General features: G+C 44.2%; 4 protein-coding genes and 2 pseudogenes across 4 annotated transcripts; 5 read left to right on the top strand and 1 right to left on the bottom strand.

Moving 5' to 3' along the window:
* The first annotated feature begins 4654 nt into the window (after positions 1–4654).
* Positions 4655–5488, top strand: LOC132251860 (olfactory receptor 11A1-like). The gene has a single exon (XM_059731779.1). It carries the CDS (start codon positions 4655–4657, stop codon positions 5486–5488), a length of 834 nt encoding a protein of 277 aa, XP_059587762.1.
* A 4832-nt stretch (positions 5489–10320) lies between these two features.
* Positions 10321–11274, top strand: LOC132251861 (olfactory receptor 10A2-like). Its single transcript, XM_059731780.1, has one exon. It carries the CDS (start codon positions 10321–10323, stop codon positions 11272–11274), a length of 954 nt encoding a protein of 317 aa, XP_059587763.1.
* A 5286-nt stretch (positions 11275–16560) lies between these two features.
* On the top strand, positions 16561–25901 carry LOC132251862 (olfactory receptor 6F1-like). The gene is made up of 4 exons (XM_059731781.1): positions 16561–16650; positions 16748–17698; positions 19696–19897; positions 25888–25901. Exons 1-4 carry the CDS (start codon positions 16561–16563, stop codon positions 25899–25901), a joined length of 1257 nt encoding a protein of 418 aa, XP_059587764.1.
* Positions 25902–28798: 2897 nt separating this feature from the next.
* On the bottom strand, positions 28799–30680 carry LOC132251863 (olfactory receptor 14I1-like; annotated as a pseudogene).
* A 22778-nt stretch (positions 30681–53458) lies between these two features.
* LOC102562682 (olfactory receptor 14A16-like) lies at positions 53459–54415 on the top strand (annotated as a pseudogene).
* Positions 54416–61072: 6657 nt separating this feature from the next.
* On the top strand, positions 61073–61534 carry LOC132251696 (olfactory receptor 14A16-like; the record flags this gene model as incomplete). The annotated part of the gene is made up of 1 exon (XM_059731641.1): positions 61073–61534. A coding segment is annotated over one exon (462 nt), but the record flags the coding sequence as incomplete, so codon positions are not given.
* Positions 61535–71797: the final 10263 nt, after the last annotated feature.

Genomic DNA, 71797 nt, shown 5'->3' on the forward strand with positions numbered 1-71797 from the left:
AGTTAGGTCAAGGGATGTGGTTATCATGGGTGACCTTAACTATCCGGACACTGCTGGGAGGAGCAGTCAGCCAGATCTGACTGCTCATGTAGGTTCCTAGCCAAGTTACAGGACCTCCATCTAACCCAGGAGGTGCACAGTCCCACCAGGGGAAATGCCTTGTTGGGCCTGGTCCTGGCCACAGGTGACAACCTGGTGAGGGGACTACGGGTTCTCGACCACCTGGGTGATAGCGACCATCGCCTACTGGTATTTACCATCCAGTGCAGGGTGTCAAAAGCCATCAGCTACCCAAGAAACAGATGTTGCAGGTGGGGAAATATTAACTCCTTCCATTTCAGTGCTGGTACCAGCACATGCAAACACACTCCACATTAACAAGAGCACCATCTGGTGTACCCAAGGACCTTAGTGTAATGAACCTTGCCTGAACACTATATGGTTCCTTTGGGAAATTTATGTCCAGGTTCCCATGACGATCTGCAGCAAGATGGAGAATTAATACTTGAAGCTGATGTATTCTGAGCTACAGTTATCTGGGTACAGGATGGAAGGGTTCATGCCAGCCATTGCTCCACTTCAGATCAGTAAGTTCATCTGGATAATACCAGGTATGGTCCTCTGGAGGAAACCAGTTCTCTATCCCCTATTTATGTAGCACCTCAATAGCATTCCCTCTGGCACAAAATAAAGCACTTCAGTTAGGAATGGCCTGTGTCACACACAAGCACAACAGATACACACAGGATCTAGTACAATTGACATGAATAGTTGTCCATCTCCAACTTTATTCTCCAATCATTTGGGATGTTCTTTGACAAAGCAGTGAATGTGTTTTAGATTTTACTCCTGCATGTCAAAATATATTTTTTCCTTGCCCACGTTAGGTTTTCCTCTCTCCTTCGTGAGCATCTGGAAATTGGAAATGTAGCCCACGGGAGATTTCAGCCCTCAACAGATGTTAGACTGGGTCCATAATTCTAGTAAGTTGTAGAGGTGATAATTGCTTCATAATCAGCGACACTACGCCAATCCTAAGGAGAGTGGGGGGGGGGGGTTGTTTTCTTTTGTTTTTCATTTTCTTTGCTATTCATTTCATCCTGATATTTCAAACTCCCATCTCTCTCTCTTTCCCGCCCCCGCCTCCGTCTTTTTTGGGGGGAGGGGTTGTTTACTTGGTTCTATTAATATTATGGCTTTGCCTGCACAATAATGATATGACATGCCCATCAGCAGAAGTGTCTGGAGTATTATCACCTTCTCAAAGACAGAATAAATAATGACTTCAGGGAGAAACTGATATTGTGTAATGCCTATAAGCTACAAGTGGACAAAAGCGTGGGTGAGGAACCACAGCCTCTCTCTTAGAATATGTGCATCTCTCAAATCGGTGAAATAATGAATGTGAAATGCATCAGGAGAGAAGGTTGACTACAGAAGCAATACTTGGGTCTCCTGAATAAAGATAGAAGGCACCACATCAGAGATTCAAGCTTTTCTACACCCTTTGAATGTACGCTAATAATTTCTTTTTTTTTTCTTCAAATAATATCAGTTTTAGGGGTGCATCAGTGGGGAGGTAGGTAAAGAGATGAATAGATAGAAAGATAGAACTAATTTGTCCATTTACGAATGGAAATGCTATAATCAAACCTGTTCCATATAAATAATATTCTGAAGTGATCTTTGTCCTACAGCAGCATTAGGTTATGTTTCAATTTCCCACAACATAATCAATATTAAATTTAACATATGCATTTGGACATGTTTATGAATGTTAGTTAACTTATCTGAACAGAATTTTTTTTTTCACATCTCACCTGTATTGCAAGACTCAGTAATGAATAAACAAAATAAATAACCCAAATACTTCAATATTAATATAGAATGGTACGTTCCAAAAGAAAAGGCATTCATTGTCTATAGGAAATATTCATCCTTCAGTTTCTATTTTCTTTGGGCCTGTTTCTTAGTTTCAAAATATTTTAATTATGTAAAATGTGTTATAAATAAAATAATTCCTATACATGTATGACATTTATTAAGCATAGAGGAATGTCAGGTTACATAATACCAAACAGTAAATAAGTATAATTACATGACAACATTTTGAGTGTTTAAAGGAATAAATCTCTCTTATTAGGTTAAAATGTGAGTTCAGAAAAAAGCAAGTCAGAATAAAAATCATATTTGGCATCATATGAATTCCAAGATTTAATTCTGCCTCCTTAATGCATCTTCAGTCACTTAAGATTTATATCTGTCAGATATACTGGATTGAGAAAAATAGTACAAATGATTTTTAGAGACTGAACTTTGAAAAGAGCTGGCCAAAAGGCTCTCTGTTTGATCACTCCCTAACAGAAAATGATCCTCATAAAATTTCCACTCAATTTAAATGGACATGTGATAAAATCATAAGATTTGTAATGACTTCAAAAGTTGTTTGATCAAACTGCCTGCACAAATGCAGGTATGCTACTCCTAAATGTCCTCCCTCCCACACATATATTTGATGTGAGACTAAATACAAGTATGTGCGTCCCATGATATAACATATTGCAGTCAACAGAAAGATTTCTGATCGTTTGAATGGGCTTTGGCTAGAGTTTTAATACTTCTAAAATTCTTACAGGCTTTTCTGAATCCATCTACAGGAAACTAGGTAAAAGTTCTCCTTGTCACTGCAGCCATAAATCTGCAGATGACACCATGCTGGGTCACAGGAAAGGACCAGGACTCCACATGCCGTAGGCATTGTTCAGGCAGGGCACCTGGGGCTAGGGGACCAAGTAAAGAGCTTGTTACTGATTCCCAGGAGGATGCTGGGTAACCAGGCGCAAGTTATATATGGAAAAAAATTGTTAAGTAGCGCTCCCTTGCACAAATGTACAGAAAAACTAAAGAGACACTTGCATCCCACGAGTTCCTAAGCAATAATTCAGTAATGCGCTCCTGTGACAGACTGTGGTACTGTTGGTAAAATTTCTAGGTTAGGTGAAGAATTCACTTCTCATTGCCCTGGGAATTACCCTGACCTGATCTTTAGACCCCTTTAGATCTTTAGGGCACTGAAAATTTCTTGGCCCATTCAAATAACTGTGTTTCAAGTTCACCCAGTACCCTTTCTTTACTTCCATTTGATCCTTGACAACAGCCTAGAGGTCAATGCCATCAGTTTATCGTGTGATTTTGTACTTTGGGGATAATTACTGCTCTCTTGAGAGATGGATCCAAAAGTGGTCTAAGAGGTATCTGCCATAGTGCTTCGTGAGCCAGGGCAGGAGTGCAAAAAGTTTGCAATGCCACCCACGACAGCCCTTTAGCATGCATGGAAAATGATCTGTTTGGGGTAACTGGAAGCCACCCTACCATTAAAGCAGAAGCCACTGATAGTGCCCTGTTTGCAGCTGTCCTTCAGGATGCTCAGGCATCCGGTTGCATCTCCATCTATTATATTAGAGCACAGGACCAATGTAATGAATTTTCTACGTTCAGTTGTCAGCATAGTACCATAGTACCAGGTGTGAATTTCAGTAGGGACACACACATGTACCTACCTTGCATTTTGGTTAGATGCATTTTTTCTAAAACAAGCTCTGCTTGTAGGGAGGGGGAAAGTTACTTCTTTTGTTAAATGACATGTCTTTCCAGTTAAACCAATGTCATGATATGAGGAACCTGACAAATGCTTTCCAAACCCTTGGGGTGGTCAGTACTTCCCAATGAAGTAACAGAGCTCCCTAACCAGAACACCACAAAAGTCTGCCTTCCATCTGCTTATGGAGAGAGAGTGTGATTTTATTCTGACTCGAATCATTTCTTAAGTTTTCCTCATGTACCAATTTTGTCTCAGAAACATTCCAGTGCTCTAGGCTGGCAAACCAAATTCATGTCATTAACAATTTTTACTGTATAATGTAAGGACTGGTTAGAATTTTAATCTAGAGTTTGAGAAATTTAAACTAAAAACACTATCACTCTTTTATTAATTTCAGCTTCTATAGCAGCACAAATCTAGAAATAACAGGAATACTGTGACTGGCATTAATGTTATCAACTGTGTAAAATTAAAAAGTATACTTCATAACTTTGAGTTAGAAAATCTGTAATATAATTGGTGATAGAAGAAAATGGGAAAGATTGCATGTCATATATTGCGCTACACTCTGAGATGAACATTCCCAGAACAAAACTGTAATTGTTTGACCCGATGAAGCTAGGAGGGGTGCATGAAGCAGTATTTAAACATACTGTAAAGCAGTTCTTACATGTCTGCAAAAGACAATTTTACCCTTTCTTTTCTCACAGTGACATAGGTGGGGCAATGGCTTCCATGAAGCTGTTATAGAAATGGATATGATGGACTGTTCACCTCCTAGCTTTAACTTTGGAACACCAACCTAGATGGATCATTTTCAGGGAAGGTTAGTCTCTTAAAAATTCAGCAGAGGGACTGATTCCATGATATTCAAAGGTGTCTGTTTGATTCAGATTATTTTGCAGAGCTGTATGGAATTTCTCTGATGCCATGGGAGATGCGGAGGTCGGAAATAAAACTTCCATCACTGAATTTATCCTCCTGGGATTTGAAATATTTCCCGAGTTGCAAATACTTCTCTTCCTGCTGTTTCTCCTGCTCTACATCGCAACCATGGCTGGGAACATTCTCATAATTGTGCTAATTATAGCTGTTCAGCATCTGCATACCCCCATGTACTTCTTTCTGGGGAATTTGTCTTGCTTGGAAACCTGCTATACCTGCACTGTCCTGCCCAGGATGCTGGCCAGCCTCCTCACCGGTGACAATTCCATCTCATTCTCTGGCTGCTTCATCCAATTTTTTTTCTTTGGTATGTTGTTAGTTACAGAGTGTTGTCTCTTATCTGTGATGTCTTATGATCGGTACTTAGCCGTATGTAAACCATTGCATTATGCAGCCCTAATGAGTGACAGATTTTCTTTCAAACTTGCAGCTGGATCATGGATCAGTGGATTTATAGTTGCCTCCGTTGTATATCTCTTCTTGTTACAATTAACCTTCTGTGGACCCAATCAAGTTGACCATTTCTTTTGTGACTATGTTCCAATAATTAAACTCTCCTGCAGTGACACCTATGAGATTGAACTTGCAGTTCTCAGTCTTGACTGTATATTTGTTTTACCCCCATTCCTTTTGACTCTCATGTCCTATGTCTGCATTATCACCACCATAGTAAGAATCCCTTCCACTACTGGGAGACAAAAGGCCTTTTCCACCTGTTCCTCTCATATTACTGTGGTGACCATTTTCTATGGGACCCTAATTTTAGTGTACATGTTCCCAAGAACCAACACCCTTAGAGCCCTGAACAAAATATTCTCTCTTTCCTACACTGTGCTGACCCCATTGGCCAACCCTCTCATTTACAGCCTGAGAAACAAGGAAGTCAAGGAGGCTGTAAGGAAAGTTGTCTGTGTGTTTATGAATTGGAGAGGAATGCAATAATTGTTAAACTCTATTAGCAGGTTGAAGCAAAATGGAAATAACAGGAATCAAAGCTGTGGAAAATGAATGGCTCCTGGTCCAGGGGTTTTCTGGTGAATTCTAAAAGGAAGAGGAACTTTTGAGAGATTTATTACATTTCACACCCGGTTCTATTGAACGGATTGTCCTGCTACCACAGTGTTCACTTAAAAATTGCTCCAGATAAAAATAGTGAATGGATTTTAAGAGGATAACCTCTCTGTGCTTCAAGCCAGTATACACAGATTGTCTTCAACCAAAGGCTTCCTACACTTAGGCCCAAATCTGAAGTCTAACTTTCCCTTTAGGTTGCACACAGTCAGGGTGTTATCAAGCTGATGTGGTAAAAACCTAATCTCTTTGACTAATTGTTCACACTCTTGTATCCTATCGCTCAAACCGTTTAGGTTGTCTAAAAGAATGGGCAGAAATGACTTGAACACAAACTTTATTCCATCTGTAACTCGCTTTCAAATTGTTCATTGGTAAATATGTGTTTCACTTAAGTCACAGCCAGCCCTGTGTAGGTTTATACTGCACTCTAGTGAATGAACAAGAGATTTAACAGAACAGCTTGTTTTTCCTGTCTGGACATGAGAATTATACTGCTGAACAAACACAGGAACGAAGGAAGCTGAATTTTCTAACGTTGTGTTGAGATCCTTGTAAGAAAAGTGGTAATGGTGGGAATGCCTAAATATCCATTATAAATTGGGATCTGTCTTTGGCAGGCAAGGTGAATCTGCTTTGTGTTATTTGCTTGCTTTTTCTTGCCTTGACTAATAAATTTGTACTTGCATCTTAACACACCCCTAGGAGTATTAATTTCAAATCCTACTGGACATTGCATGTCAAACTAATTTAGGGGCCTTCAAAAGTCCCAGCTTCCAGAGGGAATCCTAACACCCTGTGATTAGAAAGCAAGGACTGTTTTGTGTTGAGGCAGGAATAGGAGACAACAGAAGTCTTGGTTCTCTTCCTGGCTTGGTCACAAACTTTCTCTGGAAATGATCACAAGATCATTGGAGTGACATTGTGCTTGTTTCCTAGTGCTCTCCATGTCCATTTTTTGACGATGTACAGGGCAATTTTAGCACTTTTTGCGCAGAAAATCCTGTCTTTGGATGCATTTCCCTGTGCATGTGGATGGCTATGCACCACTAAGTGTACACACAGACTGAATGTGCCCACCAGCTGCCAAAGCACGTACCACACATTCCTGATAGATATGTAGCATTCTTAAGACTCCTAAAATTAAGTCAGCCAAAACCTGTGGCTAACAAATGTAGCCTGAGAAGTGAAAACGTGTATTTTGCCCCCAGAGCTAAATAGCTAGGGTACTTCCTATGGGAAGCTACAGGTCCTGCAAGCCAGGTGCCTGTCATCTAGAACAGTGGTAGCCAACATTTCCCCCCTGAGTATTGTTTACTAGGGTTTTTAATTGCATTGAGCTCATACATATATGCTAATGTGTCAGCCTCTTGGAATCCAATATGGCTACCATGACAGAAATGATGTGGTTGATCTCAGTTTACACAACGTTGTCTTTGTCATTGGAATAAATTTTCTAACTTATAAGGGGGCTTAAATATTGACCAAATCATGAATTCATGGCAGTCATCTTGAATTCCAATATGGCGGCTATATGCACTACTTGGAAGACTGGCAACATGACTCTTCTGGCATGGGCAGAACATGTCTACCTCAAACACAATGATGGCACCTGTGGCAATGAGTTGTGACTGACAACAGAATCTAGAAAACTTATTGGTCCATTTGTACCCTACTACATGGGAAAGCTGCCCTGATGCTGCAAAACCTGTCATTTCCAAGAGCCCTGGCCCTGGTGCAGGCTGCAGGGACAGACTGGGCCAGAACTGTGAATCCTGATGGACAAAGTTGCTGAGCAGCACTCAAAGCAAACAGGTGCAAAATTTCTAAAGAATTCATACCTGGCAGGAAAAATAGGAATCTGGGGAAGAGGGTCATGGACAGCCCATAAAAGCAAATTCATTTCTTTGAAACATCTGAGGGCCCTGGTACACATTACATATTTATGCAATTAACTGGCTAATTTCTCGGTAAAATTTAGGCCAGCCACATGTGCAGTGTAATTATCACACAATAAAAATGACTGCCAAGCTATAAAAAGAGCCAAACAGCTACAAAATTAGCGCTTGAAGATGTGTGAATCTCTATAGCTGGTTTTTATCCAGTTTTTTCAACATGTAGCAGGGCCTTAAGTTTTCAACAAACCATCGTTTCCCAATGAAAATCCCTAGCAGTTTTATTAAAAATGCATTCTAAGTCAATCTGATTACTCATTCAACATATTGGAGAGCGTCCATTGTAGGGAATGAAAATGGGTAGGGGGGCACATGACTTCTGAAGAGCGGCTAAGGACACTGGGCTTATTTAGTCTGGAGAAGAGAAGACTGAAGAGGAATGTAATAGCAGCCTTTAACTACCTAAAGTGGGTTTCCAAAGAGGATGGAGCTGAACTGTTCCGGGTGGTGGCAGATGATAGAACAAAGAGCAGTGGTCTCAAGTTGCACCAGGAGATGTTTAAATGAGATATTAACAAGAGCTTTCACACAAGGAGGATAGTAAATCACTGGAACGGATTACCAAGAGAGGTAGTGGAATTACCATGCTTGAAGGTTTTTAAGACCAGGCTAGATAAATCCTCAGCTGGGATGATCTAGTTGGGGCTGGTCATGCTTTGAACAGGGGGTTGGACTACATGTGATCTCCTGAGGTCCCTTGCAATTCTCATTGCCTATGATTCTATTTGACAACAGTATATTTCTCTACCACAAAAGCATTTAGCGTCTGGGGTTAAATACAATGTCTTACAATCTAGTCCCTATCTTCTAAAAATGGGCAATAACCTTTGACATTTGTAACACTGCCTTTGAATCCTAGATAACAACATGCCCAACTTTGCCTTGAGCTTGAGGCTATTAGGAAATTGGTGAAACAGAGATCAGATAGGAGCCATCTTCATTATGCTGCAATACTAGTTTTCATTGGCTGCAACCCAAGAAGAATCTCAGACATTATTTGGGAGGGGGAAGTACCCCTGAGGAATATACCAATTTGATGATGCAAACAGATGTGTCTATACACAGCTAATAATGCTTACTGCAGAATGAAGAAAGCAAATCAACAGCTGGTTGGGGAAAAGAGCTGATATAAAGCAAAGGACCACAGCATTGCCAGAGGCAGTGACATTCAATCTTGATAGCTTAGGAGCCACATGCACCTCAGAGTGAATTGTGACAAACACACTTAAGCTGAAAAGAAAAGAAAAATATTTCAGCCCATCAATTGTTTGTACTGCTATTAATATAGACAGCACATGTGTTGTGTACTTATAATTGCAGGAAGGGAACCAATGTGCAGTAAAAGAGCTTTGATAACTTATTTCTAAGAAGAGCACTAGACTAGGGAAAATTTTCAGAGAAGTTGAGAGGATGAAGAGGATTTAGAACACTGGGGCACCGGTAAACTGTATGCATGAGGGTGTCCTTGATGAAACTGCCATTCAGCTTATCTGAAGATGATGCAGAAAACATTTCAGCCCATGAGAAGGAGAATTTTAAATTTCTGAAGGCATGGAGTTTCCTGATCACCCAGCGATAAAGGTTAGTTATTAATCTGTTTCCTATTCTGTATGCCCAGACATTCCCAGATGCTCTCTTTCTGTAATTCCACGTCATCTGCATCTATGCATATCTTTATCTCACAATGTATTTACATCTTCTTTGCCTACTCTGTATGCATCATCTGATGTGGTTGCTTCTTCCGGGATGCTGAAGTTTGGAATATTACTCCAATATCAGAAAAACATATAAAAATGTGGGTGCTAAAATTTGGAGTGGTAGAGAATCATGGGGGCAATTCGGAGTGAATTAGATTCTTTGGGAACCTAGGCACAAAAGTACACGAGACTCACAACTGAGAAAAAAGAGAAAGAGAATTTACCATATACAAGCAGAGAGACAGAAACAGCTGACACAATGAATAAAGACCGACAACATTTTTATAAGAATTTCTCTCTTACATGCACAAGTATCTAGTTTTGAAATATTTCCGTCTGCTTCACAGGGAATTCAATAATGTCGTGTTATGGCTTCACTACACAGCTATTCTAAAGGGTCAAAAATGTCTTTGATCTACATCATTTGTACGTACTTCTAAATTACAATAATGTGTGCATGCAACTTGTGTTATTGCCATTTTATTTGGGTTTTTTTCATTTTTCTTATTTCAGAATCCATATTCACACAGAAGAAGTCAGCTACTCAATGTGTGCCTTATATCACTTAACTTCTCTTGTTGTTGTTGTTATAGTATCATAGAAAATGAGGGTTGGAAGGGAGCTCAGGAGGTCATCTACTCCAAACCCCTGCTCAAAGCAAGACCATCCCCAACTATATCCATCCCACCCAAGGCTTTGTCTAGCCAAGTCTTAAAAAGGAGATTCCACTGCCTCTCTGGGTAACCTGTTCTAGTGCTTTACTACCCTCCTAATTAGAAAGTTTTTCCTAATATCCAACCTCTACTTCCCTTGCTGCAACTTGAGGCCATTGCTCCTTGTCCTGTCATCTGCCCCCACTGAGAAGAGTCCAGCCCTATCCTCTTTGGAAGTACCCTTCAGGTAGTTGAACGCTGTTCTTAAATCCCCCTAGTCTCCTCTTCTCCAGAATAAATACACCCAGTTCCCACAGCTTCAACTCCTAAGTCAATAATAATAATAATAATAATAATAATACTTATTATTGTTTCTAATAGGCAGCTAGAAATGAATAATGGTGGACCCTGGGATTGAAAATGAAACAGTTGTGGACATATTAGTACTTCTGGGTTTTGAGGATCATCATGAACTGCAGATTTTCCTCTTTCCACTCTTCTTAACATTGTACCTAGCAAGCATGGTGGGGAATATCCTCATTATAACTATTGTCTCAGCTGACCACAACCTTCGCACACCTATGTACTTCTTCCTGGGTAACCTGTCCTTTCTGGAGGTCTTGTATTCATCAAACATAACCCCCAGGATGCTTATGGACCTACTAAGACATGATAAATACATTTCCTTTGGAGGCTGTATCTTGCAGTTATATATATTCTGTGCATTGGGAACTGTTGAGTGTTTTCTACTGATGTTAATGTCTTATGATCGGTACTTGGCCATCTGCAACCCTTTGCACTATGCAGACTTAATGAATTGGACTGTGTCGGTTAAGCTAGCAGTTGGCACGTGGGTGTGGGGTTTGCTGCTGGCTGCTGGGTTGCTACTTATTTTGGGAAAATCCTTAACTCTTTGTGGCCCAAATGAAATCAATCATTATTTCTGTGACTTGACACCCTTGCTAAAACTGTCGTGCTCTGACACATTTATGGTGGAGGTAGCGATTTTTGTCTCAGCCGGTGTTGTGTCGCTGATCCCATTTCTCTTAACCATCTCATCCTACATTCATATCCTCCTGATTGTCATCAAACTCCCGTCAAAGAGTGGGAAGCGCAAAGCATTTTCCACCTGCAGCTCTCATCTCATTGTAGTCACAGCTTTCTACGGGACTCTGACCATAACATATGGTGCATCCACAAGAACCCAGACAGTTGATCTCAACAAGATCCTTTCCTTGATGTATACTGTTGTGACTCCGTTCTTCAATCCCATAGTGTACAGCTTGAGGAACAATGAGGTTAAAGAAGCCCTGAAGCGATTTCTTAGCAAAGTTATCCATTGGCAAAATTAATCAAATATTTGCCACTAGTTCTTTTTTTTGCCAAGTTTCTGAGCATTCTTCTTGAAAACTAAAATTTTCTGAACAAAATTCCGTTTTGTTTAAAAAGTAAATTTCTGTTAAAAGAGCATTTCAGCCTAAAATTATTTTTTATAGCTGTTCAGGAACCTTGTTTTGCTTTGTGTTGGGGTCATAAAAACACTTTTAGGGTTCTATATAATTGCCTACAGCTGGTCAAAAACAACCTGACAGAACAGTTTCTCACCCAAAAGGGGTTAATTGATTAAATAAAAACATTTTTTAGTATCAGTTTGATTTGACTGAAATTTTCAATGGCAAGTATGTATCAAAGCCCTTCATTTAGAGTCATTTTGTTCCAGCTTTATGTTATGTGGTGATGTGTTGTGTTATCAGAACAGTATATTTTGAAACAGAGTGCTTCATCCTTGTTGAAAAAAAAGTGTTTCACCATTTCTGAAATATTTTCTCCAGAAACTTGGTTCCACCAGAATATTGTTTTCTATGTCTAATTTTTGTTCCAATTCAGAACAAAAAAAAAAGTTTCTAAATATCAGAATTCCCTGCAGAATAGAAAGGTGATGTTTAACCTGCTCTAGAATTTACTCTAATGATCTGTAGAGTATATGAATGATAAAATCACAGGTCTGGAAGGGACCTCAAGGGTCCTCTGGTCCAACCCCCTGCATGGATGCCAGAATGCTGCTCTTCACAGAAAATGATATTCCTTCTGTGGTATTCCTAAACCACCATATAGTGATATAATGATATCTTATTATATTCAATTCAGTACCTGGCAATACTGTGCCAGATGTAGAGTGATGGAAATACTATGATGGATGTGGAGTGTATTGCAAAACAGAAACATTGCAAGACACATTTTTGTATAGTTCAGTAAAGAAAAATAATTTCTGCTACAAAAAATGTTTGTGAAAATCTGAGTACGTCTAATTCTGTTTTATTAATGTGACTCATGTAAGAGCAGGTTGTTTTTTTTCCCGAAGCAGAGCTTTGCAAAATCACTAATGGAAGAGCTACCTAATTCCTCTTGACATTCAATGTTCTTTGTGCTTTCAAGTATCTTAGGCAGTAACTCTGCTTCTTTGTGATAAGCACTGTGCTCTCTCTCTCTCTCTTTTATGTAAAAATATTACTTTTATTATCCGTGTCTTTTGTGTTATCTAATCTAAATTAAAAGCCATTTTCCACTGATAGTGTGGGGGTTTTAATTGTTTCTGGTGTGTATGAGTGAGTGTGGGGAGGGAGGTGAAATGCTGGGGGAAATGCACATGGTACAGTCTTTAGGTTGAGCTGATCCCAAAGCAATTGCAAGAAGTTTTCACCTGCATTTAAGAATAAATCCAACTTAGTCAAGTAGGCATCAACATGGGACATTACCCTGATTTTGAAGACCACTGATGAGGGTAGTCCCCTGAGAGCAGGGAAGTTCCTGGTTCTGGTTCTTGCTACCAGAGTTATTTAAACAATGACTTCCTAAGAGTCAGGAAGCCAGAGCTCCTGAAGGAATGGTATTCTTCATTCGGCTCCAGAGTTTAGCTGCCTCTTGTTCTCCTTTTGACCTTATCATTCTTGCACTCTTGGCCACCCAGAGGAAGAGTGGATGCTGCCTCCCAGCAATTGCTGCCTTCCTAAATTAAAGAGATGCCCAATACATGGACTTGAGCCCAATGCCTAAGTGCTATGGAGGAGTGGGTATTCAGACAAAGCCCTGTGCCTGATGTTTCCTACGGCCTTGCTTTGGGAATTTCAAGGAGTCAATTTGTTACTACACAGAGCTCTGTGGATGAAACAGGATGAGTGGGTTGATAATTAATCTGTAGAAGGAGAAACCCTGGAAGATCCCTATCCATGCCTGCAGCCAATCACATACCCTGACTGAGTTTTTCCCAGATATCTAGTAGACTGGCCTTGGCTAGGGGCCAGATTGACAGATTGTGTATATGTGTGTACGTTTGTGGACCCGTAGTGTCATATGTGCAGTTTGTGTGTGCAAGTATAAATCTGTGTCGTGCCCTCCTGCCTAACAGCGTGATATTGAGGTCCCAAGGGTTGATCTGACACGTGTCAAGTCAACAAGGACATTGGGATGTCACTGCCTCCTGCATTCTGGGTGCCATGGGACTACTGCTATTTGGGACACTCCAGGCATTAGGACTCCCAGCACTTGGGCACGTGACTGGGGCTCCTGGCTCCACTAGACCCCCCACACCCTGATCATGGGAAGAGAGCCTTTTACCCCCATAGTGGGGGAGGGATTGAAGCTGAAGCCCCAGGAGAAAAGGGCTGCAGAGCAACACTAAAAGTATGCTCCACTCACCTCGGCCTGTAAAGGGAAGGTGGAAACAGGTGGCAATATCCCTCTGTTGTGCCCGCTGGCTGGAGAGCTCACCATGGCTTCATGAAGCATTTTGAAGCACTCCAACCAAGAGGTACAATGCAATAGGGGCTGTCTGTGGCTCCAGAGACTGAAGTGCTATATTTTAAATTTTTATTTTCCTGCATAGTCAATACATATTTAAAAAAAAAAACCCCAAGATCCTTAAGCCAGGCACTTACATTTGCCTTTGATAATAGCTAAGAAAGAAAAGGTCAAAAACAGTTGAGATTTTTTTTTTTAAATCACCCTGCCTTTTTCCAGCAAAAATTAAAATGTTGCCCTTTTTTCATTTTATTGTTCAAAAGTGGAAAGTTTTCCTCCCCAAAAGAGGCAAAATGTTCCTGATATTCAGCATGTGATGAAAGAATTCAATACAGAACAAAATTCAGGGTTGTTGGTTGTAGCCATGTTCGTCTAAGCCAGGGGTTGTCAACTGGGGGTACACATACCCCTAGAGGTACTTGGAAAAGTCCCAGGGGGTACCAGCGGGTGGGCGGGGATGGAGCGCTGCCACCCACCACCAGGGCCGGGTGTGGGGTGTGTGGGGGGTGAGGGCAGCAGCACCCTCTGCGAACCACATAAATGCCCCAGCTGGCCAGATGTGGGAAGAGGGGAGCACGTACATGGTGGCTGCCACCACCATACACCACCTCACGCTGCCGTCACACACCGCTTTCCCATGGCCAGTCGCACATGCGGCTCCGTAGGCTGCTGATGGGTGGCTCGTGATTGGCTGGGTGCACGGTCCATCAGTAGCCCGCAGAGGTGCTGCAAGCATGTGCAATTGGTTGTGAGAAAGCGGTGCATGGCAGCAGTATGGGGCAGTGTGTGGCGGTAGCTGCGGCCACGTGCAAGCCCCCCTCCTCCCTCACCCACCTCCACATCCAGCTGCTGCCACCAGAAGGGGTACACTTCTTTTAAAAGTTTGAAAACCCCTGGTCTAAGCACATAGGTAAACAAAGCTCTTTGGGTAGGTGTGATGTCTTGTATTAGACCACCTAAATAGTTGGGAAAATTGTTCTTTGCAAGCTTGCAGAATCTCCCTACGCCTGAGGATGGGTGGTTGTGCCCGAAAGCTTGCAAAGAACAATTTTTCCAACTATTCAGTTTGTTGAACAAGAATCAGAACACTTTAATACATCTGAATGTGGTGGGAGTGGAAGTTTTTAGTGTTACAAGATCTTCTCTCTTTCTTTACTCTTCCCCTTGAGATTGGCAATGTGACTTTATTTGTATTGTCTGGAGAATGAATATATTATTAACCCTCCCCTCCTCATTAATTTCCAAAGCCCTCTTGAAAAGACTCTGGGGAGATATACTTTCATTCAAGAAGGATAAATACCGAGACAGGAAAGAGGCTTTTTTTTTTGCACTACCTGTAACAGAAGATACAAGCCAAGCTGCTCGTGTAGCTGAGAAGCATGTGAAGTAGACGGATTCTAGACAGAAGGCACAAAGGTGTCTGTATCGAAGGAGTCACACATCAGAGTTCAAAACTGGGCCTCTCTCTCCTAACGGTATGTTAAGTTTTGGTACTCATATTTAGACTGAAATTGTCAGATAGAGAAATTACATAGTTTATCCTCCTTCTCCGGTGCAATATTTGTGTGTGTTGTAGCAATTTCTGCTGTGGTTTTGCTAGATAATGATTGAAGAACTCCAAGAGGGTATTATCCAGCTGACATCTAGATGGTGCCTGAATCTCAACAGCAAATTTCAGCTCTTTGCATTAAAGGACTAGATGTCTCCGCACCAACTAGAAAACACTGTGGTTTTCAAAAGAACAAAGCAATTGTGGTGTCTATCCCTCACTGAACATCAATGGAGAGTTGGGATGACATTCTACTTTTCCCTGACCATCTAAAAAGTCATTTTTGGATCATCGACAGGACATTTTTGGCACTTAGGTGCGGAGGGGAATTCTATTTCTTAGGTACATGTGGAAGACTATGCTGTCTCACTGACTGGTGACAGTAATATGATAGAGAAAGCACACACTCCCAAATATAAGTACATAGCTAGGGCACGCACGTGGAAAGTCAGAGGATTTGAATGTTGGTATCTTTGGCACCTCCTAGCCCACCTTTGGGATCTGCAATCAGCAATGGATATAAGAAGACTATCTTAATAACAAGGTCCTGATAACTCTTAACAGGAGCAACATTTAGGTGTCATCTGTTCACAGTTTATTCTACAGTAGCCATTTGCTTACAGCAATGATTCTCAGCCAGGGTACCTTGGGGTGCCTCAAGATCATTTGAAGGGTGCTGCAGGAAGTAAGTGAGGAGCTAAGTGACATACAAAGAGATAATCAAATAAGGGCAGGCTCCGGCTCTCCCTGCCTTGTTGCTCCCCTGCCACCATAGTCTGGCCCTTGTTCAAGGAGGAAAGCACAGTAACAAATAAATTAGTTTTTTAACCTGGGTGCCTTTCAATTCACAAAAGTTATGGAGGGGAACCTTGAATCTAATAACAGTGCAAAAAAGTCCAAAAAAGGCTGAGAACCACTGCCTTTCAATAAGTAGTTTATCATAATGCCATCTCATGGTAAGGCATTGTAATATTGGTCAACTGTGTACAGCCATCCCAGGACAGCAGCACATCAGCTTACTTTGCATCTCAATACAATTTACATCAGTGAATAAAACCAATCTCAGTTACATAGCTGTAAGTTGATGTCTTTTATCCAGGTCATAACATAGGTCCCATAAAGCGCTCTATGTCAGCTGGTAGGATGTGGGTAAGGAGGAACATACTGGTGATAGCAGTCAGGTCATCACTCACTTGAACACTCATAAGTGGAGGGTCACCAGAGATAAATGAATTTGTATACTAGGAGATCCAGAGGGCCACACTAATAAGTGCTTGATATATAAGCACATATGATTGATTTAAAGGTGGATATACCAGGTGACATGTCTTTCTGCTCTGCATTCTTGGATCAACTCTTAAGCAAGAAAATAGCAAGCGAGGTGAGAAATTCAGAATTTCTGGAACGAAATAGCAGCACTTGTTAAAACATAACTGTATCTTAAATGTAAATGATGGTGGTTGTTTTCTTTCCTGTAGATGCAACCCTTGACAAAAACCAAACAGGTAAATCAATCAATCATTACAGAATTTATCTTCCTGGATTTTAAGGATGCTCAGGAATGGCAGGTTCTCCTCTTCTTGGTGTTTCTAGTCATCTGCATTATCTCCATGGCTGGGAACATCCTCGTCGCTGTGCTAGTTGTGGCTGATCAGCACCTTCACACTCCTATGTACTTTTTCCTGGGGAACTTGTCCTGTTTGGAAACTTGCTACACCTCCACGATTCTCCCCAGGATGTTGGCCAGCTTCGTGACAGGGCACAGAACCATTTCAATGAGGGCCTGTCTCACACAAATGTACTTCTTTGGCGCTCTGGGAGCTGCAGAATGTTACCTTTTAGCAGCGATGTCTTACGATCGGTATTTAGCAATCTGTAAACCATTGCATTATGTAGGTCTTATGAATGGCAAGTCCTGCCTCCAGCTGGCAGGTGGGTCTTGGATAATTGCATTTCTGACTATTAGTATAATTGTGTTATTGATCTCTTGGTTAACTTTCTGCGGTGCTAATGAAATTAACCATTTCTTTTGTGATCTCACACCGGTGGTAAAACTCGCCTGCACGGATACCAGGGTGATGGAGCTTGCAGCTTTCATCTCCGCTTCCATAGTGACTCTGCCACCATTTCTATTAACTGTTGTATCCTATGTTCTTATTATAGGCACAGTTCTGAGAATCCCTTCCACCACTGGAAAGCAAAGGGCATTTTCCACCTGTTCCACGCACCTCATAGTGGTGACAATTTTCTATGGGACCCTAACAATTGTGTACGTCTTACCAAAAACCAGGACTCTTAGAGACCTGAACAAAGTGCTCTCTCTTTTCTACACAGTCCTGACTCCCCTGGCCAATCCTCTCATATACAGCCTGAGAAACAAAGAGGTAAAACAGTCCCTGAGAAAAGCTGTCAGGAAATTTATGGCTTTCGTAAGAGTTCAGGCAATTAGAATGAAGTTATTTAAGTTAACAAAAAGCTGAAAATACCCTAGTTGGGATATGTGAGAAGGAAGGGGGGTTTTGGTGATATCTTTATTGGATTGAGTATATAGTTGGGAGAGATGTTACACAAGCTTTCAGGCACACACTGCCCTTCTCCAGGTCACAAAGGTGCAGTTTAGGACCCCCTTCTGCAAAAGCTTGTATTCTGAATGGCTCAAAGTGTGTGAGGGGGAACAGAAGTTGAAAGCATCCCATTATTAAGCTAGGTTGCATTTTTTTGCCTCAGATTACATTAAAAAAAAAGTTTAAGATCCTCTTTAAAATATTTTTTCGCAGAATTTTTTTAAAATGTGTTAGTTTTGGAGGGTTTTTTGTGACCTGCATTACAACTGGGACCAGAAGCATCCTCATTCATCCATTAGTTGGGGTGATCAGCATCTTTGGATGTCCTTCTTCCTAGGAGACTTGTCCTGCTGGGGAACTGTTACACCTTCACCATAATTCATATGATGCTGATCATTTCCATAACAGGTATAAAATCTTCCTTTCACTGGCTGTATTGCTCCATTTTCTTTTGCCAATGCCTGTCAACTGTAGAATACTACCATCTAATCCTCATTGTCTCCAGAGACCGATGGCTGCCAACAAACCACCTAGCTTCAGTATCTTGTGATCAGTACTTAGTATTAATTAAACCATTGGATTATACTGAATCCAGTCAGTTCCTGGCTCCTGTACAACTAAATTTGCAGTGATTCGTGTAATAATATTGATGCTACAATTAACAAATCTGCTGTCCCAGAAAAGCCAGCCATTTTTTCTTGGTTGGTGCCCAAAATAAAACACTTCCGCAGTAAGCCCCTCTTGATAAAACTAGTGATAAAAATGGGTACATGCAGAGAGAACACTCTTCTTCCTTTAACACTGGTCTCCTTGGCTGGAATAATCTAGTTGGGGATGGTCTTGCTTTGAGCAGAGGGTTGGACTAAACAACCTCCTCAGGTCCCTTCCAACCCTCATTGTCTATGATTCTATTATTCCTATCTTAATATCCTTTCAGCCATCCTGAGAAACACCTTTCTCCATGTGCTTCTTTCATATTATCATGGTTATAGCTTTCTACATGGCCCAAGTCATCTTTGATGGATCACAAATTTATTCCCCTAAGCTATGAACAGACGTCACATTTGGCCCAGAAGAAACTGTTCTCTCCCAAGGCAGAATTTGGTTATTCAGACACCTATTTCCAATGTCCTCAACCAAAGCCTGAAAATCCGTGGAGAATAAAAAAAAAAAAAAAATGGTAACAAATGCTCCTGGAACACTGTTAATTATGTCTGACTAGTGGTCTTGTTCTGAGACATACATTCCAGTTAGTCCTCCAGGCATCCTATAATGCACCGATTTTGTCCCAATCCTAGCTCCTCTGGTGCCAAACTTCTATTGCCAAGAGGTGATGAGGCACAGGTGGCCTCACCCACCTATTAATTGCTCTGCATGATGAGCTGCCATCCATTCTGCACTCACCAGTCATTCAAGGTCAGCACTGGAGCCTGTTTCCATCTGAACAACCACAGACACAGCCACACATTAGGGGCATCCATCCATTGGCAATATATTATGACTAATCCACCACCCATCAAGCCAAAGTCAGACATCCACATGCCTCTATCTATCTGTCTTACTTGAACTATGGTCACTCCATCTGCATCCTGTGTGAGGTGCCACAGTAGCACTAACTGGATTAGGGAAGATGTAGATCTCATCACCATTTGGAGACAGGCAGAGAACAAGCAGGCACTCTGTTCAAGGCATAGAAACCAGGTAGTCTTTGAATGGATCACCATGGAAATGGCACTCATGGACATGACCATTACTGGTTCCAGTGCTGCTCCACGTGCAAGATCATGAGGAAATAGTTCACAAGGGCATGGGCTTCCAAGCATGTGTCAGGTGCACACAGGGTCACATGCCCCTTCTACAAGGAACTCTCCAACATATTTGAGGTGAAAAATGATGTGGATCCAGCCACATCACCCAGTAAAGTGAAGGTTCCTGATGCCACCATGGTCAAAAGCACCCAACCCTCACAAATGACTTCAGCAATGACCCAGAAGATCATCCAGGTCAAGGACTTTCAGGCTGTTCCAGTCAGCATGGACTTGGAAGTGGACCTGAGCTCAGACAGTAAGTGGCCAGAGTCTTCTGGCCATTCCTTGTCTGCACCATCTCAGCTAGTCCCATTGCTCTGCATCAATAACCTGGAGTCAAGATGTTTTCGGTCTGCTTAGGGCCACGTGAGCTCCCTATCAGTGACTAAAGTGACTTCTCCTTAGTCCCAGAAATACAGTGTACAAGAGGACCATACTCACGTCATGACTCAGCCCACATCTGCAAATGGTAAGTGGAAGTCCAAAGCTAGATTAAGATAGAAAAGGACCAAGTAATGCTAGGGAGTGAGTGAGGATGCAGAACAGTCTCTATGCAACCCCATGGCGTCACGTAGGGACTGCCCTCTCTCCCCCAGCCCTTATGTGACTACAATGTGTGTTAAGAGTAGTACTACTTAAATCAGATGAGGAGATTAAGGGCGTCTTTTTTTTTATTTTTACGGAGGTGTATCCATAATGGTCAGCATGCCAACATTGAACCTTCTCAGTTGGACAGTGATAGAAGAAATTAAACACAGGCAAAATAACCATTTCTCACTTACTATCTCATGTGCTTCCCACCATCTCACACCATAATAGCTGGCCCACAGCTACAAACACCCTCCCTGTTCTGCCTAGCTTCTTATCCATACTCTAAATAAGGCACTAGGCATTGTGCCAAGGAATATGGTGACTTGCCCAACTCTCACTCCCAGCCCCTCTCTCTCATAGCTAGGTGGTTTCTAATCACTTAGTCACTGCTGCTGAGGAAATAGGTGCTTTTCCTGCCCCCTGCCCCACCCCTTCCCTCTCTGGCATCCCAAGAGAATCCTACTGACATGGCACACCACCTTTTGGCTCCCCTTCACCTCATCCCCTAGTCCCTCCACCCAACAAAGACAGTTTGTGGTCATGGGTTTTTTCACAGCTGCAGGTATTCACATGGGGGAGGATAGGAGCACTCAGTTCATTGCTTTCTCAAGCTTTGCATTTTGAGCAGTGCAGTGCCAACATCTCACATGCTTATGCCAGCAATTGGCTGCCTGTTATGCTTGAGGCAGGTTTATGGTGGCTTGATTGTATCCTGGTTGGACTGTGTGAGGTAGTGATCCCAGGTGGTCAGGTACCTCGGCAGATGCTCTATTATATTCTAAGGTAAGGCCCTACACTTTGTTGAGCCATCGTAGCACACCCTCCCTTTCCTGGAGTCAAAGTCAGCTAGGACCACCATTTCTTGCAGTAGCAGGACAACAAAGACTGGTGGGTTACATTGTGTGAGTGACTCCTGCCTCTGGCCAAGGTGATGGTATTCTGCATTTATAGGCAAGTGCTGTTAGAGATCACACCACAGACCAGTATTATAACAGCTTATATGAGCAGAATGTCACTACCAATATCACCATACTGCCCCCACCCCAAGTGGGTAGCACAGTTTTAGGGGACCCAAGGACTTTGGGCTCATAAGCTTTGCTATACCCATAAAATGTAGGACCGTGGCTGCTTTAGGGGGACCTCCTGATTCTTCTGAGGATAAGGGGAGAAGAGGGGAGAGTGAACATACCATGCTGAGAGCTAGTGGGTCAAGTGATCCTGTCCACTGACTAGATAGCCTTACAAATTGCAACTTTGGCTGGGAAGTTCTTCATGCTATCAGGGCAGAAGTGAGCAAAACAATGAACTCCTGTTTCCATGCTCTCCTGTCATGCCACATACCTATAAGTAGCAATGATGGCACCTCAGCATCAGATAATGTCCCAAGCCTATGGGACCAGGTAGAGGAAAAGCCAATGCACACACAAGCATGGACATGCTGAAAAATCAGGAGGAGGCCAGCTGGTCCTAGGTCAAGGAAGCTAGGTTATGGCAGTGCATGGCAACAGCACACAGGATCAAGTGCTCTCCAAATGGCTTGCCAGATGGTATGCAGTGGCCTAGGCTTGCTTTGTGGCTATTGCTGAGTGGACAACAGAGGCACTCATGGAACCCGTGAGTCAAGTGGAGCCTATGCATGGCCTGAAGTCTGTACTGACCTTGTAGACAGAGACCATCCTTGGCATGTCATACCTCAATACAAAAGTCCAGCCAGACTGTCCATGGTCCCCTGAGAACACATACTTCCACCAGACTTCACATTCCCAAGGCGTGCCCGAAGGCTGAGACAGGAGTGAGCAGGCTCCAGATATCTACCAGGTGTCATGGCTGTAACGGACATCCAGCAGTGGTGGTCAGCAGTTGACTATGCAATGCATGACTGGGCTGCAGCCATGACAGACCCACTCAGTGCTGACCTTCTTGGGGCAGTAAAAATGGACATGGGACCTTAGGAAGATGTTGGCTCTTTGGGATATATGATGAGGGAATGGTTGCTATTTTGTCTGCATTTGGTTTCTGGTTCTGTTCATCCTGTTTTTGGTGTCCTGGGAATTTTTGGTTGCACTGTTTAATAGAAGACCTGCCCATTGTATAACATATAAACATGGTGTGCACTGTATGTATAGGGCTGGAAGCTTCGCCAGGTAGGACAAGTATTCAGTGGGAAAAAAAGCTTGTGCAGGAGTGTCTTCTACCCTTTCCCAGGCTGGGAGGCTGGCTCACTCCCAGCCCCACCTAGTCTCCACAGTAACTATGCGGCCTGTATGGAGCTCAGGGAAGCTGGCACAAGCATCTTCTGTTGGCATTGCCATTGTCCATTGCCATCCCCAACACTTCTGCCAGTGCTGGAAATAATCACACAAGAGTGCAGATTCTGCTGACAATGTTTAATGGATTGCAAGAGAAGACTTCTCTACAAATCACCATGCAGACCCTCATCCCAGACTCTGGCATCTGACACACACACGCATTTCCCTGTGACTGACATCCCCATCATGATCTGTAGCCCAGTTCATGTGGCTTCCAGGGACAGCTCTTGCTGCAACCATCAGCTGCTGACATAAAGGCTTCTCCTTGGCCTCCCTGGTTTGGAGAGGCTCCCACATTAGCCTGAATATATCTTTGGCGTGGTAGCTGCTGGCATGAAGGGAGAGCAAGGCATAGCCACAAGGAAGGCCTTTTGGTGCTTGGAAGTGCATGAGCTTATTCCCTGGGTGTTGTCCTTCACTTGATATACAAATGTCTGAAGCCAGGTTGGCCATCAAGGTCTACTGATGATACCTCTTCCATGCAACCAACCATGAGCACAAGCTTACAATGCCTGCAAAACAAGGCACATGACTGGATCTATTCTGAAGACTGGCTAATAGCCATAGGTGGTTGTGGTACCAGTGAAAATAACAGGGCAAGAGTGGCACAGTGACTTCCACCAAAGTCCTTCCCACAAACATTTTACCAGTCATTCCCACCCAGCTGAACATGCAATGGGTGCTTTGCTCAGGGCTGAGGAAACCCAAAGAAACTACAGACACTTTCAGTAGCCTCCTGCTGATGGAGAAGTGGCAGTGCATTCAAACGCTCACTAAGCCCCATCTGGAAGGGTGATGCATGTACATGCCAGTCCCATGACTTTCTGGATCATGCACAAATGCCGGGAAGACTGGGCTCAGGACACATGTGAGGTCTGCTCGTACCCTAAGAGAAATGTAAAAAGTGCTCTTTTTTCTTTTTCTCTTCCACTACAAACAGAGTCCTGTGTTCTGACTCCTTCCTTCAGACCTCGCATACAATCACAGAGGCAAAGAAATAAAGCAGCCCCTGAAGAAAGCAATCAGGGAATAGGTGGTATATTTTATGAAACATATTTTATGAAAAAGGGATCTAATCTTGACTCAAGAGTCTTCAAGTGAAGGACAAACCACTATGTCAGTTGGTAAATTGTTCTTTACCTTTACTGTTAATAGCTGTCTCATATGCAGAAATAAGGCAATTTAGATAACTGAGAGCTCAGACAGCTTCAGTAGATCTCGGTTTTAAATATGTTTTTTTGTCCCTGGCCAGTGGTTAGTTTTGGCAAATTACTTCCCCTCTATCTATCTTAGTTGCCTGCCTATAAAATGGGGGTTATGGCCATGAGCTCTTTCTTCAAGAACTTGGGGTAGAAGCCTATTACCCCAGATAGCTGATTGAGTGGCTGATTAGTACAATTTCTGTAGCTATGTGCCTGATTGCAATTACATAATTATGTTGCAGAATCTCCACCCTTGGAGGTTTTTAAGACCTGGCTAGACATAGCCTTGGCTGGGATGCTGTAATTGGGGATGATCCTACTTTGAGCAGGGGGTTGGACTAGATGCGACCTCTTAAAGTCCCTTCCAAACCTAACTTTCTATGATCTAAGTATATAGATGAATTGCATGGCTATGTTTTAACCATGTAAATTGGCTGTGCAGCCACTGAACATGCTGCATGAAGCTACACATCCTCTCCAGAGAGATGTGTGGTAGCTATCTGCCCTCTTGGGCAATTTTGTTACACACCCATATCTATCCACAGCCTACATGGGCCCTGGGTAGTCTAGAAAACATAGCTGTGCTAAAAGCACAACTACCAGGACTTTGCCAGTTGTTCCATATGTAGCTGCTGACCGTTGAGCAACCTATTCATGAAAGGGGACCCCAGGGCCACGTGTGGCTGTAGAGAGAAAAGAAAGTAGGCATAGTGTCATTCTGGATGGCCAGGTCTGGGGGTCACCCAGGGTTAGAAGAAGAAACTAATATCTGAGGGGAGTGTGCAGAGTCTGAGTCTAAGGGAGTAAAGAAGCTACCTGGGGAAAAGAGTCAGAGATCCAGAGGGTCAGGAGGCCAGCCAGGATGGGTATCCAGGAGATCAAACCAGAGTCAGGTTAGGTACCCAAAGGTCCAGACCAAATTCAGGGCTCATGGGCAAGCTGACTCAGGTATCCAGGGAATCTATCAGAGAGCCTGTAATGGCACTAGCCAAGGGAGAGGCAGCCTGAGCACAACATCAAGACAGCATTGCTACCCAGATACTTTTTTTAGGGCAGGGTTTTTTTAATAGAGAGGGGCAAAGAATCCACTGACATCCTGAGCCGGTGTCTTATCTCTCTATATGAGAGCTGCTGTGACAATGTGCCCTCTGCCCCTGTGCTAGGAGCTGAGTTGACAATCTTCCTGCTGCAATGCCCTAGGAAGAGTAGCAGGTTTTCCCTGGCCAGGGCAGAAAGGTGCCCAGGTATAGTTCTGTAGCCTTCCAGTGTGCAGAGCCTCTGCCTTGACACAGCTTCCAGACAGTTGCTGGCACATTGGAGGAATGATCTATGAGCGCACCCTTTGTCTGGAAGTACATGGTGTGTATGTTGGGAAGGGGGGAGATGTCCTGAAATCATTGCCTATCCTCACCGCACAGGTATCCAGAGCACTGCCCTCCTGTTTCCTCTGTGGGAGAGCAGACATGACTAGCATTGCCCTCCATAGATATCTGCGCAGCTCTGAGGCTTCACAAGATAACCAAGTTCATCCTTTGACTCAAGGCAGAATCATCCCTATCTAAACCACCTTGCACAAGTGTTTATCAATTTTTTTCTTAATGTTTTAGGAACAAACCCTCACACCTACCTACCAGGCATAAAACCTGAAATATCAAACACTCTTTAATTTGCCACAAACAAAGGTGGGGAATGAGTGTGCTATCAATTAAGTGCTACTGCAAGAGCAAAAGAAGAGTTTGTTAAAATATGCTCAAGAGATCCAAGGAAGAGGACCACACCACCTAGTACAGAAGAAGGCAAAACCCCTCACCATCCATGGAAAAAGCTGACCATGGGGTAAAATTCCTTCCTGACCCTCTTCCCTTTCCCTACCTCCTTCCTAAAATGTGAAGCCAATAACTGTACACAATACTCTAGGTCTGGCAGAGCCAGTGTGGAGTGGAAAGATATCATCATCTCTTGTATCTTGAGCCTAAAACTCTTGTTGATATAGCCCCAAATTACAAGTACTTTTTTGTGTGCATCACATTACTCACACATGATGTGTCTGTGATCCACTAAAACCACCTGATTCATCTCAGCAATGCTGCTACCCAGGCAGCTGTCTCCTATTCTGTATTTTGCATTTCATGTTTCTTTCTTAGATGAAGCACCTTAAGAAGCTCTTAACTTTATTCTACTGTCTCTAGCCCAGCTCCCAAACCTATTTTTGGTGGTGTCTCAAGGCCTCCATAAATAAGACTCTAGCCACTAGAGTAGGAAAGAGCCCTCCCAGGCTAGCAGGCACAGCTTATATAGAAAACACAAAGTAAAACTCTACCGGCATTGGTGTGAGCTGATTCAACAGAAAGTACCAGAAAGTAACTTAAGATTCACACATGCAGATTCATCACATTCACATAGCTCAGATCATTGAGATCCTTTTTAATTTCAGTTCTATCTTCTGATGAGTTTGCAATCCTTCTCAGCTTCCTGTCATCTCCAGTCTTGATCTGGAAGCTTTCTCCTTGAGCTTGTAAATCACTAATAAACATGTTAAACATTACTGGGCCCAGGAGAGATTCCTGTGGGATCCCACTCGAAACCTCCTGCCACTCAAAAATTAATCCATTTATCATTAGATATTGCGAACAGTTATTGAACCAATTACTGACTTCTAGTAATTTTATGATAAAGTCATGAGGGACGATATCCATAGCCTTACTAAAGTCCAAATAGACTATGTTCACTGCATTCACTTGTGGTAGTTTGGTCATACTACTTTTCCGGTCTGTTCTGTAGCTCACGGGTCTGCATGCTGAGCTAACAAATATGAGGATGTGACTTCAAGATTAGGTGTAGGCCTCTAATTGTGGACCTGGGCACTAGAACTTTAAGGAAACTTTTGATTGCAGAGCTGCTGGCCACTACCTTTGAAAACTTGTGGTAACTGGGAGAGATCCTGGACAACTAGAAAAGAGCAAATCTAGTGCCCATCCAGGGATCCACTTGGCAGCCTTGGAAAAATCATGGAAGCGGTCCCCAAGGAATCAATTTCTAAGCAGTTGGAGGAGAAGATGGTGACTGATTAGGAACAGTCAGCATGGATTCACCAAGGGCAAGTCATACCTGACTGCCTTCTATGACAAGATGACTGGCTCTGTAGATATAGGGTGAACAGTAGATATGATATACCTTGACTAAAGACAAGCCTTTTGATATGGTCTCCCACACCATTTTCACAGGCAAGCTAAGGAAGTATGGATTGGATAAATGGTCTGTAAGGTAGATAGAAAACTGGCTGGATAATTGGGTTCAAAGGACAGTAATCAATGGTTTGATGTCTAGTTGAGAGCTGGTATCAAGTGGAGTATTCCAGGGCCTGGTCCTAGGGCTGATTTTATTCAATGTCTTCATCCATGACCTAGAAGATGGCATAGAGAATGCCCACAGCAAGTTTGCAAATGCCATCAAGCTGTGGGAAGTAGTAGATACACTAAAGGTAGGGCTAGGATTCAGAGTGACCTAGACAAATTGGAGGGTTGGACCAAAACAAAACTCATGAGGTTGTACCTTGGGGGTCTTCAAGAGGAGACTGGACAAGCACCTAGCTGGGGTCGTCTGACCCCAGTGCTTTTTCCTGCCCAAGGCAGGGGGTCAGACTTGATGATCTACCAAGGTCCCTCCCAACCCTAACATCTATGAATCTATGAATAAGGACAAGTGCAAAGTCCTGCACTCAGGACAGAACAATCCCATGCACCAGTATATGCTGGGGACCGACTGGCTGGGCACCAGCTCTGCAGAACAGGATTTGGGGCTACAGTGGACAATAAGCTGAATATGAGCCAGCAGTGTGCCCTTGTTACCAAGAAGGCTAACAGCATACTGGACCACGTTGGTAGGTGTGTTGCCAGTAGGCCAAGGGGAGTGATTTTTCCCCTCTATTCAGCACCAGTGAGGCCAAATGTAGGGTACTGTGTCCAGTTTGTGCCCCCTGCCCCTACAGAAAGGATGTGGACAAATTGGAGAGAGTCCAGCAGAGGGCAACAAAAATGGTGAGGGAGACTAGGGCACATGACTTCTAAGGAGAGGCTAAAGGAACTGGACTTATTTAGTCTGGAGCAGAGAAGACTGACAGGGGATTTAATAGCAGCCTTTAACTCCCTGCAGGGTGATACCAAAGAGGATGCAGCTGGGCTGTTCTCAGTGGTGGTAGCTGACAGAACATGTTAAACATGATTAAAAAAAAGACCCTTAGTCAAGGTTATACATGGACACACTCAATTTTAATAACTCAATAATATCAGCAGCATTAAAATATTCTCTCTCTTGGGATTCCCCATTTAAAAAGAAAAACCATGATATAAGGAAATACTAGCTGAGAAATCATGCAGATGGGCATCTAAGCAAACATTCCTAATTTCCTCACCACCCCCCTGCCCCACCCCCCATGCATCCATCTGCCCAAGTACTTCCAAATACCTATCCTGAAGAAAAAAAGCCCACTGACTGACTGATGAGGAGTATGCTTTTAAGAAACACGGGTAAGCTCTCATCCCACAGAACACCTTTGATTCCCTGAAATCCACTACAGACTTGTCTCTGCTATTGATTTGACAAGGAAAGTAATGAATTACCACAGTGACCCAGTTCCAGTAGCAAAATAGGACATAAGGAAGCTTTGTGCCTAGCATCCCATCCAGCAAACTTTGAGCATGAAGGACTATTAACCAAGTTCACATTCATAGGTGACCTGAATTAGCAGGGGCATTAGCACAGGGGAAGAGCAAGGTTAATCTTAACTTGCTGGAGCTGTAGCAACATACCTTGAGCACTTTCACACCAAGCTCCTTTGAGATGGGAAAGATGGTAGCATCAACTTCTAAGTATAGGAAGTCTAATTGCAATTAAGATGATTTCAGTCTAGAGGAACTTTACTTACATCAGTGAAGATGGTGTGGATTGCACCCTGCTTTACTGTGGTGAACATATCTATCAGTTATACTACACACACACACACACACACACACACACATATATCTCAATGCAGAAAAAAAAATAATTAAATAACACTTATGAGAAAAAGATGGACACTTGCTTCCCAGTGAATATTTTACAGACAATCACTTTCCCAAGGCCAGCTTTGATCTCCTTATTCCTCATGCTGTAAATGACAGGGTTGACCATTGGCGGCAATATGGCATAAAGGACAGATTCTATGAGATCCAGAATGGATGGGGTGCTGGAAGTTGGTTTCAAGTAAGCCGAAATGCCAGTGAGAAGAAACAAGGAGACTGCAATGAGGTGAGGAACACAGGTGGAGAAGGCTTTATGCTGGCCCTGCTCTGAAGGGATTCTTAGTACTGCAGTAAAGATCTGAACATACGAAACAACGATGAAAACAAAACAGCTTAAATATAAACAGACACTAAAGGCAAGTATCCCTGCCTCACTGAGATAGGATTCAGAGCAGGAGAGCTGGAGCAGCTGGGGGACATCACAGAAAAAACTTGCTGATGATGTTGGACTGGCAGAAAGGTAACCGAAAAGTGTTACCAGTGTGCAGTGCAGAGTAGGGAATGGCACTGACCCATGCACTGACTGCCATCTGGACACAAGCTCTCCTGTTCATGATGGTCTCATAATGCAGTGGTTTGCAGATGGCAATGTATCATGATGGTGAGGAAGGCAAAGGTGGCTGTAGCAAAGAAAAAGAAGAGGAAAACTTGGGCAACACATCCAGCATAGGAAATCAACCTAGTGTTCCACAGGGAATTGCCCATGGATTTGGGGACAGTCACAGAGATAGTTCCCAAGTCGAGGATGGACAAATTTAGGAGGAAGAAATACATGGGAGTGTGAAGGTGGTGGTCAAGGGCTACTCCCATGATAACGAGGAGATTCCCTATCAGAGCTGGCAGGTACGCTGCTAGAAAGATGGCAAAGTGTAAAAGCTGCAGCTGCCGGACGTTAGAAAATTCCTGGAGGAGGAACTCGGTTACAGTGGTTTGGTTGGACGTTGCCTTCTTCAAACCATAGTATGATGCCTGTGGAGGGAACAAAAAGCTCAGCAATCAGTATCAGAATGGCTCTGATTCTCCTGTCAAAAACATCTCACACGCTCACTTTCGAATACACACAGGATCAACTGGAGCCAAATCTTTAGTCTACGGGAAAAGTTTGGTTTTGAAGGAATATTTTGATTTGGATACAAAACTGAGCAATAGCGTTATTCAGCAGGCACTATGAGACAGGTGACATTCTTGCTATCAGTTAGGAGGTGTAAACTCACTATGCTTTTAAAATTTGTGTTGTATTCAGGTTCATTATGAAACTATTGTTACATGGGAGATCTTTTGTAGAGTTCACAGGGCTGAGTCACCTGCAGCATCTGTCCCAAAACTCGGCTGGAAAAAATAAGAGCAAATACAACCTTTAGGTTTAAACCTTTAGATAAAAAAGGTCCCAACCCCACTGTGAAAAAAACCATACAGCACGTCTAGCAAACAGTAACAGTAATGTTTCAACATGGCATCGCTCCATCTTCCCGAGGATATACCACACAGGACCTGCTTGTAAGAAATAACTCCACACCAAAGGTTTGCACGCAGACTGAATGCCACCTGGTTGCAAACTAGCATACGGGGCTGCATAAGAGCTGGATTGTCATCTCTATGTGAAAAGGAGGTACTACTATCACTCGGATACTTCTGCTCTGTATAACCAAGCTGTCACTTTGCTACCAGGACCAAAAGCAGGATTTTGGAGGGAGTCTGCCTTACTCCGGTGATTGCTACACAGCAGTTGGGTTTAGCCTGCAGTAACGGGGCCAAAAACAGAGAATCCCAGCCTCACTGACTTTCTTTATGCCCTTCATTTCCAATTCTGTGTATTCAGACTTGAAGCAAGTTACCGTGCTGGTCTTTGTGGGGGTTTCCACAAGCTTCTGTTGCATTTGGTCCTCTGCTGTCAGTATTCGCTGCTCATTACCCAGCTCTCAATCTATCTAGTCTCTCTTGCCTCTGCCACTATAGCTTCTAGATAATAAAGACATGGATGATTTGATTCAAATCTATTTCTGTCTACAAATGAACTGGCTGTAGCTGCCTCCGAGTCTCCTGTACTGAAAGGGCAGAAGATGCAGTAAGGTGATTTATCTGTGTCACTGTCCTAAGGGCTTGTGGGACTCGCTCCCTAGAGCTCTTCATCGCTCAGAAGCAGAGGCCACAAAGTAAACACTCCTGATTTAATGGTTTTTAAAGTCAGAATGACCATCCTGGGTTTGTAGTTATGACCTACTATAAGGCACAGGTCATAAGTTTCATCCAGGGTTCCCTGGCTCCTAGCTCAGTGTAAGTTTGGGGACATATTGACAAAGGTTTTTAGGTACCCGCAGATGCTGAGAGATGTTCAATTGAATTTAGAAAGCTCCATGAGCTGGTTGGCTAGTTCCTTTTGTTTAAGTGATGCTTAAAATCACAATAGCTGCTTACCTAAATCTTTAGATATCTCAATGCCTATGGAAACCTGGTCCTGAATCTATGGCATCCTTTATACCCTTTCTCAATAAGGAGCAAACTGCCATGACTCAGATTGCAACCACTATGGGGTAAAACCATGCACAGAGGTAGTTATCACAAACTAGGGAAATCTCCTCCTCCTCTAATTCTGAGAGACTTATTTTTCCTATACCTTTAGGTTCCTTGAAAATCATAGTCTAACTTGACAGCAAGACCAACCAGGCACCAGGTACTGGACAGAAGAAGCTAAAATGATTAGGGCTTGTGAGATCTAAGCCCAATGCTATAATGAAGGCCAGATAAAGTTTGCCTACAAGGATTCCTAAACACCCAAAATGTACCTTCTGTACATGTTCAGAAGCAATGAAATTCAATCACCTAACTGCATGTTTCCTTTCTAGGCTCCACTGTAATCCATGTTAATGATGGGAGGGTGCTTCATCCTGTGGAGGAATCTCATCCTGTAGTTGCTCTCCAAGCATGGCTGTCACACAGACAGCTGTGAGCTTAGTGTACCAACTTTTAGCACAAAGGATTGTGGTTGGAGCACTCACCCACCAAGTGGGAGACCTGAGTGTCAGGCCCTTCTGCAGCAGTGTCTATTGAGTCTGCAGAGCGCTGGAGTCAATTGTTTTGGGACAGAGGAATTGAGGAAAGGAAGGAGGGGGAGCAGCAGGGTACGGACTCTGGACTTCAGAAAAGCAGACTTGGACTCCCTTGGGGAACTAAGGGGCCGGATCCTCTGGGAAGCCAGTCTAAGGGGGAAAGGAGTCCAGGAGAACCCATTGCATTTTAAAGAAATCTTAGTGAGAGACCAAGAACAAAGTATCCCGGGGCACAGGAAGACTAGCAAGTACAGCAGAAGACCAGCTTGGCTTAGCAAGAAACTTCAGTGAGACAAAACGCAAAAAGGAAGGGTATAAGAAGGGGAAACTTGAACAAACAACTAGGGAGGGGTATATTATATATTATATATTGCTTGGACATGCAGAGATGAAATCAGAAAAGTCAAAACACAACTGGAACTGCAGCTAGCAAGGGATGTGACGGTTAACTAGAAGGGTTTCTACAAGTATGTTGGCAACACCAGGAAGATTAGGGAAAGGGTGGGTTCTTTACTGAATGGGGAAGGCAACCTAGTGACAGAAAATGCAGGAAAGGCTGAAGTGCTCAATGCCTTTTTCACATCTGCCTTCAAAGGAGAGGTCAACTGCCAGACGACTGCACCTGGCAGTACAATTTGGGGAGAAGAAAGCAGCCAACAATGGTGAAATAACAGGTTAGGGACTATTTAGAAAAGCTGGATGTGTACAAGTCCATAGGGCCCACTGAAATGCACCCAAGGGTGCTGAGAGAGTTGGCCAAAGTGACCGCAGAACCACTGGGCATTATCTTTGAAAACTCACGGTGATCCGAGGAGGTCCAGAAAAGGACAAATATAGTGCCCATCTTTAAGAAAAAGGAGGAGGAGCATCTGAGAAACTAAAGACCAGTCAGCCTCACCTCAGTCCCTGGAAAAATCATGAAGCAGATTCTCAAGGAATCCATTTGTAAGCACTTGGAGCAGAAGATGGTGAGTAGGAACAGTCAGCATGGGTTCACCAAGGGCAAGTCATGGCTATTAAACCTGATTGCCTTCTATGATGATTTGATGGGCTCTGTTGATGCAGGGAGAGCAATGGATGTGATATACCTTGATTTTAGCAAGGCTCTGGATACTGTCTTGTACATCTTTCTTGCAAGCAAGCTAAGGAAGTATGGGTTGGAGGAAGTAGACTTCAAGGTGGATAGAAAAGTGGCTTAATTGTCAAGTTTAGAGGGCAGTAACCAATGGCTTGATGTCCAGTTGGCAGCTGGTATGAAGTAGAGTGCGCCAGGGGTCAGTTCCCAGGTTAATTTCAGTGGTGATGCGTAGGGGGTGCACAGGGGTGCACATGCACCCCCTGAGAGCCCCAGTGCACCCCCTGACTGCATTTGTAGGAATTATGCCAACAGATTGAGGGAAGTGATTATTCCCCCTAAAAATAATATTCAGCATGTCTGGAGTGCACCTACTAGAGAAAGGGGACACATTTGGGGCCCCTACTAGAGAAAGGATGTAGTCTGGGGCTTTTAACAACAGCCTTCAACCACCTGAAGCGGGTTCCAAGGAGGATGGAGATAGACTGTTCTCAGTGGTGGCAGATGGCAAAACAAGGAGCAATGGTCTTGACTTGCAGCAAAGGAAGGTTAGGTTAGATATTAGGAAACACTTTCTAATGAGGAGGATAGTAAAGAGCTGGAGTGGGTTATCCAGAGAGTTTCTGGAATCTCCATCCTTAGCAGTTATTAAGACCTAGGTACACAAAGCCTTTGCTGGGATGCTCTAGTTGAGGATGGTCCTGTTTTGAGCAGGGTCCTGTTTTGACCTCCTGAGGTCCCCTCCCACCCCCATTGCCTATAATTATTAGGCATCTCAACAGGTTTCTACTCCTAGTAACGCATTTATGTAATCAAGTCCAGGGAGGCACATAATAGAGGAAAAAGGATCTGGCCAAAAGGGTCCAGATTCCAGTGCCCACTAAAGCAATGAAGCTGGGCTAGTTCACACCAAAGTAAGCTCCAGTTCAGTTATGTAGTTAAACCAACAGAAATGTTGTGTTGGAGCACAATCAAGTTTTTATTCTGTGGATTGACAATGCATCTTAAAATGTACGGCCGCTTTTCTACTGACAGTCATCTCATGACAGCTATGAGAAGAAAAAGAATAAATAAAATTGGAAGCAGTGTGTCTTATCCCAGAACAAGTGTATTGTTGGGAGCGAAGTTTAATAAGCTTCCAGGTACACACTGCCCTTCTGCAGACCAGAAGAAAGGCAACACATGCTCAAAACCTTGTCTGACTTCTCTCCCAACAATACGGTTAGTCCAATAAGAGGTTTTGCAACAAAAAATTTGTTCCTCATACCGTTCCTACACCCTCATGGCTACAAAGACGCTCCAAACTAAAATGGGATCTACTTTTACCAGGGGCTTCACAGGTGTCAAAGTACTGAAAGTGGTATAAAGTTGGTATATAGGAGAAAAGAATCAGAAAGCAACTTTTAGCGCTAGACTCTCAAGAAACCATCACAGTTTTGTTGACTTCAGTGAAGTTTAACAGATTTACACATCTTAGGGATCTCTTCTAGTGCTTTCAATGGAGCTACGTCTGTTTCCACCAGATAGATACGGCCTGGATCCATTTTCTTTAGTGGTGTGATGCATATTCACACCAGTTGGAAATGTGACACATACATTGTAAACATGGTTTGGATAGACTCAGACAAGCTTGCAAATATGAGAGTACCCTTCCTTTTACAATTTGTTTGAGAAATGTGATGGTTCAACGTCAGATTAAATCTCACCCCCAGGGCTACAAGAAAGGGAGTTCAAATAGAAGGTATGGGGACATGGTAGAGAACCCTGTGTATTAAGGCTGGCATAATCAAAGACAGGTAAGTGCTAAATTCCCTGTGTACAGTCAAAGGGACTAGTGCAGGCTTAGGGGTGACCTGGAGGCAGCCTAAAAGTACATAAGGGGTTGCATCAGGATCTGGGGAAATGCCTGCCAGAGCGCCCCAAGGAATGACAAGTTCCAACTATCACAAACTCCTCCAAGACCATTTTAGGCTGGGCGTAAGGAAAAACATCTTTACTGTCTGAGCCCCCAAGGCCTGGAATAGACTCCCTCCAAAGGTGGTGCAAGCACCTACTCTGGACTCCTTTAAGAAATGTTTGGGCACTTATCTTGCTAGGATCCTTTGACCCTAGCTGACTTCCTGTCCCTGGGGCAGGGGACTGGACTCAATGATCTTCTGAGGTCCCTTCCAGCCCTAATGTCTATGAAATCTATGAAAATCTAGTCTCATTCAGATGCAAATCATGATGTGAAGTAAGACGACCCAGGTTTTTTCCATTCTCTGCAAAATGAACAAAAAAATGTGTTAATGCAAAAATTGTCCAAGATGCTTCAAAGTCTGTGTCAGGTCCCTTTGCAAGGTCAATCCAATCCCCAGTTCTGTTTTATGGAAATCCACGCTTTTTTTCATGGAATTATTCTGGACCGGTCTTTTGAGCTGTTTACCACCCCGACTTCTGTTAATTCTCCATGGGATAATCAAAGCTTTGTGTCTCTCTTGGGTATTTCCTAAGGGAATTGGTCAGTGTCATAGGAGGGGATGCTGGGACAGTAAGCAGCAGGAACACTAAATGTCTACCTGAGATGGAAAGGTGATGGGTCTGCTGGCTTTCAAAAGGACTGCAGGCCATTCTGGGATGGCCATGCAGGATAGGTACCACTGCCAAGTGGGGCGGAGGGTATTGCCCTGCTTCCTGTTATTGTTTCAATTTGAGAATGACTGAGTTTGGGGAACAGCCACAGCCCATGAGAGAGGAATGTAAGAGCTTGGAAAGGATAGTTAGCAATAGCTGAACAGGGAATTCCAGGGAAGCCAAAGGGCAAAGAAAGAGGTAGACAGGCTGTGGAAACAGGGGGTTTCCCCTGGCTCGCACTTGCAGGGAATCAGTTAGGATGGCCAAACCAGGATTAGAATTTAGATTAGCATCAAAAATTAAGGACAACAAAAAGTCCTTCTTCAGGTATATAGGGAGCAAAAGGAAAGTGCAGGGAAGCATAGGACCCCTATGAGACAAACTAGGGCAATAGGTGACAGAGAGTGGGGCAAAGCAGAGCTCTTCAATGAGTTCTTTCTTTGTATTCCTAGACAAATCTCCCAGTTGGATCATAGATAGAAACAGGAGGGACACTAGCCCACCAACTGTTAGTGCAGACTTAGTGAAGGGGCACTTGGAGGGGCTGGATATATTCAGATCAGAGGGCCCGAATGAACCTTATCCAAGAGTGCTGAGGGAATTGGCCAGTGTCATAGCAGAGCCACTGGCACTGCTGTTCGAGCACTCATGGCGCCTCGGTCAGGTCCCAGAAGACTGGAAAAGGGCCGGTGTGGTCCCTATTCTCAAGAAGGGGAGGAGGGAGGAACCAGGAAACTATAGGCCAGTTGGTCTCACCTCTATCCTTGGGAAAACTCTTGAAAAAATCATTAAGGATCACATTTGTGGGAGCCCAGCAAGGAAAATAATTCTGAAAGGAAATCAGCATGGTGCTCTATTTACTGGGGCACCCCCTGGAGTAACTAGAAACAATGGCCACAAACTGATGGAGAGATTTAGGTTGGACATTGGAAAGTATTTCTTCACAATAAGGGTTGCCAGAATCTGGAATAGGTTTCGAAGGGAGGTGATCCTCTCCCCTACCTTGGGGGTCTTCAAGAGAAGACTGGACAACCACCTAGCTGGGGTCAACTGACCACAGCGCTCTTTCCTGCCCAGGGCAGGGGTTGGACTCAACAATCTACTGAGGTCCCTTCCAGCCCTAATATCTATGAATCTATGAATAGCGGGTAAGGAAGCTGAGAAGCAGGGGAGTGGCAGTGGGGAGGGTTAGGAGGGAAGTTGGGGAAGAAATACACAATGTTGCTGGTGTTCATGGAGATTGTGAATGCAGGATGGGCAGCTGGTTTGGGTTGGGAGTGGGGGCACTCTCCTTGCTCTCCTTGAGCACACCCACTGGATTGGATTCCCCCAAAGGACTGGTCACCCCTCCAGAATTTATCTAGATTATAGGTGAACCTAAAAGGGAAACAGGCTCCTAGGTGATTAAATTGCATTGCTTCTGAAGGTGTACAGAAGCTAAATCTTAGGTGCTTAGGAATCATTGAGGGCAAACTTTAGCTGGCCTTCATTGCAGCATTTGACTTGGATCTCGCTTAGACCTAGTCATCTTAACTTCTTCTCTTCAGTGCCTGGTGCCTGGCTGCTCCTGCTATCATGTCTGACTATGATTTTCTAGGATTCTATAAGAACAGGAAATTAAAGAAGTGTCCCTGAAATAAATAAAGGGGAAGACTTGCTACTTCATGATAACTTGGTGCATGTTTGGTACACCTGACTCATGGCAGTTTGCCCCTTGTTGAGAGAGAGTATAAATGATGCCATACATTCAGGATTGGGTATCATAGGCACTGAAATTCTTAAAGATTTAGGTAAGCAGCTCATGGGATTTAAAACAGCTCCTAAGTGAAGGGAACTAGCCAAACAGCTTATGTAGCTTGCTAAATTCAACTGAGCATCTGTCTGCATGTGGGTGCGAAAAATCCACTATTGATCCATCCCACAGGATACATAGAAGCAGGGAGCCCTGGGTGAAACCTATGACCTGTGCCTTACAGTAGATCAAACAACAGATTCACAATTGTCTCTTTATCTTTAAAAACAATTTGTTCAAGGGTGTTTGCCTCTGGGCCTCTGCTTTGGAGCTATCCAGAGCTCTAGGGAATGAGTCTCACAAGCCCTTAGAAGAGGGACACAGATAAAGCACCTTACTGCAGCTTTTGTTCTTTCATGCCAGGGATGCTCAGAGGCAGTGACACCCAGTTCATCTGTACATAGAAATAGGCTTGAATCAAATATCAGTGCCTGTCCTCTAGAAACACAGTGGTAGAAGAAAGAGTATTTAAGTAGGTTGAGAGCTGTGTACTGAGCAAAGGATCCTGTCAGCAAGGACCAAATGCAACAGAAGCTTGTGGAAAAAACCCACAAACAGCATGGTAAGTTGCTTCAAGTCTGAATGCATAGAATGGGAAGCTAGGGACAGAAAAAGTCAATGAGATTGGGATTATGTGTCTGGCCAGGTTGCTGCAAGAGGAAACCAAATGCTCTGGATAAATGAGAAAAACATTGAAGTAATATAAGGTAGACTCCCTCCAAAATTTAGCTTTTGGTGCAGGGGACATAGTGGTTATAAAGAGCAGAAGTATCAGAGAGATAGTAGTATATCTGCTTTTCACATAGAGATGACAATCCAGCTGGTATGTAGCACCATACATATGTTGGTCTGCAACCAGGTGGCAGTCAGTCTGTGCACAAACCTTGGGGGTGGAATTATTATATAGAAGCTCATACTATTGAGATAAATATCAAATAGTATGAGCTTGTATGTAATAATATATTATATGTAATATGTAATAATATATATATATAAATATATATATACACACACACACACACACGCACATACACACACACACCCTTGAAGACGGAGGAGTGACATGTGAATGTTTGGAAGATAGTTTGTGAGATGTTTCTGACAGGAGAATCAGAGCCTTTGAGCTTTATTTTTCTGATCCTGACCACTGTCCTTGTTCTTTCCACCACAGGCATCCCCCAATGGACTGAAAAAGGCAATGTCCAACCAAACCACTGTAACCGAGTTCCTCCTCCTGGAATTTTCTGACAGCCGGGAGCTGCAGCTTTTACACTTTGCCATCTTTCTAGCAGCGTACCTGGCAGCTCTGATAGGGAATCTCCTCGTTATCATGGTGGTAGCCCTTGACTACCACCTTCACACTCCCATGTACTTCTTCCTCCTGAATTTGTCCATCCTAGACCTGGGAAGCATCTCTGTCATTGTCCCCAAATCCTTGGGCAATTCCCTGTGGGACACCAGGTTGATTTCCTATGCTGGATGTGTTGCCCAAGTTTTCCTTTTCTTCTTCTTCATTACAGCCAACTTTGCCTTCCTCACCATCATGGCATACGATCGATGCATTGCCATCTGCAAACCACTGCATTATGAGACCATCATGAACAGGAGAGCTTGCATCCAGATGGCAGTCAGTGCATGGGTCAGTGCCATTCCCTACTCTGCACTGCACACTGGTAACACTTTTCGGTTACCTTTCTGCCACTCCATCATCAACAAGTTTTTCTGTGATGTCCCCCAGCTGCTCCAGCTCTCCTGCTCTGACTCCTCTCTCAGTGAATTTGGGATTCTTATCTTTAGTGGGTGTTTATTTTTTATCTGTTTTAGTTTCATTGTTGTATCATATGTTCAGATCTTCAGTGTGGTACTGAGAATCCCTTCAAGGCAGGGCTGGCATAAAGCTTTCTCAACCTGTATTCCTCACCTTGCTGTGGTCTCCTTGCTTATTTTCACTGGCATGGTTGCATACATGAAGCCCACATCCAACTCCCCATCAGGTCTGGATCTCATGGGGGATGTTCTGTTTGCCGTACTGCCACCAATAGTCAATCCAATCATCTACAGCATTAGGAACAAGGAAATCAAAGCTGCCCTTGGGAAACATATTGCCTGGAATTTATTCAGTTTAAAGAAAGAGCCCATCTTTTTCTCATAAGTGTCATTTAATTATCTTTTTCTGTGTATAGGTATTTAACCAGTAGATAAGTCCACAAAAGTAAGGCAATGTGCAATCCAGACCAACTCCACTGAAGAAATTAAAGTGCCTAAAGATTACAAATAGACTTTCTTTCCTTAGAAGTTTATACTGCCCTCTTTCCCATCTTAAAGGAGCTTGCTGACAAAGTGCTACAGTATGTTGTTACAGCTCCAGTGAGTTAAAATTAAACCTTGCTCTGGCTTTGTGCTAATGTCCCCCCTAATTCAATCTACTTGTTAGCATGTACTTGGTTAACAGTCCTTCACAGTCAAAGGTGGCTGGATGTGATGCTAGTCACATAGCTTCCTTATGTGCTACTGATTCCAGAAACTGGTGTATGTAAATCATGCTAACCCCTGGAAATCACAGATCATTAAGACTTAAAAGCCATTCTTGTGCTAATTAATCAACTTCCTTGTAAAATCAATAGGAGATGAAAGTCAATAAGTGGATTTCAGGGAACCTCTGGCATTCTGTAGGCTAAGACGTCATCTTTGAGCCTTAAATCCATACTCCCCTTCAGCCAAGCAGTGGACTTTTTTTCTTCAGGACAGGTATTCGGAAGTGCTTGGTAAGATGGATGCAATGAGGGGGGAAATGTTTGCTTAGAGGGACATCTGCATGATTTCTCAACTATTATTTCCTCATAGCCTTGTTTTGGTGTAAATGGGGAATCTGGGGGGGGGGGGGGGATGGATTTGTCTCCACAATGATGAAGAGTGGAAAAGACAAGTAGAAAGTGTCAGCATTGCTCAGCTCCTGTTGAAATAGTTATTTTAAGGCTGCCAGTATTATTGAGTAATTAAACTAAGTGTACCCATCTATTACTCTAACTAAGGTACTTTTTATCATGTCAAATAAAGAAAGTAAGTATATGTTGTTCATGAAATTGAATTTCTGGACAGTTGACTACAGAATCCACTGATGAACTGCAGTTCACCCTATTATGCTTTCTCTAGAGGGGCTCTTTCTAGAGAATATTCAACCATAATGTGGTTTCTCTGTGTCCTGCTGAAAACCAAGCCCAGATGTAGCTTCTAGAGAGGTGAACACATGGCTTTTCAAACTACAAGACCAGCCTTTCCAGCTGGTGGTTGAGTTGGCTGAGCTCCACAATGAGCTCCAGTTGGCTTAACTCCTGGAGAGGTACTTTGCCTCGCAAAGAGAAAGGATCACATGTGCAGAAAGCATGCAGCCCCTGTGAAGCAAGACTGCATTTACTGGCTTACTGCAATACAGGCAGCAGAGTCCTTGTGTCACCATTGCTAGGCTCAAGTCAAGAATAGAGTCCCGTTAGTCAAAAGGCCAAACTTTCTTTTCCTGGGACTCTTGCTTTGTCCTGCTTTCCTTCCATTTCTTCATCTTGGAGTCTTTGTTTCAAGGTGCCTCACACTAGGGTATGTATTGTGTTACTCTTGGGTGCCAGAGACAGCCCAAGGAAGCAGGGGCTGTACCTGGTGAGCTCATGAGGTCCCTTCCAGCCCCTAACAACTATGAATTTATGAATCATGCCACTAAAGCAAATGGACCAGTCTTTATCTGATAGAAACAGATTCCGTTGAAGGCACGAGAAGGGATCCCCAAAGTGCATAAATCCATTAAGCTTCATCAAATCAGCAGACCTGTGCTGGCTTGCTGAGAGTCTAAGTCGAAATGTTGCAGATTCTTCTCTCCTACTTACCAACTTTACACTACTTGGAGCTCTTTGACACCCATGAAGCCCCTGGTAATAGTAGATCCCATTTTAGCTTCTAGTGTTTCTGCAGCCATGAGGGTGCAGGAACTGTATGAGAACCTGTTTTTTTTTCCCACAAAACCTTGTATTGGACCAACTACATAATTGGGAGAGAAGTCAGCCAAGGTTTTCAACACACGTTTCCTTTCCTCAGGTCTGCAGAAGGGGAGTCTGTGCCTGGATGCTTGCCAGACTTCTCTCCCAACAATGCAGTTGGTCCAGGAAGAAACACCTTGCTTCCTATTTTATTTATTCTTTCTATTTCCATAGTTCTGACATGACCACAAGTAGCAAAGAAGCTGGACATGCTAAGATGCATTGTTCATCCACACAATGACAGCTGGATTGTGCTCCCACACAACATTCCCACTGGTGTAAGACACTGTAGGAAAAGGAGTGGGGCAAAGCTGAGCTCTTCAATGAGTTCTTTCATCTGTATTCCTAGACACAGACCTAGACAAATCTCCCAGATGGATCATAGATAGATACAGGAGGGACACCAGCCCACCAACTCTTAGCACAGACTTAGTGAAGGGGGACTTGGAGGGGCTGGATATATTCAAATCAGTGAGCCCGAATGAACTTTATCCAAGGGTGCTGAAGGAATTGCCCAGTGTCATAGCAGAGCCGCTGGCACTGCTGTTCGAGCACTCATGGTGCCTCGGTCAGGTCCCAGAAGACTGGAAAAGGGCCGGTGTGGTCCCTATTCTCAAGAAGGGGAGGAGGAAGGAACTGGGAAACAGAGGCCAGTTGGTCTCACCTCTATCCTTGGGAAAACTCTGAAAAAAAATCAATAAGGATCACATTTGTGGGAGCCCAGCAGGGAAAATAATTCTGAAAGGAAATCAGCACGGTGCTCTATTTATTAGGGCACCCCCTGGAGCAACTAGAAACAATGGTCACAAATTGACGGAGAGAAGATTCAGGATGGACATTAGAAAGAACTTCTTCACAGTAAGGGTTGCCAGAATCTGAAATAGGTGTACAAGGGAGGTGATGCTATCCCCTACCTTGGGGATCTTCAAGAGGGAACTGGACAACCACCTAGCTGGGGTCATCTGACCCCAGTGCTCTTTCCTGCCCAGGGCAGGGGTCGGACTCAACGATCTACTGAGGTCCCTTCCGACCCTAATATCTATGAATCTATGAATAGGGGTAAAGAAGCTGAGAAGCAGGGGAGTGGCAGTGGGGAGGGATAGGAGGGAAGTTGGGGAAGAAATGCACAATGTTGCTGGTGTTCATGGAGATTGTGAATGCAGGATGGGCAGTTGGTTTGGGTTGGGAGTGGGGGCACTCTCCTTGCTCTCCTTGAGCACACCCACTGGATTGGATTCCCCGAAAGGATTGGTCACCCCTCCAACATTTATCTAGATTATAGGTGAACCTAAAAGGGAAACAGGCTCCTAGGTGATTAAATTGCATTGCTTCTGAAGGTGTACAGAAGCTAAATCTTAGGTGCTTAGGAATCATTGAGGGCAAACTTTATCTGGCCTACATTGCAGCATTTGACTTGGATCTCGCTTAGACCTAGTCGTCTTAACTTCTCTTCATTGCCTGGTGCCTGGCTGCTCTTACTATCATGTCTGACTATGATTTTCAAGGATTCTATCAGGACAGGAAGTTAAAGAAGTGTCCCTGAAATAAATAAGGGGGAAGACTTGCTACTTCATGATAACTTGGTGCATGTTTGGTACAACCTGACTCATGGCAGTTTGCCCCTTGTTGAGAGAGAGTATAAATGATGCCATACATTCAGGATTGGGTATCATAGGCACTGAAATTCTTAAAGATTTAGGTAAGCAGCTCATGGGATTTAAAACAGCTCCTAAGTGAAGGGAACTAGCCAAACAGCTTATGTAGCTTGCTAAATTCAACTGAGCATCTGTCTGCATGTGGGTGCGAAAAATCCACTATTGATCCATCCCACAGGATACATAGAAGCAGGGAGCCCTGGGTGAAACCTATGACCTGTGCCTTACAGTAGATCAAACAACAGATTCACAATTGTCTCTTTATCTTTAAAAACAATTTGTTCAAGGGTGTTTGCCTCTGGGCCTCTGCTTTGGAGCTATCCAGAGCTCTAGGGAATGAGTCTCACAAGCCCTTAGAAGAGGGACACAGATAAAGCACCTTACTGCAGCTTTTGTTCTTTCATGCCAGGGATGCTCAGAGGCAGTGACACCCAGTTCATCTGTACATAGAAATAGGCTTGAATCAAATATCAGTGCCTGTCCTCTAGAAACACAGTGGTAGAAGAAAGAGTATTTAAGTAGGTTGAGAGCTGTGTACTGAGCAAAGGATCCTGTCAGCAAGGACCAAATGCAACAGAAGCTTGTGGAAAAAACCCACAAACAGCATGGTAAGTTGCTTCAAGTCTGAATGCATAGAATGGGAAGTTAGGGACAGAAAGAAAGTCAATGAGATTGGGATTATGTGTCTGGCCAGGTTGCTGCAAGATGAAACCAAATGCTGTGGATAAATGAGAAGAGCATTGAAGTAATATAAGGTAGACTCCCTCCCAAATTTAGCTTTTGGTGCTGGGGACAGAGTGGTTATACAGAGCAGAAGTATCAGAGAGATAGTAGTATATCTGCTTTACACATAGAGATGACAATCCAGCTGGTATGTAGCACCATATGTTAGTTCGCAACCAGGTAGCAGTCAGTCTGTGCACAAATCTTGGGGGTGGAATTATTACATAGAAGCTCACACTATTGAGATAAATATCAAATAGTATGAGCTTGTATGTAATAATAATAATAATAATATATATAATATATATATACACACCCTTGAAGGAGGAGGAGTGACATGTGAATGTTTGGAAGATAGTTTGTGATAGTTGTGTGGGTGGAATTATTACATAGAAGCTCATACTATTGAGATATATATCAAATAGTATGGGTTTGTATGTAATAATAATAACTATATATATATATATATATATATATATATATATATATATATATATATATCCTTGAAGAAGAAAGAGTGACATGTGAATGTTTGGAAGATAGTTTGTGAGATGTTTCTGACAGGAGAATCAGAGCCTTTGAGCTTTATTTTTCTGATCCTGACCACTGTCCTTGTTCTTTCCACCACAGGCATCCCCCAATGGACTGAAAAAGGCAATGTCCAACCAAACCACTGTAACCGAGTTCCTCCTCCTGGAGTTTTCTGACAGCCGGGAGCTGCAGCTTTTATACTTTGCCATCTTTCTAGCAGCGTACCTGGCAGCTCTGATAGGGAATCTCCTCGTTATCATGGTGGTAGCCCTCGACCACCACCTTCACACTCCCATGTACTTCTTCCTCATGAATTTGTCCATCCTAGACCTGGGAAGCTTCTCTGTCATTGTCCCCAAATCCATGGGCAATTCCCTGTGGAACATCAGGTTGATTTCCTATGCTGGATGTGTTGCCCAAGTTTTCCTCTTCTTTTTCTTTGCTACAGCCAACTTTGCCTTCCTTACCATCATGGCTTATGATCGATGCATTGCCATCTGCAAACCACTGCACTATGAGACCATCATGAACAGGAGAGCTTGCGTCCAGATGGCAGTCAGTGCATGGGTCAGTGCCATTCCCTACTCTGCACTGCACACTGGTAACACTTTTCGGTTACCTTTCTGCCACTCCAACATCATCAACAAGTTTTTCTGTGATGTCCCCCAGCTGCTCCAGCTCTCCTGCTCTGACTCCTCTCTCAGTGAATTTGGGATTCTTATCTTTAGTGGGTGTTTATTTTTGATCTGTTTTAGTTTCTTTGTTGTATCATATGTTCAGATCTTCAGTGTGGTACTGAGAATCCCTTCAAACCAGGGCCGGCATAAAGCTTTCTCAACCTGTATTCCTCACCTTGTTGTGGTCTCCTTGCTTATTTTCACTGCCACGGTTGCATACATGAAGCCCAGATCCAACTCCCCATCAGGTCTGGATCTCATGGGGGATGTTGTGTATGCCATACTGCCACCAATAGTCAATCCAATCATCTACAGCATTAGGAACAAGAAAATAAAAGCTGCCCTTGGGAAATATATTGCCTGGAATTTATTCAGTTTAAAGAAAGAGCCCATCTTTTTCTCATAAGTGTCATTTGATTATCTTTTCTGCGTATAGGTATTTAACCAGTAGATAAGTCCACAAAAGTAAGGTAATGTGCAATCCAGGCCAACTCCACTGAAGAAATTAAAGTGCCTAAAGATTACAATTAGAGTTTCTTTCCTTAGAAGTTTATACTACCCTCTTTCCCATCTTAAAGGAGCTTGATGACAAAGTGCTACAGTATGTTGTTACAGCTCCAGTGAGTTAAAATTAAACCTTGCTCTGGCTTTGTGCTAACGTCCCCCCTAATTCAATCTACTTGTAAGCATGTACTTGGTTAACAGTCCTTCACAGTCCAAGGTGGCTGGATGTGATGCTAGTCACATAGCTTCCTTATGTGCTATTGACTCCAGAAACTGGTGTATGTAAATCATGCTAACCCCTGGAACTCACAGATCATTAAAATTTAAAAGCCATACTTGTGCTAATTAATCAACTTCCTTGTAAAATCAATAACAGATGAAAGTCAAGAAGTGGATTTCAGGGAACCTCTGGCATTCTGTAGGCTAAGACGTCATCTTTGAGCCTTAAATCCATACTCCCCTTCAGCCAAGCAGTGGACTTTTTTTCTTCAGGACAGGTATTTGGAAGTGCTTGGGAAGATGGATGCAATGAGGGGGGTAATGTTTGCTTAGAGGGACATCTGCATGATTTCTCAGCTATTGTTTCCTCATAGCCTTGTTTTTGTGTAAATGGGGAATTGGGGGGGGGGGGGGGGATGGATTTCTCTCCACAATGATGACGAGTGGAAAAGACAAGTAGAAAGTGTCAGCATTGCTCAGCTCCTGTTGAAATAATTATTTTAAGGCTGCCAGTATTATTGAGTAATTAAACTAAGTGTGCCTATGTATTACTTTAACTAAAGTCCTTTTTATCATGTCAAATAAAGAAAGAAATGTTATGTGGTTCACGAAATGGAAATTCTGGACAGGTGATGACAGAATCCACTGGTGAGCTACAATTCCCCATATTATGCTTTCCCTAGAGGGGATCTTTCTTGAGACAATACAACCGTAATGCAGTTTCTCTGTGTCCTGCTTGAAACCAAACCCAGATGTAGCATCTGGAGAGGTGAATCCCAGTTTCATTTTCAAACAATGAGACTGGGATTTCCAGTTCTTGCACCACCTGGCAATCTGCATGAGCTACAGTTGGTTTAGCTGCTGGAGAGGTTCTTTACCTCTTACGGGCAAGGAGGACATATGCAGAAAGCAGCCAGTCTGTCTTAAGCAAGACTGCATTTACTCACTAACTGCAACTGAGCAGGCAGAGTCCTAAAGCATTTATAGATGTGCTCTGGCAGGTGGGGGTGGCACTTTAATTAAAGCGCTCTGAGTGTCACATGTATCTGCATCTTCACACTGAAAAATGGTGGTGGCCACAGCACTTTAACTAAAACTCGTTGAAGTTAAAGTGCTCCTGCTGCCATTTTTCAGCATAGGGACACTGATATACATGACAGTGGAGTCTCATGGAGCATGGAAATTACCACACTCCTGCAGACTCAATTAATCAAGTCTGCTTCAACACACTGTAATTACAGCGTGTTGGAGCAGCCTCCCTGCATGTGTATAGGAGCCCCTTGTGTCACCAAGCCAGCTCAAGTCAAGAATAGAGTCAAAAGGCCAAGTTTTCTTTTCCTGGGACTCTCACTCTGTCCTGCTTTCCTTCCATTTCTTCATCTTGGAGCCACCACCCCTGCACTTTCACCCCACTGTGTTGTAATACCTAGATATGACATGAGTTTTGCTTTCAAGAATTTGGGCTGCAGTTACCCCAAAACCTCTGCACTGATCCTCTTGAAACCTGGCAGACTTTGTGGCCTCAGTAAGAGCTACCACCCCTGAAAATTTTGTCTAAATCAGACAAAAAAACAACAAAGTTATAAATATTTTATTGTGTCCTCCATTATAACCTATGGCCGGATCTCCGAGGTGGCGCCGAGGAGGCTCCAAACCACTTCGGGAAGCCAAACGAGGCCACCGCTTCCACCCAGACATGCTGCTTCGGACCCGGAAGATTCACCGGATCCGAAGCTCTGTCTGAAGCCTCACACAGCCCTACTCATTACCTCCCATATTTAATTTTGTTGACAAAATGGGAAGTGAACCAAGGACCACAAAGCTAAAGAGCAGAATACTAGATACTGCAACTATACCAAATATATCTATCAATACTTTGATAGACTGTTGTCCATCATAGGTGGGCTCAGAGTAGGACAGGAGAGGACCTTTGAACTCACCAGGACCTTGTATGGTGTTTGTATGTGTGCTCTATCAGAGTTGTCTCCGTTACGCGGAGGGCAGGGCCTCACAGAGATTTGCAATAAAATCAGTGCTATATACTCTGTTTCACTTCCCTTTTATTCCTCCCACGCTTTGCACAACATCTCTAGTCTCTTCCATTTCCAAATCTATGCAGATGGCATGCGTACATAATTCTGGCTAGTGCAGTGTGGCTCCTCTTCTGCTCCAGTGTGTAAATGCTGAACAACTTCAAAGTCTGCTACCACCTTTCTAAACTTGTGCCTTGTCCTATAATTTGCCCATTGTTGGATGGTGTTTTCAAAACCAACAGGTCCTAAGTTCAGGCCCTGCAAGCTCCCCATGTGCCCTTCTGTACTTCATGTACTTAAAGGCTGCTATTCAATCCCCCCTTGGTCTTCTGTTCTGCAGACTAAATAAGCCCAGTTCCCTCAACATCTCTTCGTAAGTCATGTGCCCCAGACCCCTAACCATTTCCCCCAAAGCAGTAGGACTGAGGAGTAGAAACCAACTGAGACGCCTAAGATGGTTCCTCTGTCCCAAAAAAATGAATTCCAGCCATCTGCAGAGAGAGTTGACACCACTGCAGAAGGACCTGTAATTCAGGTCTCCCTCTCTATGGGTGAGTGCTCCAACCACTAAGCTTTTAAGGACCAAAGTGGGTGCTCTAGGACAAGGATTCCCAATCTTTTTATGCTGCAGACCAGCAAACCACAGGCCAGGAGTGACCACAGACCACCAAACTGCAAACCAGCAGTGACCAGCATACCTTTTTTATACCCAGTATAAAAAAGGTTGACTGCCAGTCTGCAATATGCCTGTCACTTCCGGACTTCCAGTCCAGCAGCCAACTCTCCTGTGGACCAGCATCCAACCCTTCGTGGCCCGGCACTGACAGTGTGATTTAGGCATGCTTGGAGCATACCCACTGGATTGGATTCCCCCAAAGGACTGGTCACCCCTCCAGCATTTCTCTGGATTACAGTTGACCCTAGATGGGAAACAGGCACTTCGGTGATTAAACCACATTGCTTCTGAAGGCATACAGAAGCTGAATTGTAGGTGCTTAGGAAATATTGTAGGCAAACTATCTGGGCTTCATTACACCAGTCCCTCCAAGTGTCCCTTCAACTAGGTCAGCACCAATTGTTGGTGGGCTGGTGTCCCTCCTATGCCTGTCTATAGTCCAGCTGGGAGACTTGTCTTGATCTGTGCTCAGCAAAAAACCCATTGAAGAGCTCAGCTTTGTCCTTCCTACCTGCCACCAATTACCCTAGCCTGTTCTGTACAGGTCCTATGTTACCATGCGCCTTCTTTTTGCTCCCTATAGACCTGAAGAAAGGCTTTTTGTTGTCCTTATTTTTTGTTGCCTAAGTTGCATTGCTGCTTTGGCCTTCCTGACTGACTCCCTGCAAGTGCGAGTCAAGTAGGTATACTCCTACCTGGTAGCCACCCCCTGCTTCCACAGTCTGTATGCCTCTTTTTTTGCCCCCAGGCTTTCCTGGATTTCCCTGTTCAACCAAGAGGGTTTCTTGGCTCCTTTGTCCCCTTTTATGCGCAATGGGATTGTCCCTTTCTGTGCCCAAAGGCTTGTTCCCATGAGAAATGACCACCCTCCTTGGACTCGCATCTCACCAATGCTCTTATCCTTCAGTGCCACACTGGAGGGCGACACATTAATGCGCGTTAAGCTGGGATAATGCACATTTTCCTTGTACCTCAAAATGGAGGTATTAGATTTAATGCACATTAATGAAAGTGCATAAATGCACACATGAAAGTGCCTACTGAGATGCTTAAAGATTTAACTAAGCCGTTAGTGGGATCTAAAACAGTACCTAACCAAAGGGAACTAGGCAACCAGCACATATAGCTTTCTAAATTCAACTAAGCATCTGTGTGCATGTGTGAGTGCTAAAAAACCATTATCAGTCTGTCCCACAGGATACACAGAATTAGGAACAGGAAACCCAGGGTGAAATTTCTGACCTGTGCCTTACAGTAGGTGAAACTACATATACACAGTTGTCCCTTTATCTTTAAAAACAATTAATTCAAGAGTGTTTTGTTCTATGCCTCTGCTACTGAGCTATGGAGAACTCTAGGGAAAGAGTCCCACAAGCCCTTAGAAGAAGGACACAGATAAATCACCTTACTGCAGCTTCTGCTCTTCCATACCAGAGAGGCTCCTAGACAGCTACAGCCCATTCATCTCCAAACAGAATGAGGCTTGAATCAAATATCAGTGTCTTTGTCTTCAAAAAACACAGTGGCAGAAGAAAGAGTATTTAAGTAGGTTGAGAGCTGGGTAGTGCGCAAAGACTACTGACAGCAGAGGATCAAATGCAACAGAAGCTTGTGGAAAAAACCCACAAAGACCAGCGCGGTAAGTTGCTCCAAGCCTGAATACATACAACGAGAAGCTAGGGACAGAAGGGAGTCAATGAGATTGGAACGATGCGTCTTTGGCCACATTGCTGCAAGCTAAAACTAAGTGCTGTGGAGAAATGAGCAGAGCACAGAATAGTAAGGTAGACTCCCTTGTACCCCCTTTTCACATAGAAATGACAAACCCAGCTGGTATGCAGCTCCCTATTTTAGTTTGCAACCAGATGACAGTCAGTCAGTCAAGCAATCTGTGCATAGGTGTTGGGTGTGGGATTATTACATACACATGCAGTCTATCCCTTGAAAGGCTGTGGGATGCTATGCTGAGATATTAGTGTTACAATTTCCTGCACAAGCTGTAAGTATATTTTTTGCAGTGGGGTTGCAACCTCTTTTCTAATTGTGTAGACAAAACAAAGGGGCATGCATGCATGACACTTTAAAGCAGGTTCAATGCTTTTGCACCACTTTACTGGTGTTCGGGTATGCATATTGTTCATTAATTCCAGCTGCTGTAGCACATTTGGTGGCGTAATGCACCTTAAAGGACTTGGGGGCACAGCAAACTTAAACACCTCCGAGTTTTAGTTTGCTGCCCTACAACCGCAGAGTGAAGCACCGTGCTCCGTGTGGATAAGGGGCTTTGCAGGCAGCCTGGCAGCAGCCCATGCACCAAAGAAAAGAAAAAAAAAAAGTGGTGAGCCTGATCTTATTTTTTTTTTTCCTCCCCTGGAGCCTGCCTGAGCTGCACGGGGACCAGGTCCTTCCCTCCACTGCTCCAGTGCCCCCCGAGACCGCTTGAGCAGGTGGGTGCTGCTTGAGAGGGTGACCACTGCTGCTGTGGAGGGAAGCACCCCAACCCCCTCGTCCCACAGCCCAGGGACCACTCCGCTCACTGGCAGCTCACCCTCCCCTCCCCACCGCTGGAGAGGCAGGTAAGACACAGGTGTCCACAACACGGGGTTTCTTCACCCTAAATTGCAGCAATGCTTTTAAAAATCCACTGCTTCAATTTAGGGTGAAGTAAACCCCCATTTTCTCTAAACATGCCCTAAGACTGTGAAACTAAAGGCTGCATTTTGCTCTTATTTTTTCTAGCTGAGTTTTGCAATATATACTGTCATTGACAGAGCCCCTTACGCATTGCCAATGGCTTGTGAGATGTTTTTAAATGGAGAATAAGAGCCTCTGAGCTATGTTTTTCTGATCCTGACTGCTGCCCTTGTATTTCTTCCACAGGCATCCCCCAATGGACTGAAAAAGGCAATGTCCAACCAAACCACTGTAACCGAGTTCCTCCTCCTGGAATTTTCTGACATCAGGGAGCTTCAGCTTTTACACAGGCTCCTAGGTGATTAAATTGCATTGCTTCCAAGGGTGTACAGAAGCTAAATCTTAGGTGCGTAGGAATCATTGAGGGCAAACTTTATCTGGCTTTCATTGCAGCATCTGACTTGGATCTTGCTTAGACCTAGTCATCTTAACTTCTCTTCATTGCCTGGTGCCTGGCTGCTGGGATCAAGTGCTCTCCAAATGGCTTGCCAGATGGTATGCAGTGGCCTAGGCTTGCTTTGCAGCTATTGCTGAGTGGACAACAGAGGCACTCATGGAACCCGTGAGTCAAGTGGAGCCTATGCATGGCCTGAAGTCTGTACTGACCTTGTAGACAGAGACCATCCTTGGCATGTCATACCTCAATACAAAACTCCAGCCAGACTGTCCATGGTCCCCTGAGGACACAAACTTCCACCACACTTCCAACAAGACTTCACATTAGTTGGGTATCCAGGAGATCAATTCAGAGTCAGGTTAGGTACCCAAAGGTCCAGACCAAATTCAGGGTTCATGGGCAAGCTGACTCAGGTAGCCAGGGTATCCATCAGAGAGCCTGTAGAGGCACTAGCCAAGGGAGAGGCAGCCTGAGCACATCAAGACAGCATTGCTACCCAGATACTTCTTTTAGGACAGGGGTTTTTTTTTTAATAGAGAGGGGGAAAAGAATCCACTGACATCCTGAGCCAGTGTCTTATCTCTCTATATGAGAGCTGCTGTGACAATGTGCCCTCTGCCCATGTGCTAGGAGCTGAGTTGACAATCTGTCATATTTCATAGATTCATTGACATTCGGGCAGGAAGGGACCTCGGAAGGTCATCGAGTCCAGCCCCCTGCCCAAGAGGCAGGAAGTCAGCTGGGGTCATAGGATCACAGCAATATAAGCACCCAAATTTCTCTTGAAGGTGTTCAATGAACGCGCTTGAACCAGCTCCGATGGCAGGCTACTCCAGGCCTTGGGGGGCTCAAAGAGTAAAGAAATTCTTCCTTATGTCGAGCCTGAAACGGTCTTGCAGTAGTTTATAACCACTTGCCCTCGTCATCCCTTGGGGCGCTCTGGTGAACAGTGTTATGTTCTCATGCAAAACTGCATAGCAACTAACCCAATTGCAATCTGTTGCCTCCCTGCATCCTAAGGTGTCCAGTCTGGCTAACAGGGACAACTGAGCAAGACAGAGAAGCTCAGGGCCTTCTCGGAGATCCCATGACTTGTGTTGTGAGGGAGATTAAAGCAGAGCACAGCTGTGCTGTTCTGCTAACATCTGTACAGCTCGGACTGTTTACATCTGGGCTTTTCCTTCTGAGCTGTGCAGGACTCCAGGGAACGAGTCCCAGGAGCCTTCAGAAGAAAACTAATGAAAAATTGCCGTCTTACTTCACTCCATTTCTACAAGGCAGGGTTGAGGTAGCTGCACACTCAGAAACCTGGTTGGATTCACTTCAGTTGTTCAGTGACAGAGGGAGCAGAGAAAGACCTCTGAGTTAGCTGTGCTTCTGGGGACCCAGACTAGTGGTTGGTGCAGAGGAGAGCTGAGAGATCAACTGGACAAGAGCAAAGGATCTCAGCAGGGGAAGCCTGAATGTGACACAGGAGATGAGGAAACTTCCACAAAAACAATTTCAGTAAGTTTGCTGCATCGATGAAGTGTCCTGTCTTAGTAAGATGCAGAGGAAATATTAAAGCATTAAAAGTTGGAAAACCTGGCTACACAAATCATTCTACGTTTTCAGTATAATAGATTCAAAGCTACAAGAGTGAATGAAGACATTTTCATCGTTTTTGCTATGAATACAGATAATGTTTTATAGCATATTGGAAGTAGGGTGGGAAGAAGAGAGGGGTGGGACTGGGATCTCTAAATAATTAATCTTTTTTATATAATATCATTTATTTCATACATATTTGTTTCCAGCCTACATTTTCTAAGTGAAAAATCATTTATTAAAATCAAATATTTCATGGGAAGAAAAATGGAATTTTTCCATTCTTAGCATGAAATCTGGAGACATTATTGATGGGAATATCAAAGCCACTGAGTTTGTTACTCTCCTCCTTACCCCTGCCCTTGTTTTATTATACCCAGGACTCGCACGGTGCCCTGGGAAGGAAGATGTCCAACTGGACCACTGTAACCGAGTTCCTTCTCCTGGGCTTCTCGGACACTCGGGAGCTGTAGATTTTACACTTCATCATCTTTCTGGCAGCGTACCTGGCAGCTCTGGTGGGGAACCTCCTTGTTATCACTGTTGTAACTACGGACCACCACCTCCACAGCCCCATGTACTGGTTTTTGTCCAATTTGTCCATCCTTGACCTTGGCTCCATCTCTGTCATTGTCCCCAAGTCCATGGCCAATTCTCTCTTAAACACCAGGACAATTTCGCATGCTGGATGTGTGTCCCAGGTCTTTCTCTTCTTCCTCTTTTGTGCAGACGAGCTTGCATTCCTTACCATCATGGCATATGACCGGTACATTGCCATCTGCAAGCCACTGCATTATGGGATAATTATGAACAAGAGAGCTTGTGTCCAGATGGCTGCCGGTGCTTGGGCTGCTAGTGTCATGTACTCTGCACTGCACACTGGGAACATCTTTAGTCTCCCCTTCTGCCACTCCAATATCATCAAACAGTTCTTCTGTGAAATACCCCAAATGCTCAAGATCTCCTGCTCTGACGCATACCGCAGGGAGCTGGCAGCTGTTGCCTTTGGTGCGTTTTTATGTTTAGGTTGTCTTGCTTTCATCATTGTCTCGTATGTTCGGATCTTCACCACAGTGTGGATCATCCCCTCAGAGCAGGGCCGGCAGAAAGCCTTCTCCACCTGCATTCCTCACCTTATCGTGGTCTCCCTGTTTCTTTCCACTGGCGTCATTGCCTACACAAAGCCCGTCTCTGACTCCCCGTCCCCCTTGGATCTCCTGGCGGCTGTTCTTTATTGTGTGGTGCCTCCATTGATGAATCCAGTCATCTACAGCATGAGGAACTGGGAGATCCAAGCTGCCCTGAGGAAACTGCTCCACAGGCTGACCCGCTCCAAGAACAATATATCCATCTTTTTTTCATGACTTTCCTTCTCTTATATTTTTCTTTTCTAATTTACAAATTAAATTAGTCTTTTTTCATAGTATTGTGTGAAATTGCATATTAAAAATGAAGGTGGTAGGTTAATTCTGTAACTTTGTAAGGTCAAAGACCTGGCTTTTGCCATTTTGGTTGACACTGTTGAAGTGGGAAAGTAATGTTTCATGCATCAATTTTACTGTCTTTGCACCATCTAGAATATATCCCTCAATTATAAGATAATGAAGAATTAAAGAGTTTTGTTTACTAATTGGTGCAATCAATTATTTGGCTGACAGACTATACAGGCAAATCTCCAGATGATGTGAAACTGGAATGAAATGCAAGTGCTTTAGGGGGCAGGGATAGAGTTCAGATGGATACGGATACATTGGGGAGCTGGGCTTGAAACAATAAGACGAAGGCCACGAAATAAATGCAACTTGCTGCACATAGGGGAGAAGAATCAAAAGCACAAATACAGCCTGGGTTACAATTCCTGGGTGGGATCATGGTGAAAAGGTGGGTCACAGACTCAATATGAACATGGAATTTGATGTAGCTGCAGAAACATTCATGCAGTTTTGGGCTGCAACAACAGGAGTATTAGATGTAAAACAGGGGTGTACGTTGTAGCCGTGTGGGTGTAAGGACACTGAGAACTAAGCATCTTTAGCTTACAGAAAAGGAAGTTAAGAGGGAGATCATAGCAGTCTTCAAATATCTGAAAAACTGCCATAAAGAAGAGGGTGAATAACTCTTCTCCCTTCCTAAATAGGGAAGGATGGAGGGGGTTGGGGCATATGACCCTTAGGGGTATTTCCAACACTATGATTCTATGATGACGCTCAGCATTATTGCTTCTGCTTTAGACTCACAGGTCCAAAGATCTGCATTAAGCTAAGTATGGCATGAGTAAGGACTGATGCTTCAATATGCCCCCTAACAGTTGTTTAACCTACATTTAACCTTTAGTTTAATTTAAAAGCAAGTTAAGTAAAAATAGGATAATAAACTTCATGTGTGCACAGAGTAGGTTTTTGAAAAAAAATTGGGAGAATGTTAGGAAAGTAAAGAATATATCATTACATAATCCACCACAACTATGCTATTTCAAGTCACTGATGTCAATGCCACCGATAGTGATGTGAACAGATAATCAATCAATAAAATGTGGGTCCCAGCTCAGGTAGGAGAATGGGATATATTGAAATACTTACACTGGAACAATTTCTATTTCTTGGTGCCAGATTCTACTTCACTTTATGAGACGGAACTGCGTATATGCAGCCACACACGTACAGTTTTTGGCATTTGCACACAGTTTGGGCTTTCATTTCACTCTGTGATGAAACAGAATTGGCTGCCATTAGTACCTAGTGTGGGACCTTCCTAGTCTTTAGCCCTTGCATGCCTTCACACCCTGCCTCTCTCAAAGCTGACCTGCTGTACCTTGGATTTAATACTCTTTAGTTACAAAGAAGAACAGCACCTATCGGAATAGCTTTTGCTCTGACTAGAAATAAAGGCCTAGGGCAAACGCTTGATAGAATAAGCAGAGAGCCTCCTGAGGAGTTGAGCTGAGGACCTCTAGACAGTGGCAGTCTATCTAAGACGCTGAATGAGAAAGCTCAGACACAGGGGCTGAGATAATTTATTCAGTTCATATTCTCAGCTGAGGCTGGGGTGTGTGTGCATGTGCGTGTGTGTGCATGTGCGCACGTACGTTTTGGGGTGGGAGGGTGAGGGTTATCAGCTGAGAAGAGTTCAGAAGGGTGGGATGTTTTGTGGGTCCTGTCATTCCTTGTCTATGGGCTTGCTTTAGGAGAATAGCAATCACAGTTCTTTGAACGGACGTGAGCAGGGGCAACTGCTTTGCCACTGTTCACATGGGCTGGGTATGAAGAGGTAAGCCAGGTATGAAAAGAGTTGCTCCAGCCTTCATCCCTGAGCCCATCAGCCTCAGTCCACATCAAGTTATCTGTATCATTCACACAGAAATAGAGCATGAATGGAGACCTCAGGTGTAAAAGTCATGGACTGTTCTGGTCTCTCAAGACAACTGGTGGGATCATGATCTGTCTCCAGTTCCCTATGCCTGCATATGGGCATCTTTACACATGCTCTGGGGCAGGGGGAAGAGGGTGGCATTTTAATTAGAGCAGGTCTTGGAAGCCACTCTAATTAAAAAGTCTGCAATATCTCATGTACCGTACCTCCCACACTTCAAAACTGTGGCCATTTTGAAAGGCATGTTTATTGGGTAGATGCAATATTTTTATTAGACCAACAAAATCAATGGAAAAATTTTCTTTTCAAGTTTTTGGGCACTGTCTCCCTGGCACTTCCCTGCAGGTGTCCCACCTGGACTGGGAGCAGATCCTGGAAGAAAGGACCTGTGCACCACTACTGCTGTTCCCTCCTGAACCTGGCACCCTGTGGAGCCAGAGCCTGCACCTGGATTGGGGCATGGCCAGCATTGGGGCTCCTGTTGCCTGGGTCTGTTGGGGACAGTGGCAGCAGCAGGAGAAGGGGATGCAACCACGGGGCACATTTAAGGTCCTTGTTCCTCATGCTGTTCATAACTGGCTTGATTAGTGGATCTAGCACAGAACAGAGAATGGCTTCTATGAGGTCAAGAGCTGATGGGGAGCTGGAGATAGGTTTCAGAGGGACAGGTATCCATGCTAATAAGCAAGGAGAGAATAAGGTGAAGTAGGAAGATGAGAAGTCTTTGTGCTGTCCTTGCTCAGATGGGCACTGTGTAGAAAATCTGACTGTATGATACAATTATGAAAACAAAACAGGTCTAAAGTTATGCAAACACCAACAGCACTTATCGCCAGCTGTGTAAGGTACAAGTCAGAGCAAGCGAGCTTGATTAGCTGAGGGATTTCACAGAAGAACCGGTTGATGATATTAGCTTGGTGGAAAGATACACTAATCCATGCACTGGTTTCCATTTAGATGCAAGCTTTCCAGTTCATGATTGTCTCATAGTGCAGTGTTGTGCAGATTACAGTGCACCGATCATATGCCAAGATGCTGAGGAAAGGGAAGTCAGGTGCGAGGAAAAACAAAAAGAAAAAGGACTCGGACGACACATCCAGCACAGAACAAGGACCTGGTGTTCAGCAGAGAATTGGCTAAGGATTTCGAGGTGGTGACAGAGACTGTTCCAAGGTCTGGGATAGAAAGATTCATCAGGAAGAAGTGCATGGGGCTGTGGAGACGCTGGTCAAGAATGATAAATGTGCTATCAAGGAGATTCCCAATCAGAGATGCCATCAGAAAGTGCTGGTTCCACATTAGGAAGACAAAACCCCTTTTTTCTTGAAGGTTGCAAAGAGGGCTCATGGGATGTCTCTGTAACTCTATGTAATGGACACATCAATATGATAAGGCGGGAGATCACCAACATTTTCCACTTTTAGGCCAGACTGACCAGCTCAGGGGAAAACTAGGCTGATACCAAAACCAGGTGACTACTACCACTTTTCCCCAGTGCTGCTTCTTTTTGCTGCCCAGCTGCAGTACAGCACCGCGCAGGGTCAGAGAAGGCCTCTGTTACCAAAAGCAGCCAAAGACCTTCCTCCACAGGGGGAATACAATGGGGCCATGGGCTCTAGGTTGCCAACTGCTGTGATGAAGTCCAGACAAAAATGATAAGATCAAAATGAAATAATTTGGGACTGTTTGGTTCATTAAAAAAAATAAAAAATCCCAATTTGGGGACTGGGAAAGGTTGATATTTTTAAATTTCTCCCATGATGCGATCATTGTTTTTGGCCATGGGAACATCCATTAAGACAGCGAATTTCAAACACCATCAAACTTCTAGCTGCTGGACTCCAACCAACCCCTGTCCCAAGTGGGAGCTGCCAGAACAGTAAGTTATCATGGAGGCTGAAGCACAGAGACACATATGGTCACGTCAGGCTCTGGCATCTGGCAGGTTTGGATCAAGAGAAATCAGGTCCATGAATGGTCTCTGATCCCTTGATGTTCCTTGTGCAACCTGCCTGCCTGGCATGGGCCGTACACGGCTTAGGACTGGGCTGGGATGCACGCTACATGCGGCACGTGTGCCAGATCAGCCCTGCGTACTGGACTGAGCGTTTGTCTGGATTGGGCTCGTTGACCCGCCCTGCATCCAGGATGCAGTGTGCACAGTCAATGGGTGTATCTCCGTGTCCGTCCCACTGGGCAGTTGTTACTGTGCAGACATTTAGTACAAGCTTTAGCAAGTGCTAAATGAATGCTCAGTACCTGCCAGGACTGCAGAGTCCTGATAGCGCATGGATCGTTTCCAACCCTACTGTGTACTAGCAATAAATGAATGCACACTAGCTCATTGCTACCTCTTATTAGCTAATAGTGGTGGTGACATGATTAGTGCCCGCCAGCACCATGTTCTCACAGCGATAAACTACATCATCGTAGCTCATCACTACGGTGATGCAGCATATTACATAGATGTGCCCAGTCTGGTGCAAATACTACATGCGGTATGAACCCCAGACTGGCACTGCATCCTGTCTGTAGCATGGCTTCCAGGCTGGCCCCAAGCATCTTATGCTGTGTGTGATGCTGGGGCTGGTTTGTGTTGCATGCGGCGTGCAGGGACAGAGCTGTACAAATGCTGCAAGCTGCACATGTAGCCGACCCAGAACACAAGCTGCATGCAGTGCCTCCACTGGGCTTGATCTGGCAGAGGGGGCCATCTGTGTGTGACATCCCTGGGTTTAAGGGGAGCTGGGATCCTGTGTGTATACGAGTCAGGGGAAAGTGGTCTGAGGGGCTGTCATATTTCATAGATTCATAGATATTCGGGCAGGAAGGGACATCAGAAGATCATTGAGTCCAGCCCCCTGCCCGAGAGGCAGGAGGTCATCTGGGGTCATAGGATCCCAGCAAGATAAGCATCCAAATTTCTCTTGAAGGTGTTCAATGTATGTGCTTGAACCACCTCCGATGGCAGGTTACTCCAGGCCTTGGGGGTTCGGACAATAAAGAAACTCTTCCTTATGTCCGGCATGAAACGGTCTTGCAGTAGTTTATAACCACTTGCCTTCGTCATTCCTTGTGGCGCTCTGGTGAACAATGTTATATTCTCATGCAAAATTGAATAGCAACTAACCCAATTGCAATCTTTTGCCTCCCTGCATCCTAAGGTGCCCAGTCTGGCTAACAGGGACAGCAGAGCCAGACAAAGAAGCTCAGGGCCTTCTCGGAGATCCCATGACTTGTGTTGTGAGGGAGATGAAAGCAGAGCACAGCTGTGCTGTTCTGCTAACATCTGTACAGCTTGGACTGTTTACATCTGGGCTTTTCCTTCTGAGCTGTGCAGGACTCCAGGGAACGAGTCCCAGGAGCCTTTGGAAGAAAACTACTGCAAAATTGTCATCTTGCTTCACTCCTTTTCTACAAGGCAGGGTTGAGGTCAGCTGTGCATTCAGAAACCTGGTTGGATTCACTTCGGTTGTTCAGTGTCAGAGGGAGCAGAGAAAGACCTCTGAGTTAGCTGTGCTTCTGGGGACCCAGACTAGTGGCTGGTGCAGAGGAGAGCTGAGAGATCAACTGGACAAGAGCAAAGGATCTCAGCAGGGGAAGCCTGAATACGACACAAGAAATGAGGAAACTTCCACAAAAACAATTTCAGTAAGTTTGCTGCATCGGTGAAGTGTCCTGACTTAGTAAGATGCAGAGGAGATTTTAAAACATTAAAAGTTGGAAAACGTGGCTACACAAATCATTCTGCATTTTACGTATAATAGATTCAAAGCTACAAGAGTGAATGAAGACATTTTCAATGTTTTTGCTATGAATGCAGATAATGTTATATAGCATATTGGAAGTAGGGTGGGAAGAGGAGAGGGGTGGGATTGGGACCTCTAAGGAATTCATCTTTTTTATATAATATCATTTATTTCATACATATTTGTTTCCAGCATACATTTTCTAGGTGAGATCTATTTAAAAAAACGATAGACTTTCAGATTTAAAGCAAAGGAAAAGAATCCTAAGATGTGGCTGGGTTAACATTTTCTTCACTTCCTAAAGGAATATCAAAATATTTTATTTTATGTAGGGATGTCCAGTGAAAAATCATTTATTAAAATCAAATATTTCATGGGAAGAAAAATGGAATTTTTCCATTCTTAGCATGAAATTTGGAGACATTATTGATGGGAATATCAAAGGCACTGAGTTTGTTACTCTCCTCCTTACCACTGCCCTTGTTCTATTATACCCAGGACTTGCGCGGCACCCTGGGAAGGAAGATGTTCAACTGGAGCACTGTAACCGAGTTCCTCCTCCTGGGCTTCTCTGACACTCGGGAGCTGCAGATTTTACACTTCATCATCTTTCTGGCAGCGTACCTGGCAGCTCTGGTGGGGAACCTCCTTGTCATTGCTGTTGTAGCTACGGACCACCACCTCCACAGCCCCATGTACTGGTTTTTGGCCAATTTGTCCATCCTTGACCTTGGCTCCATCTCTGTCATTGTCCCCAAATCCATGGCCAATTCTCTCTTAAACACCAGGACAATTTTGCATGCTGGATGTGTGTCCCAGGTCTTTCTCTTCCTCTTTTATGCAGCCCATCTTGCATTCCTCACCATCATGGCGTATGACCGGTACATTGCCATCTGCAAGCCACTGCATTATGAGATAATAATGAACGGGAGAGCTTGCGTCCAGATGGCTGCTGGTGCTTGGACTGCTAGTGTTATCAACTGTGCAATGCACACTGGGAACACCTTTAGTCTCCCCTTCTGCCACTCAAATATCATCAACCAGTTCTTCTGTGAAATACCCCAGCTGCTCAAGCTCTCCAGCTCTGACACATACCACAGAGAGCTGGCAGCTCTTGCCTTCAGTGTGTTTCTAGCTTTAGGCTTTTTTGTTTTCATCGTTGTGTCATATGTTCAGATCTTCACCGCAGTGTGGAGAATCCCCTCCGAACAGGGCTGGCAAAAAGCCTTCTCCACCTGCATTCCCCATCTTATCGTGGTCTCCCTGATTCTTTCCACTGGCGGCATTGCCTACATGAAGCCCATCTCTGACTCCCCGTCCGCCTTGGATCTCCTGGCAGCTGTTCTGTATTCTGTGGTGCCTCCATTGATGAATCCGGTCATCTACAGCATGAGGAACCGGGAGATCCAAGCTGCCCTGAGGAAACTGCTCCACAGGCTGATCCGCTCCAAGAACAATATGTCCATCTTTCTTTCATGACTTTCCTTCTCTTATATTTTTCTTTTCTAATTTACACATGAAATTGGTCTTTTTTCATTGTATTGTGTGAAAATTGCATATTAAAAATGAAGGTGGTAGGTTAATTCTGTAACTTTGTAATGTCAAAGACTTGGCTTTTGTCATTTTGGTTAACACTGTTAAAGTGGGAAAGTAATGTTTCATGCATCAATTTTAGTGTCTTTGCACCATCTAAAATATATCCCATCAAGTGCAAGATAATGAAGAATTACAGAATTTTGTTTACTAATTGGTGTAATCAATTATTCAGATGACAGAATATACAGGCAAATCTCCAGATGATGTGAAACTGGAATGAAATGTTAGTACTTTAGGGGGCAGGAATAGAGTTCAGATGGATACGGATACATTGGGGAGCTGGGCTTGAAACAATAAGACAAAGGCCACGAAATAATTGCAACTTTCTGCACATAGGGGAGAAGAATCAAAAGCACAAATACAGCTTGGGTTACAATTCCTGGGTCGGATCATGGTTGAAAAGATGGGTCACAGACTCAGTATGAACACGGAATTTGATGTAGCTACAGAAACATTCATGCAGTTTTGGGCTGCAACAACAGGAGTACTAGATGTAGAACAGGGGTGTACGTTGTAGCCGTGTGGGTCTAAGGACACTGAGAACTAAGCATCTTTAGCTTGCAGAAAAGGCATTTAAGTGGGAGATCATAGCAGTCTTCTAATATCTGAAAAACTGCCATAAAGAAGAGGGTGAATAACTGTTCTCCCTTTCTAAATAGGGAAGGGTGGAGGGGGTTGGGCCATATGACCCTTAGTGGTATTTCCAATGCTATGATTCTATGATGATGCTCAGCATTATTGCTTCTGCTCTAGACTCACAGGTCCAAACATCTGCATTAAGCTAAGTATGGCATGAGTAAGGCCTGACGCTTCAATATGCCCCCTAACAGTTGTTTAACCTACATTTAACCTTTAGTTTAATTTAAAAGCAAGTTAGGTAAAAATAGGTTAATGAACTTCATGTGTGCACAGAGTAGGTTTTTGAAAACAAATTGGGAGGACATTAGGAAAGTAAAGAATATATCAATTGGTGCAATCAATTATTCGGCTGACAGACTATACAGGCAAATCTCCAGATGATGTGAAACTGGAATGAAGAGCACACAGACAAAAATCACACCCTTGGGTTGTGACATTATTCTCTATTGATCATATATATATATGTATATATGCCTTCTTTTTTATTAATGTCTCTGTACCCGAGGGAGACCCCAGGTCTACCGGCACCTTGAGGATCTGAAGTCTGGCATATCGCCTGGCCTAGTGTACCATCGAAGGTTACGGTAGTATCAGGCTACTGCACAGTAGCATCACATAAAAGGTGTTTGCTGGTGCTACTGTGAAGTAACTCTGGTTACTGTGCATTTATTTAATACTTAACTTATACAAGTACTAAATAAACATTCAATAACCACTGTGCAGTAGTGTCTTGTGTAAATGCAACCACTGGGCCTTGTTTTAATACATAGTAACATTGAGGTTAACCTACACTTAAAAAAAAAATAGCCCTGTACACACTGGATGCCCCACCAGCTCTGGCAGTCTCTGCAGGCTTAAGGCAGAGCCTCCCCCAGATAGCGTGGGTTATTGGGGGGCAGTGGGGATCACACCCCTGGCCTGGGAGGAGCCAGTGAGTGCACAGCTTTTTTCTTTTCTTTTTTCTTTTTTCTTTTTAAAGTGCTGGGACTCTGGGGCAGCTGGGGCGGCCACTGATGACGCTGGGAGAGCAGGTGGGGGATAGGGCCTGTTCAGTTCAGAGATTCGGCCAATTTGACAGCAGACAAATCTCTGAATCAGATTTGGCAGAATTGATTTGGGACACCAATTCGAATCACTGAATAGAATCACTGCCACCCGAACCGGCCAAATCCGAAGCGAATACTAGCCACTTCGCACAGGCCTACTGCTGATGATACATATCATGGGCCGGAAGTAGGAAACAGTAGATAAAAGGTAATCAAACTAAAGAATCAAAACAAAACCTTTTTGTTTTAAAATGCATGGATCCAGAGAGGCTTGTTTCCGATTCTGTGCTTCAGAGGTAAGCTGGGCTCTAGGGAACAAGTCCCAGAAGCCCTAACAAGAGAGATGTGGATAAATCACCTTCCCACAGCATCAGTCCTTCCAAACCAGTGAAGTTCACTGTCATCTGCAGAGAGAAACTGGTTTAGATCTACTTTTGTCAGGTCAATCTTGGAGTGGAAAGAAAGCTCCTGCTAAGATATTTTGATTTCTGAAGATTTGGTAGTGGGAGGGAAAAGGGAAATTGGATAGATCAGTACAGGGAAAATAAGCAAAGACTCCTGGCACTGGAGGATGAGATCACAAGCTGAGAAAAACTTCCCATTGCTGTAAGTTTATAATTTAAATCAACTGTGGTTGATTGGTAAGAAGAGGGACGTGTGCAGAAGTTGGATAGATCAGTAGAGGGAGAATAAGCAAAGAATCTGGAGGATGTATCCTAAGCTGAGAACAACTTCACAAAGAATGCCGCAGTAAGCTTTTAATTGCAATTAAATACGGTTGGTTGGCACGAAAGGCAGTGTGTGGGGTATTGAAGAACCTGAAAATGACATTCAGCTGGAAAGCTCTCAGCATTTTAATAGTGAGGTATTCAAAATGCCTTAGCTGGTCAAAGGAAAAAAGGGAAAAAAGGAAAGAAAACAGCTCTGATTGAAATGTGTGGGTTCTTGGTAGAAAGTTCAGATTTGTAATGTTTTGGAAACTTGAGATTTTTCAAACAAAAGCTCCTCGAGGCTGCACTTTTACACCAAATTATCCCTCCACTCCGGTATTGATAGTGCTTCTTCATAAAATGATGATTTTGAAGAAAAGACATGTATTGTGAAAAAGTATGTGTTTAGCAGAGGACATTTTTATAAGAAACTCTTTTTGAGGCTTAAATTCTAAGCCCCACGGCAGAGATTCAGTCTTGCCCAGCAACACCAGAATTACAATCCCACCTCAGGCATTGCATCCAGATTTTGTTTTATATATATAACTGAACTTATGCCCACAGATAAGGACTTTTGTGGAATTTCTTTATACTCAAAAATCCATATTCCCAGCAAGAATACTTTCGACTGACAATTTTACAGCACTTAAGGACAGACAGGACTGATCGCTTGTTCCTGAGCTGTTTCTGATGTGAGATTCCCTCCTTTTATATTTGTAACTCTGATTCTGGCCATTATCCTCCTCCTTCCTTCACAGGCCTTGCACAATGTATTGAAAATGTCTAGCCAAACCACCGTGACTGAGTTCCTGCTCCTGGGCTTTTCTAATATCCGGGAGCTCCAGATTTTACACTTTGTTATCTTTTTAGCAGCATACTTGGCAACCCTGGTAGGGAATCTCCTCATCATCACAATTGTAACTCTTAACTATGAACTTCATTCTCCCATGTTCTTTTTCTTGATTACTTTGTCCATCGTGGACCTTGGCTCCATCTCAGTGACAGTGCCCAAATCCATGTCTAATTCCCTATTGAACACCAGGTTGATTTCCTACTCTGGATGTGTTGCCCAAGTGTTTTGTCTCTTCTGGTTCTTGAGAGCAAACGTACCCCTTCTCACGGTTATGGCATATGACCGATATGTTGTCATCTTCAAACCACTGCATTATGTGATAATAATGAACAGGAGAGCTTGCATCCAGATGGCTGCCTGTGCTTGGGCTGCAAGTGTTATCAACTTTGCAATGCACACTGGGAACACTTTTACCATATCTTTCTGCCACTCAAATATCAACCAATTCTTCTGTGAAGTGCCCCAGCTGCTCAAGCTCTCCTGCTCTGACGCATACCTCAGGGAGCTGGCAGCTCTAGCCTTTAATGCTGTTTTAGCTTTAGGCTGTTTTACTTTCATCATTGTGTCGTATGTTCAGATCTTCACCACAGTGTTGAGGATCCCCTCTGAGCAGGGCCATCAGAAAGCCTTCTCTACCTGCATTCCTCACCTTAGTGTGGTCTCCCTGTTAGTTTCCACCGGTGGCATTGCCTACACGAAGCCCATCTCTGACTCCCCGTCCTCTCTGGATCTCCTGGCAGCTGTTCTGTATTGTGTGGTGCCTCCACTGATGAATCCTGTCATCTACAGCATGAGGAACAAGGAGATCCAAGCTTCTTTCAGGAAACTACTGCAAAGGTTTTGAGGAAACTACTCCAGAAATAATAGGTCCATCATTCTTTCTTATAAAAATGAAGGTGGTGGTCTAAATTTTGTAGCATTTTAAGGACAACAATACTTTACGCAAATCATTTTGCATTGACACTGTTGAAGTGGAAAAGTATTATTTCATGCATCATTTCATGTTTCTTTGTCCCACCTAAGATAAATCCCACAAATTGCAAGTGCATCAAATGATAAAAAATCATAGTAATTAGCATTGGAAGGGACCTCTGGGGGGGACCACAGTTTGCCAGCCTGGTGGTCTGCGGCTACTTCCAGTCCGGCATCCGACCATACTGCAGACTGGCAGCCACAGCCCTGGCACTGAGAACCCCTGAACTAAGTCTCAAAATTATGAAGAATTGTAGAAATGATTTTACTAATTGATATAATCAATTATTTGGAGACAGAATGGATAGGTAAATGTCCTGATGAGGTAAAAGCGGGACGAACTGCAAACACTTTATAGGATAAGTATAGATATGGATAAATTGGGAAGATGGGCTAAAAACAACAGGGTGAATTGTAAAGAAATAAATGCAAGGTGCTGCACCTAGCAAAGAATTATTAAAAGCCAAAATATAGGTTGGGTTATAAATGGCCGGATGGCAGCAGTCTTGAACAGGATCCAGGGAGTCTGGTGGATCACAGACTCAACATGAGGCAGCAATTTGATGTAGATGCAAGAAACTGAATGCAGTTTGGGGCTGCCACAACAGATGCATTAGATTAAAACATGGGAGGTGGCAGTGGCCAGTGTACATGGTGCTGGTTAGGCTTCATCTGAAGTCTTTTGCGAAGGTCTGGGCTCCGCATTTTAAGAAGGAATATGGAGAAGTTAGAGGAGTTCAGAGATTAGTGAAAGAATGCTAAAGGGCTGGAAGGCAAGTCATGCAGGGAGAGGTTAAGGGAACTAGGCATACTTAGCTTGCAGAGAAGGCAATGAAGGGGCAGATCATAACAGTCTTCAAATATCTGAAAACCTGCCATGAAGAAGAGGGTGAACAACTATTGTCCCTTGGTGCATAGGGAAGGATATCTAGCTTCAGATTACAGCCAATTAGATGTAGCTTAGACTTTGGGGGAAAAGCACCCTTGTTTTTAGAATAGTGAGGAAGTGGAATAGACTTCCCGGGGAAGTTGTGGAGTCTCCATCATTGGAGGTTTTCAAACAGAGGCTGGATAGGCATTCATCAGGGATGAGTTAGGAGTGCTATTCCTGCATTTGTACAAAGGGTTAGAGACACATGACCCTCGAGGCCCCTTCTAACCCTTTGACTTTATTATTTTAATATAATAAAAGACGTTGTCTCTCTCTGTCTGCAAAGATTTTGCCCTATTGCTCATGTGCCGGTTAGCTGGGCCGGCTGGATGGCCAGCGGCAGGGCCAGCCGAGTTAAAACAGGAGCCCCTTTGCTGTGCCACCTTCTCCTGAAGCCCCTGGTGCGGTGGCTCCCCCCACCCCAACTCCACAGAAGCAAAAAAATAAATCAATTGGCATGAGCACTTTAGATATGGTGGGGCCAGCTGAGGAAAAGTGGAAGCCCCTCTGTCATAGTGGGGCTGGAGCTGAAGCAGGCAGGGGAGCGGGGGAGCAGGGTTGGACTCGAACTGGGGGAGAGGGGAAGCAGGGTCCGACCTGAAGGGGGCAGGAGGGAAGGAGAGGGTTGGACCCAAAGTGGGGGAGAGGTGGAGCAGGGTCAGACCCGAAGGGGGTGGGAGGGAGGGGATAGCGTGGGGTTGGACCTGAAGAAGGGGGGAAGGGGAGAGGCGGGGAGCAGGGTTGGACCCGAACTGGGGAAGGGGAAACTGTGTTGGACCTGAATGGTGGGGTGGGGGGCAGGTTTGGACCCAAGCAGGGGCAGAGGAGGGTGGGGCTGGGTTGGATACAAACTGGAGATGAAGCGGGGGTGGGGTCCAACTTGATCCAGTGGGGAAGGGGGAAACTAGATTGGACCCAAACCAAGGTGAGGGGAGTAGGGCAGGGTTGGACCTGAATGGGGTGAGGCGGGGAGCAGGGGTGGTGTCAGACCCCCATCATTCTTGGTGGGCAATTTGCTAGTTATTATTCAAAATGAATTATTTAAAATTGATGCATGCCAGCATATTGTTGGCCCTGCTGGCTACAGCATCGCACTGCCAGCTCATGTTCATACTGTGGTTAATTATTACCCCTGGGTCTGTGGTGGCAAGTGATGGGGGGTATTCAGTCCTGCTGCCTGATGAGAGGCGGCAGTTGCACAAGCACCCATGTCACGACTTTAGCCTGTCAGCAGCTGGGAGTGCAGGGCCCCAGAGCCCTCCTGCACCTATCTCCTTGCCAGCTGGCAGGTTTCATGGCACCAGCAGGGGCTGGCAGGCCTGCAGCTTTCACCCTGCTGCACCTTAACAGAAACGGTGTTACCCATGTTGTGAGTTTTGCTTGTCCACAGCTTGAGGTTCAGTTTCCCCAAGCCCCTGCACCTATCTCCTTGAAACATGGCAGGCTTTTTAGCCTTAGTAGGGGCTAGTATGCCTGCAGTTTTGACCCCACTGTGGCTTAACACTTACACGTGACATGAGTTTTGCTCTCAAGACTTTGGGGTGCAGTTTCTCTGAACCCCCTGCACCTATCTTCTTGAATTTTGGGACACTTCTTGACCTCAGAAGGAGCTACCACTCCTGCAAGTTTCATCCAAATCATGCCATAAATGACAAGTTATAGCCTGTTTCAACCTTCCCCACTATATCCTATGGGCGAAACGTCGAAAGAGGGTCGAAACAGCCAAACTTTTTGACTGAACGGAATGGAACAGCCGTTTTGACTCGAAATGAGTATCGAAATGGAACACTGTTCCGTCAAAACGCTGGTCGAAATGCAATGCTGCCACTTCGCACAGCCCTAATATTTAGTAGAACTGGATGTGGCTCACGATCTTTTGGGCCTGATCCCATAGGGTAGGGACAGACTCAAAAAGCCTGAGCTTGAATTGACTCAATCTTTGTGGGTTAGTGTAACCTGGCTAAGCTAAATTAGTTTGTAACCCAGACAGACCTCCCAGAAGTGGCTCAGGCTAGAGCAGCCCTCCCTCTCTTCCACAGAGCTGAGCTGAGGGAGGCGTGGCCAGGCTCTGGCAGGACACACCGATTATTTCCCCCTGCTCCTGAGCTGCCCGGCAGGCAATGTTTATCATCCTAACTCTGTGTTTCTCAGACCATTAAGAAAACAAAGCCTCCCTCCATTAACTAATGGAGCTCTTCTTAAACAGCTCTTCCAAGGGAGGAAATTAAGCTACTTGTTGATTAGTTCCCAAAAGCTTGTCTGCCTCTGTCGTCTCCCACAGCACGGACCTTAGCCAGCATGTGGTCTGTTAACTAATGCTGAGGTGTCTGCATAAGACAGAGGGGAGGGGGGAATAATCCCTGCTTAGCAGGGAGAAGCCAGGCAGACGCTCTGAGCCGAGCTGCAGCCAGGGAGCAGAAGGGAGGGATCAGCCCTGCTGCATAGGAGGGTTCCCGGCACAGCCCAGAGAGCATGCTGGGATGCTGGGGGGTGTCTGGTTTATCTTATACCAGCAACGGGTCTGGGACAGACATTGCATAAACTGGTTTGAGCCAAATCAGTTAAGTCCGATACTACATTCAACCCGGTTTATCTCAAACCAGTTTCAGCCATTTTCCAACCAGTTTATGTGCAGTGAACATCTGTTCTGTTACAGGTTTAAACCAGCTTCTGATCACTTAAACTGGCTTATGTGTAATGCCTGTCCCTAGCTATATGGTGTGGAACAGTTTCAAGTCCTCTGGAAATCAATGGAAGTTGAGGGGTCTCAGCATCTTCATAGATCAGGCCTCTTATAAATATCTGTTGTAGATTCAGTCCTGTGGCTCTAGCAATGAGTGGGCACAGGTTTCTTTCTTCTTAGCTCAAAAAAGTATATATAAAATTAAACAGCAATGCAGGTAGTAGTGTACGTCTCCAGTGCTAGCTGCAGTGCAGTGCAGAGATGCATGGGCTAGCTATAAATGAAGTAAGCAGGGCAGTGTGTCACCTTACAGACTCAGGCAGAGAAGCATGGGCTTTTGTAGGCTACAGCCCGCTTCATTATATACTATAAATATGAATAGCATCTGATGAAGCAGGCTGTAGCCTACAAAAGCTCATGCCTCTCTGAATGAGTTAGTCTATGCGTTGCCACACTGCCCTGCCTTCTGCCTAAGCTTCAGGCTAACATGGCTAACTACCTTGTGTGGTGGGCCAGGAGGAGGTGCTCCTGCACTGAGCCACACACCTCACTGTGCCCAACCACCTACCAAGCTCTGAGTGCCTCCCTGGGGGCACCTCACGTCTAGCCGACCCCCTTCCTGGAGGACACCTGCAAATTTGGGGTGATGCTGCCACCACTCAAGAGTCTCGGTCTGCGAGTGGCTCTGTGCTTCTTGAGGTACACAGGCTTTATAGACCTGAAGGGCGCTTGACCCACTGCAAGAACTTGGGGTGTTTCTTTTAGCCACAAGTCCAAATCGTAGCCTCCCTTAGTCAGCCGGAACAAGGGAGCACCAAGGCATAATCCAGTGCATCACCCAATAAGTCTCCCATGCCAAACTCAGAGGAGAAAATTTATTGGTACAGAAAGAAGGCCTGGGGTAAGATACAGGGTAGTGCAAGATCAAAAAAATACCCTTAGAGCAAACAGTGTGGCTAAATAGCCTTTGATTACACAGCTGTGTTACTGCAAACTATATATCTAGATAGGTTCCAGTAGACTACTCCCAAGTATCATCCAGAGGCTGGTTGCTTTCCTCTGGAGGCGGGCAGGTGCTTGTGTGTCCAGTTTCAAGTGACAAAGGGAGAGGGCTGCAGCATTCAGCTGCTCCTCCTCTCTCCCCATGAGCCCTAGGGCTCCAGCGTGGCTCTGCCAAAGATGTTTCAGCTCAAGGTAGCTCTGCCCTCCTTCTTCATGGAGACCTCTTTTATCCCCTATCGTGACCTCATCACTAAGGTCCCACCAGGAGCAGCCCCACTGGCTAATGCCTGGTGCTTTCAAATGACATCACCTTTCCAGGTGAGGAAGCTAGTCACATGACCCGCAGTGGTGGGGAAAACTTGAGACAAAGGGAACAGGTCCCCCCTCCCTCTGGCATGTATCCAGTGCAGCTTACAACTCAGGGTTACCTGAAGCAGATGGGGCTCTCTCGTACAACTAACTTGACTATGTTTGCACTACCGTGCCATCTGCAATGCAGAAATATCAAAAGGAAAGAAAACTCATAAGAAAGGTCCTTGGCATATTACATCTTTGAAGTCAGAGGCAGAAGTGAGTCAGTGAATCCACGTGCATGCCAAAGATGGGAGGTAATTTTAGTATCCATATTGTAGAAGTGAGGAACCTCGAGACAGGGATTCCTTCCGAGGATGCAGAGTGAAAAGTTGCCCTGGGCATGTCTGCATGGTCCCCAGAGCAAGCCTGAAGTGACACTGAGAATAAAACCTTGCTCAATCATTCTTGCTGAGCATGTGCAAGAGCCTGAACCCTATTTCCAGTATCAAAAAAAGAGGACAGGGGTGGGGGGCAGGAAGGATGAGTGGCAAGGGGCAGTGATATGCCCATGGCCTAGCTCTGCCTCTTACTCTTAAAGCCACAGGCCCCAACCCTTCTGCTGCCTAGGACCTGGGTTTCTTACTTCCTAGGCAGTTGTCCTAGTAGGATTAAAACACAGGGAAGACATTCAAAACCACTACACCAGTAGATACCTGTGCAAGGTTATTCTGTTTTATATCAGGGAGAAATAAAATCTTCAACTGTAAGTGCCAGAAGCTGCAATTACACAGCCGTTGACATGCCATCTAAGTGAGTAAAGAGACATCAATTTAGCCATAAGCCTTCTTTTGCCTACCTTCTAGGTGCCTGGCATCTTACCCAGAACGCACAAATCTATTATG

The sequence above is a fragment of the Alligator mississippiensis genome, chromosome 7 (assembly GCF_030867095.1).
Source record: "Alligator mississippiensis isolate rAllMis1 chromosome 7, rAllMis1, whole genome shotgun sequence".
Classification (NCBI taxonomy): Eukaryota; Metazoa; Chordata; order Crocodylia; family Alligatoridae; genus Alligator; species Alligator mississippiensis.

What these genes read in the sequence shown, in the direction of transcription:
- LOC132251861 (XM_059731780.1), top strand. Translation starts at nt 10,321, where the DNA reads ATGGTGGACCCTGGGATTGAAAATGAAACAGTTGTGGACATATTAGTA.
- LOC132251860 (XM_059731779.1), top strand. Translation starts at nt 4,655, where the DNA reads ATGGCTGGGAACATTCTCATAATTGTGCTAATTATAGCTGTTCAGCAT.
- LOC132251862 (XM_059731781.1), top strand. Translation starts at nt 16,561, where the DNA reads ATGATTGATTTAAAGGTGGATATACCAGGTGACATGTCTTTCTGCTCT. An exon ending in GCAAGAAAATAGCAAGCGAG is followed by an intron (nt 16,651 to 16,747) that starts GTGAGAAATTCA and finishes TCTTTCCTGTAG; the next exon opens with ATGCAACCCTTGACAAAAAC. An exon ending in TCAGGAAATTTATGGCTTTC is followed by an intron (nt 17,699 to 19,695) that starts GTAAGAGTTCAG and finishes CCCTTCTACAAG; the next exon opens with GAACTCTCCAACATATTTGA.